Source organism: Glycine soja, chromosome 5 (assembly GCF_004193775.1).
Source record: "Glycine soja cultivar W05 chromosome 5, ASM419377v2, whole genome shotgun sequence".
Lineage (NCBI taxonomy): Eukaryota > Viridiplantae > Streptophyta > Magnoliopsida > Fabales > Fabaceae > Glycine > Glycine soja.
The window spans coordinates 5,506,396-5,578,484 of record NC_041006.1 but is presented as its reverse complement, the minus strand read 5'-3'; the positions used below and the strand labels follow the sequence as shown (position 1 = coordinate 5,578,484).

Genomic DNA, 72,089 nt, shown 5'->3' with positions numbered 1-72,089 from the left:
GAAAACTTCTTTTCTACCCTAAGTCCCTAAAAGATGAACAGGTTCCTCTTTGCCTTGCTCATCTTCTTCAACTGTTATATAGTGCTCTTGCTCTATTGACCCTTCCCCACTCGATGCCTGGTCTATACCATGCACCAAAAGAAAATTGTGCATGGATCTATTTAGCCTCGCTTTGTCTCCGCACAACAGCTTGAGCAATTGGTAAGGAATTTGGTTCACCAAGAGGAACAGATCATGATGCAACCGCAGCTGCTGCCCAGCGCTGCGTTTGAGTTCTTTCTCTGGATAATCCGAATCCAGGGATTTGTCCAACGCCTGAAGCACCGAACACCCATCCACCACCAGCATTTCTTCCACTCGCAGGTATTTTCCATCATTCCTCTGCGAACATGCCCGCAAGCTGTTCGTTAAATGAACTAGGAACTTTTTCTAACAAATCGGTGTTGGTTTGATTGGTGTTTTGAAGATATGCCGCGGCCCACATAACCGTAGTAGGGATCCAACTATCCTAGTAAAGGGTTAGTCTTCTCTCCATTTAATTAACGGAAGTCTGGGTGAAAAGAGAAAGACACAAGATTGTGGGATCCACACTCACACAGTGAGTCCCACAAACACCTTGCCTCTGTGAACATAGACTTATAGTGTGGTCTCACAAACACTTTGTGTCTTAACAAAGACTTTCATTAAATTAAACAGAGAGGATACTACTGCTAAGTTAAGTTTTTTTGATACAGCTGAAAAACCTCTACTACCAAGTAAGCTAACCTCCTCTGTCAACGTATAGAAATTACTATATTTGCATAATTTGTTTATATATATAAAATGTATGAACAAATTGTTCAAATATAGGAATTTTAATTTAATGAAAATTATATTATCAAAGCAAATATTATGAATATAAAGTTTAATAGACATATACTAAAATCAATTAATTTTATTTTTTACATAATTTTTAAGACAACTGTTATAAAATCTAATAAATTTATTGTATATAAAAATGTGATTAAATAATAATATAAAAAAATTGTACCAAAAAAATAATATAGAAAACTTTACAATATTAGTACATGTGTTATTTATTAATGTAAAATTTGATTATTAATTATAGAACCAAGAACAAGTTTGGTGGAATTAAATCAAGTGTACTGTGTGCGGTGTGCAATATATTGTTTTCATTGTTGTTGTTTTTAACGTTGTTTCCATTGTTAAATTCATACATTTATAATAATTCATATATTCTACTCAATTAATTCAGCAAGACGTCTCCCTCCACAACAACAATTTGTATTATCCAACATTTCTGTTATAATAAAGTAATACTCCTTGAAAAAGCACTTTAATTGAAGTAATTGAAGGAGGAATTTTATTGTGATTATATTTGGAATAAGTTTGTAAAAAAAAGTAAATAAAATGGAAGTATTATAAGTGTATATAAATAATAGATTAAGTACTCAGGGAAAAAAATATATTAAGTGTGAAAAATTCTTTTTTATTTTGAAATCTGATAAGTTCTATGTTTTAAGTGTTATATAAACTAATTATAGATTATAAAGAAAAGTGCCGTATAGACCAATAATTCATAATTTTATTAAATATTACATTATCATACTTTAGAGCAGCAGAACCATTTTATTTCTATCTTGGATATAAAGAGAAAAATAAATGATACGAGTTTAACAAAAATAATACCAAAAATTTATGGAGAAAAGGGATAATAAAAAAGATATTTTACTTTTAACAAAAAAAATTAATTATATAATTAAAATAAAATTATAAGATACTTATAAAGTTTTTTGATACGTAGGAATCAAAGATCCAAAAAATTGACAATAACTCAGGCACATATTGAACATACTAACCTAGACCTCGTTGACAAAATACTTATAAATTAAGGAATATAATAACTTGACTAAATTATAACTTTTGGGTCTTTATTTTTTTAAATTCATGATTATTTTTTTAAATTCATGATTTTGATTCCCTGAATTTTTAGTTGTAACAATTGACGTGAGTTTTATAATTTGACAATTTTAATTTTTTTATAGATTATTGACAAATAATCTTGATTAATAGAATTATTAAGTTAATTATAAATTAAATTAAACTATTAATGGTTAAAAAATTTAATAAAATGTTATTAACTCTAATCTTCATAACATTGTGTTCCTCGTCTTCTCCACAAACACCTCTTTCACTTCCACCATAGCTGCATGTGACTTTACAACACGACCACATTAGGATTAATAATATTTTATTAATTTTTTAATATTTTTTATTTAATTTATAATCAATTTAATAACTCTATTAATCACATTTATTAGATAACAATCTACTAAACGAATCAAAATTATCAATTTATAAAATTAAGAAATCAAATATTATAATTAAAAATTAAAAAATCAAAATCATAAATTTAAAAAATTAAGGAACCAAAATTATAATTTAAACTAATAATTTTATGTCTTAACATGAAGCACGTGTTAGCTTCAACAAAATAATGAGGTTAAAACGATTCTTTTCAAATAACATTAAAAACATCACAGTTAAAATTATTTGTAAAAGAAAAAGTAACGGATAATCCTTCTCTGTATCCAAGGGAAAGAAAATCTAGATTTAGATTTTCGGCAAAAACCATTTGAACGTTAACCAACTCCCACTATTTATATATATCTGGGTAAAATGAAGATTACAAAAAAAAAAGAGAAGGGTTGATACGCATGCACGCAGCCAATATCTGATCATAGATATCAACTAAATTTCCTCTCAAGAAGAACCGACAACCGAAGAAGACTGGTAGGAAAGAAAAACGTGATCAGGGGTAGCTCAGTTCTAAGTAGGATTTCATATATGCAGAGCAGTTACCTCAAATGAATACAACATTAATTTTTTAGCTCTTATTTTTGTTTTCTGTAACCGACAAATGCAATAAAGGAAGTTAAGAAAGGAACGCAAAACAAAAGGCACAAGAGAATAATGAAGAGAGGATAGGGTGCCATATATGCATGCCCTCTTTGATTTGTTGGGAAGAAAATTGACAATGGTGGCGATGATGAATGGGGGAATGATTGAAGATATAGCAATAATTGGAGGGTTGATAGGGGTGCAATTTGTTTACGCAGGGAATGCTGTGTTGCTCAGTTATCTTATGTCTTTGGGCCTCGAATCTCTTACCCTTGTCATTTTTACTTCCTTTGCTACCTTCCTTATTCTCCTACCCCTTGCCTTCTATTATGAAAGGTTGGTTCATTCTTCTCCTTCTTCCTCTCTCTCTATTTATTTTCTTTGTTTTTGGGATTGGATCACGGGAATTGTTATTTTGATGATGAATTTCATGGTGGTATGTGTATCCTTTTGCAGGTATAAATGGCCAACGAGAGTCAGTTTCAAGTTGCTTATACAGCTTCTCTTGCTTTCGTTAGGAGGGTGGGTAAATCTTATGACTAACTTCTCAATTTCCTTCACACTCTTCCACCCCCCTCCCCTTCGTTTTTACTTTCAATTTTTTTTTTAAAAAAATAGTGGACGATGGATCATGGAATTAGATGAATTCAGTTCCTGTTTTTAGGTCCTTTATTTTTTTAATTCTTTTGGGTTTAAAGTATACATTTTTTCAATTAATTTCCATTTTTTAAAATTCGGGCATGGAAGTGGTTTTGAACGTCTCCTTCTGGTAATCCACCATAGTGCATGCTGGGTTTTTGAATCCCAGTTATGGTAAGGAAATTAAGAGCACTGCAAATGCTGAAAGCTAATTTTAGGGAATTGTTATAGGAGGATGCATTATCATCGGTTTTAGGGAATATCTGATCCGGAGAATCTCTCTGGACAAAATCTTGCTTGTGTATGGAACCAAAATTGTCCTTATTTCCAAATACTATTAAGTGCAAACACCGTACTTTGTGCTAAACCCCCTATTAAAGGAACGCTTATCTTATAAGGTAGGTGCTATTTTAAGGAGTGTGAGAATAATTAGAAATACATAAATTGTTATTGTGTAGAACTAGTGGCTCATAGAACCATTAGCGTGTTGAATTTAATAACAATGACAAATCGGAATCCAAGAGGAATAACTTCTTACCGTGAACAGGAAAGAATTAGAGAAAGGTTAAAATGAAATTGATGGATGCATTTGAGGAAAAATAAGTGTTGCAATAACTTCTAATCAAATTGTCACTCCATTTTCTAATTTCCCGACCCAATAATGAGCTACTCCCTCCATCACATAATAATAGTGATGTCAGATTTTTTTTTTCAAAATAGTTATTATTTTAATTTTTTAATATAATATTTATTATCTCTTTCCACTCGTATTTTTTTAATACTAATAATATGGACAGCAAAAATTAAAAATAAATTAATCGTGGTAAAATTAAATTTGTAAAATTGATATTATCATTCATCCATTTATTAATTTTTTTTATTTGTGTAAAAGGACCACGTACAGTTATAATGGACGGGGAGAGAGTATAATGTTTTTTATTCTTATATATAGTTGGTATCATGGCATGCAGGGTAACATTGTTCCAGTCTCTATTCCTTAAAGGAATCAATCTAACCTCGCCAGCAATGGGAACAGCCATGCCAAACCTTGCACCAGGTCTTATCTTCATCATCGCATGGATTTTTCGGTAATATATGTATTTTTACACGAGCTTGATAATTTCAATATTGCTCTTAACACTAGGGGATAAAGGGTTTATTTTATTGCAGAGGATGGTGCACTCACATGTACATATTAAGAGACATTAACAGGGATAAACTTACTATACAAATTTATATATTTAATTAAATAAAAATAGATGTAAGATTTTTAAGTATAGTATTATTATTATTTGTATCATTTCCATGCTAATTAATGAAAATTTATATGTTAGGCAGGTTGGAAAAAGTCGACTTGAGCTGCACATATAGTAGAGTGAAAATCATTGGCACATTCCTTTGTGTCTTGGGGGCTCTCACAATGAGCATACTGCAAAGCATCTCTACAACACCTATTACCGCTAAAGAGGGAACAATTCAATTATTATCTCCACCAAATGTAACGTTTGACAGACACAAGATAATCGGTTGTCTCTATCTCTTGGTCGCAATCCTCATATTATCAAGCAACATTGTCCTCCAGGTAACTTACAATGAAATAGGAAAAGAGACACAAACAAGTTGATTAAATTTCTTATAGTGTGTTTGGTTGATGTGATCTTCCATCTTTATTAAAAAATTACTAATTACAAGTTAGTGTATGTTTGAAATTTCGCCGCGTCCTATTGGATCTGTGTAGCTTTTATCTTTTTACAAATTTTGTTACGCGAAAAATCTGGTTTATGAATGTTGAAGACGTGCAACCAGACATGCACTTACCTAGACATGATTTCTTACTTCTCAACATGTTTCCAAATGTGTTATTAACAAAAATTGCAATTCTTGCAGGCCTTTACTCTAGGAGATTTTCCTGCACCGATGTCCTTGTGTGCAATAACTTCGTTTTTCGGGACGTTCATGACTGCCGCAGTTCAATTAGTTGAAGATCACGAATTCAAAACAGGTTGGCCAATTGTGGGTGTTGGAGACATGATTGCCTATTCTCTTCTGGTAATTTTCCAATTGATTATATGCTTATTTGTTTTGACAGACACAAAATAAGTACTGCACTTAGAGAAATAATTTAGCATGTGATTTGTATAATGTACTGTAGTATTTTAAAGGGCTTCAATTTGAGTTTAATGTAATACTTTTTATATTCTCAATGACATGGATGAATGGGTGTTAAAGGCATAAATTCTAATGTACAGGCAGGTGCAGTGAATGGAATATGCTTGAGCGTCAATGGTTGGGCACTTGAGAAGAGAGGGCCAGTGTTGATCTCCATGTTCAGCCCTATTGGCACAGTCTGCTCTGTCATTTTCTCAGTTGTTACTCTAGGACAAACCATTAATATTGGAAGGTACTTTCATAATATATATTCCTAGCTATTGATTGATTTTTCATATCATATATATTCTCTCGAATACGTTATGTGGGAGTTATAAAATTAGCTTGGTGGTTGAAGAAAGAAGAGAGAAGGAAGAAATCATGGGTTCAAATCCTTCCCAATAATAAATTAGCAACTAGCATTGATCCATAAAAAAAGTAGTATCTTATTTGTTAGTACAATACTGTATTGCAGCTTTGCCGGTATGTTCCTCATGTTCACTGGGCTCTACTTTGTGCTTTGGGCCAAAGGGAAAGAAGGCTTTGCAAAAGGAGGTGGCTTAGAGAGTGAGTATGATGCAGAGAAGCCTCTCTTAAGTTAACGTTTTTTCTAATGTCAAAAGTAGTATGTAGTAATGTATAGTATAGTATGTACTTATTTTAACCATAGAAACAGAGTAAATAAAATAGAAGTCCAATTCATAAGGTTTTCGGATAAGGTGCTGTGTTATATTATGTGGCAAACTTACTTCTAATTAAATAAGCGAGGCAATTAGATTAAAGCGGTTAATCACAATTGGTATATGACAACTAGCATAAATATACATCATGGCATATCAGAAGTGATCAATAGAATGAAACATTTTTCACTCTAATTGTACGAGTGATTATGTGTGTATTAGCTTTGAAGAAAAACAAATATTATTATAGTTGTGTTGGATGGAAATCAAATATGGATAAATGTTAAAAGGAATGAAACATCGATACTTCAATTTACTTCACATATTTAATACATATACGTATTTAATAGGGTATTTTTGGATACTTTACCAATACGTGTCAATGAAGTATTCAAAAATATGAAGCATTGAGAATTCAATTTGCTTCAAGTATCCTATACTGATACTCTTTAGGATACTTTACAAATATGTAGATGATGTATCCAAGCTTTTTAAAAATTCAATACAACTACATGAAACATACCATGCATATAATATAGAAACATTGTCCCTTGGTGAACAAAAAATGAAAATTATTCTCTTTATAAATGATTTCAAGAAATGGATGAGATTTTATAATTTTTTTTTTATTTTTTTAGTAACATCCAAAAAATATATTTCTAATTTGGATTTGAAGAATTGTAATTATATATTTATTATGTTTTATGGATTTTTATATATCTTTAAATATATATTTTACATGTATCATATCTTATATATTTTTAAAATAATCGTACCACCATATCAGATACGTATTGTGTCCGATACACATATCATGTCTGTATATCATAGAAGAAACAGATCAATAATCACAGTATAATTTAAGTATTGAGACAACATGACAAATTAAGCTCTTGAAGTGGGCAACAATGTGTTTTAGAATGTGATGGAGGTCTATAAAAGTACCTACATTAAAACTTTTTGGCAGAAGCAAGTTCGTGAAAAGGGTTTTTTGAATTTCTCTCGAGTACTCTGATAGGAGGTAGAGGCTTATGTTGGGTTCAAGGACTGGATCATGACAACATGGATTTTTCTCCTCTTTAATTCTTCAGCTAGCTAGAATATGACATTGTAGGATGCAACTGATCAAGCAAATCAATGTTGGAGCAGTAGATCTTGTGATGCTATTTCGGGACCACAAAAGGCCCTTACAATCATGGTAGACCACGGTTTGGTTTGGTGATGAAATCATGGTAGCCTGAGAGTAAATCAAACTTGGTTTGTTTCAAAATTGAGATGTTTGGAATCTAAAATTAAATTAATCTTAATTAGAAAAATTATGGAGTTAAAGCAATATGGAATTTCAGCATGTTTGTATTGAGGTTCTAATTGTAGCAGCATGAATTCCCATATCTTTTTACCGCACAAGTAATGAGTGAGGTGCTATTCAAAACATAGGTTACAACTAAAGTAGAGCATGCTTGGTTTATTGTTTTAATGTATGTTGGTAGCAGAAGGACTAAAACATCAACACCCATCCTTATGTGTTCATTTTCCGTTGAACCATTGGATTTTGTCTTAAAATTTATGCATAACAAATTGAAAGCTAAATCAAATATGTTAGTATCAATCATACAAATATGCACTTTTGTTTTTATTCGAAATCAATTTTGAACTTTTATTAATATCTTTTCTAAATTACCTCGTTTATATCCTCATGTCAAAGTTATGTTGCATTTTACATTATGTTTTAATTTAAATACTTATGTCTTTAATTATTATGATGATTTAATACTTTTATTATATATTTCATCTATTTTTTTATGTTTTTATTAGGGTTGTGGGTTCTATTTCAAATGTAAAAATATTATAAACATTTTTTTTAATTTAATAATGTGATAAAAAATAATTATAATGGAAATCAAATTTACACATAGGCATTAAACTTTATTTTTGTAATTATTACATTCAAAATCGATATTGATTCAAAGTATGTAAATATTAAAAGAAAACTTTTTTAGTATCTATTATCCAAATAAAAATTATTACTTAAAATCAATTTTTTTATTACTTAAAATCAATTTTATAAAAGTGTGTTGATATAAAACCTTTATTAACGCACATCACATCTAACCTTTTATTTAACACCGAAATATGTAAGAATTTAATATTATTTTTTTTGTTAAGAAGTAGTATAAGAAACAAGAATGAACATGCAAAAGATTGAGAACATAATGCAGTTAAAAAAAAAAGATTGCGAACTTAATAAATGCCGTGATGAAATCAATCAATTACCAACGAGTTTCTACGGTGCATATTTTCATGCATATATAACATGTCGTTACTAAGATAAGAGAGGCTTTGAAAGTTGACTAAAATAACTTTAATAGGTAGATCGGCAAAGCCACTTTTTGAGGCAGGAAAAAGTCAAAAAATATTATATATATATATATATATATATATATATATATATATATTAATTGGATTTAAATATAAATAAATCTAATTAGTTTATTATTTCTAAAATATCTTTTATTTAATTTTAATTCTATTTTTAATGATTCTTTTTTATTTATAATAATAAATTCTAATAAATAATATTTTAAAAATAACTTTATTTTTACTTGAGATTAAAAAATTAAATGATATTAACTAACTTTTTTAATTAATGTGATATTAATTATTTTTACTGAATATGAATCTAACAGGAATATTAATCAAAGACAGCTAACAAATTAATGGTGGAAGAAGGAGAAATTTTTTGCTACCAACCTACTCTTTTTGCTACCAATAAATGTTGGAAGAAGGAGAAATTTTTTGCAGTCACACATTAATTAGAGCTTGTAATGGTGAGTCTCTTTTTAAGTTCCGCTTGTAAATATAAATATCTTTTGTTATTAATAAGATCTAGCACAATTGATAGATAGTTAAATTTTTTAAATATGTTAATAGAGATTTGATTATCGAAATGTTTATATAGAGAAGATCTTATTAGAAGAGATAAAATTTATTTGGATAATCTTTATTTCTCAAATGTTAGTCTTATAATTTCTAACTAGGAGAATACTTTTCTTTCAAAAGAGAAAAAACATGTATCATCCTACTGATAAAAAATGAATCATTGTTACAAGGAAAAGTGTGATTTAGAAGGAGAAGAAGAGACAAAAATTGAAATAAAAATATCACTTGATTCATCCATCCTAAAAAAATAAATAAGCAATCCATCGTGAAGTGATAAATGAAAAATTTGTCCAAAATTAATATCTAAAAAAGATGCATATAATATCTTCTGGCACATTCTTTCATTTTTTTTAGATAGTATTATTGATTATTGATTTCCGCTCTATTCAAAGAGAAGTTACAACAATCGTTTACTTAATAAAAATCTCTTATTCTCATCCGTAAATTTTTCCATATTATTATGGAAGTTTTTCACATAAATTTCAACTTTATTATAGTCACATATACTATTTTAATATATCTCTAATACCCAAGGATCCCTGCATAACAGTCCTTGTCGATGTTTGTTGATCTTGTTAATTTGTGGCGACTTTTGGTGAATAGTGATATAGTAAGTGGAATATTAGCACCCGACACATGCCAACTTTTAGATGTTAACACCATCACCTTAGTGACTAGTCCACTTTGCCAAAATCAAAACACATACATAATTTCTTTTCGTAAATATACTCCTTAAATATGAAATTGTAATATCTTGATTTTTTTAAAATATTTAAATTATATATATATATATATATATATATATATATATTATTTATGTGCAATTAAAGTTTTTACAAAGTAATTGTCCAATAGTTATAAGAACTTCATTTACAAAATCCTATGAGCTTTTATAGTGGACGTAATTTCAAAGGATAAACTAAGTGCGTGTTTGAGTAATTATCAAATTCATTTCTATTCAAGTCAAAAGAGAAGCTAGCTACTATCTGTATTGAATATTAACACACAATTGATATGTATATCCACACATACAATAAGTACATTTTGGATTTATGAATTCAAAATCACATTGAAATATATATAAACATGATTTTAAGTAATTGTTTGCATTTTGGGTTAATTTCATGTTGATGGATTGATTGTAGATTTAAAATAGAAGAAAATTTATGTAGTTTTGTGTTAGATCAAATAAATTATACTATTAACTTGTTTTTAGATCAAATAAATTATACTATTAACTTGTTTTTAGATCAAATAAATTATACTATTAATTAATTTTATCCGAAGTTAACTTTTTAGTTGTTAAATTTAACTTTCCAATGGAGATTCATGCTCATTTTTTAATAGTATTTGTTATTAAAAAATGTAGTAGCAAATAAGATAAAAGTTGTCAAATTAATTGTAAATTTGAAATCATAAAAACTACTATTTTCGCGTTAAAATAAGTGTTATTATAAATTGTTTTACACAAAACAAAGAAAAACTAATAAATAAACAAAAAAATAGTAATTTTTTCATTTATTATTATCTTTGTTCATAATTTCCATTCATTCATATTCCTACCACACCACTCCCGTTCCAATAAGAAGTACCGATAACCGATCTGAATTTAACGGCCATAATGTGCCAACTTTATCTGCTAGTCTCTTTAGAAGAGAGTTATGGCTTCTCTTTTGCTTTTTGATTGGAGTTCCAATATAAGGCGTGGTCATTTCAACATGATTTTTGCCCTTTGTAATAGAGCTTTAAGATGTGCTTCTTTTCTGTATCCATGTGTAGGGCTTCGATGTTAATGACAAGTCACAAAAGTTAGGTTACTGAAAACACAAAATTTCGTTTCTCACTCCCGGAATCGGACACTCCATGTGCAGTTTTTTCACAATATTATTTACTCTCACTAACAAATACACTATTACTATTCTCCTATATATGTCAAAGTATTTTACAATGTAACTTTCCAAAGGACTGTTCCGGAATGAACCAAGAAAAGATTTCAAGCTGAATTAATACAATAACAATATCTTTTGGTCATCATTTCCAAGTTCATTTCAAAAGTTTCTTCAAAGTCTAGTCTCATTTCTCAAATGGATGAAATGTCAATGCCACTGACCTATCCTGAAAGTTTAACTTCGATTTGACTTATTACCCCACTCTAAAAAAACTTATAAATAAGCTGTAAAAAAATTATGATATTTTAATTTTTATAACACCAACGTTAATTAATTATAGAACTTGATATGCGACACCCGCAAGGATGATGTGCCGAGTTTTGCCTAACTTTCCAATGCTATCTCCATGTCCTCATTGACAAACCCATAAGTCACCAGAATTCGTTTACCAGTCTTAGAAAAAGCCAAGAATTTTGGTACAAGTTGCATATCTGTTGTGTTTAATGCAATTGAACAAACCTCATAATTACTAGTATTATTTCTTTTCTCCACCGTTTATTTATTAATTGCATTTGCCGGCGTTGATCAAGCAGTTACGGGGATTCGGTAACATGGCAATAATGCAAGTTATGTATTCCATGCAATATCAATTTCTCATTGACCCACCAACTTTCCATCGTTTTCTATTTGTTTATATATAAAAATACAATGTCTAATTTATTTACTACTAGATACTCTTATCTCAGCATGATCTGTAATGACCGATATAATTGCGGAACGGCAACTTGTCAGATGACAAATAATTAAAGTACACAAGGATGAATTTACATATGATTGTTTCTTCCTTTTTGTATTTGGAGACTATGCTTATACTAAATAGTTAAAGTAATTATCAACATATAGTTAACGGATAACCTTATGTTTTAAATAAGTAATTAGAAATTCAATACCTAGATTCATGTATATATTCATGTGTATGTAAATATATTTGTTGAAAAGCTCAATTTTTATGTGCATCTTTGGTTTTGTGTTAGAACCAAATTACATGAATAAAAGTTGTTAAGAGTAGTTTTCTGGTAAACGTGAAAATTGTAGGTAAATATTACTTGACTTGATGGAAACTAAAACATGTACTTTTGTGAAAATCACGTTCAATTCCCACATTAAGGCCAAAGCTACTTTGTATTGCTTCAGATTTTCACATCATGGATCCGCGTTTTTGGGGCTTGTACGCAAATCCGAACACCCACTTAGTCATTGATTCTTGGCCAATGGCCACCTATACCGTTGGGTTATAACACTTTTGCATTTTTAATATAGAACATTTATATATTAAAGAACATTTATAGTTTTCTAATTTTCATGAGTCTAATTAATAATATATTTTGTAAGGATTTTGTTGTTTTATATTTGGGTTTTGTGTTTTGTAGCTATAGCAGCTTATATAGGTTTGGTGGCAGTTCCAGCAGACAAGGGGAACAAAAGGGAACGACACGTCTAGTATTGTAGGCCATCTCATAATCTTGACACATGTCTCTCATGTTTGGTCTATTGCACGGAAGAAGGGTGGTCCCTCTTGTTTCATCGATCTCTTCTTAGTATGCAAAAAGCAATGCCTCATCGTTGTCATCATGCCTGTCATAATATACTTGACTTGGAAGCCATAAACAAGCATTTGATGAGTGACACTTAAAGCTAGTTTAATTTGGTTCTTTTTTTGGAGCAAACCAAAGTCTCAAAGTGCAGCAGATTTTTCATTTTTCCAAGCATGTCTTCCCCTTATGTGACCTACATTCATTTCATTTTCATCCCCCTAGTGAAGTCAAAGTCCTCAAAGATGAAAAAATTGCAAGAACTGAAGTGCAAGGAAAGAGTTGTGTGGTGTGTGCCTTCATCCTTTTCTCTGTCAGAGTCACTTACTTGCCCTCAGTAGACACTAGCCAGTAGGAGCACTCTGCTAGCCAAAAGCAAAATCAACAAAAGAGAAAAGAAAAAAAAAAAAAGATTTACCACTTTATGTTTGTTGTTGGGACAGCATTTACTATTGGGTGTTCAGTTTGAATGCAGGAGCAATTTCATCTAATTATTTATTTTTTGTCACAAGGCTGGAATGATTTAAAAGAAGTAGTACCATTTTGTAATTTGAAATCCCTGGCTGCTAATTAATGTGGTAAAAAACAGACTGGTATTTATCACTGTCACAGAATTGATACTGGGGTAAACCAACTACTACTCATGGATGCTAGCAGACTTTGATGTTGTGTCTTACCAATACCATTATCTTTTTAGTGATTTTATGCAAAACATTTAATAAGAACAATAATAGGAGTTTTTTAGGTTGTTAGGTGGTTCTTTAAATTTTTGTAAAGTCTTATCAATTCATTTTTTTAACACACATCAACATGAAATTGAATAGCTTAATGGATTAGATATCTATATGGAATTTCCCAGAATTGCTCATACTCTATCTTTATATAGTACTTTCGTTCATTGGAATAGATATTTTGTCTAATTGTTATGTCTATAAAGGTTTGGGACATGACCTTCTGCAACAATTACCACAGAACAAGTATCCGTCTTTGAAAAATTTGTAAAAAAGAGTGATCCATTTATTTGAATTAGCCTTTAGGTTTGCTTAATTAGTTAATTAACATTGCTTATGTTAAAAGCCATCCTCTGTTTAAAATACGTTCCCTTTTTACTTTAGGCGTATGCAGAGTTCCAATTATATCTTTTTCTCGTACCTTGCATGCTTTGTTGAATGTTCAAGACAGACCATTTGAGAATTAAAACAGGTGCATAGTGTAAAGAGGCAATTATAGCCACAGATTTTAAGAATTTTCGTACCCCAATTGAGATGAGAATTTGTCCTTTGAACGTAAGTCTGTAGTATACTTTAGTCTTGATTTCTATAAATAAGACTTGTCTAGATTTATACCGTCGTATTGACCTTGTTTGCATCATTGCTTGAGCGGTAAGCATGATGTGTAGAACAAATTTAAAGACTATTCTTTCTATGATTAAAATTTGTTTTAAATTGCTATTAGCATAACAATTACAAACCTGAGCCCTAATGTGAAAAATAGCTTTTGTGATCAATTTGAAGGACAAGCAAGCACATCATATATTCTGAGAAAAATAAACACTCAACGGAAGTATCTTGGAATTTCTTTGTTTTTTTTTTTTGGTCTATCCTATATTGCTAGTCCTACATATATCAAGTAGAGTACTCCTTCACAAAGTAGATTCGAATCTTTGACGTTGCAAGCAATTGCAATCAACTTTTAGTGTAACCAACTAAAGTAGGTGTAACTTCAAGTTAGATAGAAGGACTTGATTTCAGAATAGGAAGCTTCTATCGTAAAATAATGGTTGTAAATGCTTGACACTTCAGGAAATGATGGATGATAGGAAGCTTCTGAAGTAATTAAGATGGTTGTTAATGATTGAAATTTGAAGAGAGAATTAAAAGGTTTATTATAGTACTCCTTCTCATCTTATATATTGGTCACATTTTAGAAGAAATATTTGATTCTATTTATGAGTCATCAACTAATATAGTAATAATGATTTTTCAATTTTATCCTTTATACTATTCTTAACACTTCATTATAAGGGAAGAGAAATATTGAGAATGAAGGTTGCTATTGGTCCATATTTGGGGATAAACATTTAATTAGTTATTAGTGGAATTAATTGGATATGCAATTATGCTAGGGTATAATTGGAAACTTGTTTTATTTTGAGACATATTTAATGACTTAATTTTTTTTTCCTGGTCTTGATGATTCGATTCAAAGTGACCAATAAGACAGGAGAAAGTATCATTTTGTCTCGAGAAAATTAATTTGTGAACTATTTTGGTGCTTGACAAATATTAATCAATGGCAAAATTAATGTGATAATTTTTACAAGCAAAATTCATAGTATGAAAATCCTTTAAGCACCTAAACGAGAGTTTTGAAGTTTTAATATTTGATTGAAATTTTAATTTTCTTCACACAAGAAAGATAAACTTTATTGTGTTGAAGTGGCTCATTTTTTTTCTCTACCAGAATTCTCATTCGTAATTATCCTTAGATACATTTGTTGAAGACTAACCCTTTCACTATTGAAAATCATGATCAATACTAGCAACTAGTCCGCAAAAACAGGAGGAGACTTACAACATAAGCAAAGAGGTCAAATGCTTTATAAAGAGCGTCTCCAATGAAGTATTTACGTGAGTAGTTGCTTAATAAACAGTATTCTTTAACTTGTTTTTCTATTGAAAAAGATGATATGGAGTTGCTTAAAATATTTATATAAAAAGTTATATATCTTTTAAGTATTATAAAATCTACAAAAGTTAAGTAACATTTGAGTAAAATTTTATGTAAAGTGTTTAAATTTATGTAAAATTATAAGGATCACAAAATTAAAATAAAAAATTCATCTATAAAAATAATGCACGGTAAACAATGTCATTTCATACATTTTTGGGACTGAAAGCAAAAATTAAGAAAGAACCCCTAAATAATGGAAACATACTTAATAAATAATTCATCGACAAAAAATTTCATAAATTTATAAATTCAATCATAAAAAAATAATACACAAAACTCTTACATATTAAAAAAGTTCATCAAAATAAAGTTAATAATTTTTTTTTTCAAATTTTTTAAAAAGTTATGAAATATCTCAAAATAGAGGTCCTAAACGGTCAATTATCTTATGCATATGCCCGAGATGACACTAACAATAGATATTCTAAAAGTGACTATATACTTATATGTCATATCTCTTTAAATACTTTATAAAAGAGATGAAACTTAATTAAATGATACACTAAAGAGAGATATTTTATTTTTGTTACTTAATTTAGAGAGACAAAAATTAATTTTAAAGAGATGATGTAAAATATATGTAAGATTTATTATTATTTTTAGTCTTTAAATTTTTTATAATTTTTGTGTAAACTTATTTTATCAACTTTTTGGTTCTTTTACTTTTTATCATCCTTATTTTTAGACTTTAAACTTTTTTAACCTTTATTTTTAGTCCCTTAAAGTAATTAGAAAATAAGTACGGAAAAAATAAGGAACCAAAAGTAATTAAGGAAGGAAAAAAATGTAGGAACTAAAAATAAAATAAAAATTCTAAAAAATTGATGGATTAAAAAGATAATTTAGCTGTATGTAAAGCAATAATGAATATAACTATTAACGGATTAGTTCGAAAGAGCACCTGGAATCAACCGGGCATTTGTTTAGAAGTTGTTGCTCCACAGTGATCCATATATATATGGGAAGCTTTCCTGTGGCATTAAGTGGCAGTGATTCTTGGTAGGAGTGGCTGAAAGAAGTTATGAAAAATTCTACCAAGTGGATACTTTATTTGTTGATTTTCGTAAAACACGAATTAGCAAGAGATCTCGCAATCAGTCTGGGTTTGTTGAGGAGCATCATCATCCAGTGTCGTCACATTTCCTCTTCTTTCCTATACCGGTTGTTAGATTTAATTCTCGAATAATGTTGTGCTAGATGACATAATGTAATATAAAAACAACAGATATATATAGAGAATTTTTATATTGGATGCTTAAGTTTTTAGTCCTAGTTTACTATGTTATATTGCAAAACTCTTATATATATATATATATATATATATATATATATATATATATATATATATGTAGAGTAAAAAAATTATATTTTTATTCAATTATAAATTAATATTTATAATTAATATGTTAATTTTTATAATAATCATGTTAAAAATTATATGTAACGCAATTTTTATTGATTGAGAATAATTTTTGAAATAATTATATTATATTGGTTTGAATTATTTATTTACTTTGTCAATATCTATAGTAAAATATCTATCTGATTATTTTTAATATGTCTATTCTAAATCTTACTTAGTATTTAAGTATAATTCTACTCTGACTTATTATCCATTATTTTATTTTAAAGGTTAAACTAATCATTTGAATTCTATAATTTTACAATTTGTATTTTTTATTCCTATAATTTGATATTTTTTTAGTTACTATGTTTTAATCTTTTTTTAGTCCTTATAGTTTAAAAATGGTATTTTTAGTTTTTACAGTTTGAAAATGATCTTTTTAATTTCTATAATTTATATTTTAATTACCTTTTAGTTTTTTATGAAAAAAAATAGTTACAAATTAGTTGTAAATTACAAACTATTTTTTTATTACAAATTATATTGAAATAAATTAGTTACAAATTACTTGCTAATATTTTGTAAATAATTGTAATTGATAATATTACTCATATTTTTATGATAAAGACTAAAAGGGAATTTAAATATAAGGTATATGGATTAAAAATATTAATTTCAAACTATAGGGACTAAAAAAAAGTTAAAATGTAAATGATAAGGACTAAAAAAATTATTTTCAAATTACAAGAACTAAAAAAGAATTAAAGTGTAAATTATAGAGACTAAAAAAAATCATTTTAAAACTACAAGAATTAAAAGGTAAAAAAGATGAAATTATAGGAATAAAATAAGTAACTAAATCTATTTTCTAATAGAACATCTTTTGAATGTTGTTTCTCCTTATAATCAGAAATATATTTAAAAATACTTAAACAAGCCATACAATAATTAATTTTGAAATATATTATAATTAACAAATTATACATTATAATTTTTATTATAAAAGTAAAGACACAGATAATCGAAGAGGAAGAAATGGGCCCACCCTCCACATAATTTTGTTTTTTATTTTATAACGTGTAATCTTAGAGACCTTACCAATGTTTATCAATAAATTTTTTATGTTTTTTTTAATTTAAAAGTATTCCTTTAAAAAAAATTAAAAGTATTATTTATTTTTAAATTCATTTTGTATTTTATTATTTTTTTAGTTTTAGTTACTTGACAATTTTATTTTATATTATTCTTTTTTCACAGATTATATAATTACTTATACTCTTAAATTAATTTTTTCTTCTAAATATATGTTACTTATATTCCATTTTTATTTATTTTAAGTGATTATGTATATTTATCTTTTAATTTTCTTATATGTTACAGTAAGATCATGTTTCATAGGAGAAAAATAGAGTAAATAAAAATAAAAGAGAGATAATTTGAAAAACAAAAAATAGAGTAGGAATAAAATAGTATATTTTGTTGTTTATTTTAAGAAAAATAAGTAAGAAATAGAATAAAAATAATATTATAAAATTATTTAGTAGGAATATAATAGGAAATTAAATTTTGTCGACACACATGTTGATAACTTATTTCCTATCAAGATTGTACCCGCCAAACTCCTCTCCCATTTCTGTCTCTAGACCCTTAATTCTGTAGCATCAACCGAACAGACCCTAAATATTAATCCTTTTAAAAAATGTTGAGAAGGCCCTAAAATGTGTGCGTTTTTAGCATATTTAAAAACTATAATAATCTAATTCAAATAATCGTATTTAGTCGTAAGTGAGGGTTAGTCATTGGCGAAGAGAGATATTTCATATCTATTACATTTTAATATAAAAAGATATTGATATTTAGTTCTATTTCTGTGGAATTAATTAGTATTTAACTATTTTTCTCTTAAACTTTGAAAGACATATTAGACTATGATTAATTTGAGTTGTACTACGTAGACGGATGAAATCTCTCTTAATTAACCAATGCTTATTTCTTCTATACACAAGATTTAAATTCAATATATTGTTTAAGGAAAATTAAATTTCTCATCACACGAATCATAATAGATATCAATAGCATTTAGTTTTCTTTAATTTATTAAAGAAAACATCATACTCTAATAAATAAATAAAATCTTAATTGTTAGGCTTATTTTCAATAATATAACTTTTTTCTAATGGAAATGAACTATTATTAAATATATATATATTATATACTAATAGGAACATTTGTTTCAGCGAATCTTTTAAATATATATTATATATTATTAGGAACGTTTCTCTTTTTTAATTTCTGAGAATGCTAATCCTAAGGATATTAGTTGGGAGTGTTTTTTATATTTCCAACAATATTTTAAAAATGTATTTGGTTTACATTATATTCTCCTAAGCAGCAACACACAAGACTAGACATGTAGTTTGCAAATAACATTAAAGAATCTTACAAATCTTTTCAATAAATTTTTTAACTACATTTTACTATTATAGAAACGCATCATCAAAATACCTCCTACAGCCTTGTAAAGGACAAACAACACATAAAGACACCAACCTAACTTTAACCACATCCCCAAGTAAACAAAAAAATAAAATCGATAAACTGTTTTCATATCAATAATTAAATTTAAAAAATAAATGCAACATATTTTGTCTTCTGTCTTTAAGTTCACACGCACTGTTATCAAAGTTGAAGTGCACAATCTAAAAAATTAATTAATATTAAGAATATAATAGAATTTTTACATAATTAATAATATGATTCCAATCCTATAAGAATCCATATTCTTATCCTCTTTTTATCAGAATTATCTCAATAAAATATCAACATAAACATGAATGTCTCTCTTTTTAAAAAATAAAAGATACGTAAAAATATTTTTTTATTACCTTCAAACAAACTTAGAAATAACCATTGCATTAATTTCTTATACTAACAATATTGTTCGGTAATAATTATATATTTATAAATAAATTTCTTATTAGCATATATATTATACCATGTAAGGGATTCAGTTTTTCTAAAGTATTAGAGTGTATTTTAAAAGATATGCACTAATAATTATAGATTCATTAGCAAGTGAACAATTGGGACTATAGTTAACGTTAAAATAAGCTATTTAATTTATCCAGCATCTTTTGATCACTGTCCGGCAGATGAAGAATCGTCTTATGAACAAGTATTGTCTAAAACTTTTTTTTTATCAAGCAAAAGAGGATATGTTACAAAAATGTCCAGAAGTGAACACACAAGTTGTGCAGTCACCTAGGAGTCTAGGACATTTAAAGAGTACATCAGTAAGTACATATACATTGTTATGTAAATTCCCACCGTTACCTATATCCTACACTTCTTCCCAAAATTACCTCCATGGAGACTAGCTAGCCATCAACACATTACAGCATCATTTATTACCATCCTTAGATTCTACTTATTACAGCATATTATTTCATGACAGCCATCTTGTGAAGTAGAAATTGTTCCTTCCATCTTAAACTACACAATTGCTAAAGCTTCCTGAGTTAAAGAGTTTGATATATAGCACTAGTGAAAAATACAATATTGTTTGAGATTATCATACAACTTTAGTTGATAGTATAACAAAACTACAAAAATCTTTCTCCTTAGTGTAATTTTAAATAAGCATTAAATAGAGATGAAAAAAAAAGAAATAAAAGAGATAACACTATGATATTTGAGATGATTGTCAGTGTTTCTCTCCCGTTTTTAAGAAGCTTGCCACCTACTGTCAAGTTTATAATTATGCTATTTATAAAAGTTAAAGAATAATTTACAAATATCAAAAGAAATATTTAATCTTCCTATAATTTTGTACCTACTACTTTTTAGAAGATGTTCATTCACCTTGCTCAATGTAATACAATTTCTAACAATGAGTGAAATAAAGATAATTTTTTTTAACTTGAGATATTCTCTGAGAGCTAAGAACTAGTTTCTTGAAATACTAAAAGTTTAAATCATAAGGAGCTAGCATTTTCCTACAAATAATCTTCCACATGCATGAGCATGAAGATAGCACCCTAATTCACGTGCTTAAAGTTATGGGTTTACCATGTCATATAATGAAAGGAAGATCCTAAGTATTAGTACTTGTAGGAAAAAAAAAATTGAAGGAAAACCTAATTCCACGTTGGCATATAATGTTTGTCGAAGAATCACATAATATTTAATAAATTATACTTGTTCAAATTATTTGAAGATACTTTTTTATAAATCAGATATGTCTTTTATAGGAGATAATATTATTTGAGTTAGGTAATAAAGATAGTTCTTTAAATATTTAATGTAATTATATATTTAAATTTAAAAATTTCAAAAAAGACTCAAATTCGAGAATACCAATTAAATTAAAATAATTTTGTACCAATTGATCAACATCCTCGATTCACTATCTAATTAAAGACATGTAATAGGTAAAACAATTTTATTCATTGATTTTATTCTCCTTTAATTAAGTATGTTTATTTGTATTAAAATTTAAGAATTAATATAATTTTATTACTTTACGAACAAGATTAGAATTTATTTTGTTAAATATCACTAACTAATTAACAGCGAGAGTGAAAAGAAAATGACTCTGATAAATCTAAAATTGAATTTGATTTTGGGGATTTTTGGCTATATAAAAGTAAAACCTTTTTTTTTATAGATTATATAGAAAGAGAAGTTAATTCTATTTTTACACGGACAAAAATTATCACAAGATAAAAAAAAAACAATAAGGAAATTCGTAATTAAATAGCAGCAGTTTGTCTCGGTAACGTGATATTGTATCCAATCTTACATCTTCGTTACATTTTGCAATCAGAATTTAATAGAAGCAGCAATCATTCAGGATTAGTGAGTTACACATCACTACCAAATAATTATCCATTATCACGGCTTCCATTCCAATGAATATATTTCAGGGGCCCATATTTTTGTTTCTCATGCAATTCTGGTCCTTCAAGCTAGAGACGTACATACGAAATTTGCCAAATAGGGTGACATGAATCCACAAAATAATCCCTTTTGACCCTCAAATAAAAAACATATTTACATCTAACTTAAATAAGCAAATAATACCCTGTAGGTGAATTAACCGGTGGTGTGATATTGTTCTAATTTAATTAATAGTTTTGAATATATTATTGTGTTAAATATTATATCTCATCTTCTTTATAAGAAATATGTTTTAATCTAAAATATATTAAAATTTGCTTCTTATAGAAATGGCTGAATGGCTGAAGAGAGAATTAGAAAGGAGAATTCCATCACTCGGGGTTTGAAGGGTATAAAATACATATGATTTGTAAATAAAATTAAAAAAAAACAAGTACAAAAATATTACTTAGTGTTTATTAAGATTTGATGAAACTAACTTACAAAAGGCAGTAAAAGAAATTTATAAGCTCTTCCAGTATTTTAGCACACACACTGAAAGTCACAAAATCTAATAATAATAAGGTTTTATTAATTGAATTTTGAAATAATAAATTAATATACTTAAAGCAGCGGTTTATAATAATAAAAGTAGTATATCCCTGGAAGCAATAAATGGGAAAAAGGTAATTGGAATTGGGCAGCAAGGTTTGCATGTTACTTATGGCTCTTTCTCTGTACACGATCACACTTTCTTAATTTTGGGCGCTGAATAATTAATGCGACTGTTATAATGTGTTTTGACATCTTAGCTCGCACACACAAGAAGTCATCTTTTATTGTACGCCAAAGAAAAGAAAAGAAAGAAATCATAGTTTTTTTGGGTTGTGTGTGTCTTTTGGTGGAGGAATGCTTGTCACCTACTCCTTTTAAGTTCCCCCAAAAACACTTTTGTGAGTGAGAGAAAGAAGAAGAAGAAGAAGAAGAAGAAGTAGCATAAGTGATGGATAGACACAAATGCAAGCTTTGTTCAAGGTCTTTCTCCAATGGCAGAGCCCTTGGTGGCCACATGAAGGCTCACCTTGCTACTCTCCCTCTCCCTCCAAAGCCTCACTCTTATTCCTCTTCCTCTGACTCAGAACAAGAACAAGAACAAGAATCTCTTAATTATGCTTTAAGGGAGAATCCTAAGAAGAGCTTCAGGGTTGCGGATCCTGAAGACAGAGAGAGCGAAACAGAGTCTAGAAACCCCACTCGCCAACGATCCAAGCGCAACCGGAAATCCACCATGCCGAAGCTCACACCGCCACCCCACCCCGAACCCGAGCCTCTCAGCTCCGTCTCCGACACCTCCCCCGAAGAAGACGTCGCCATGTGCCTCATGATGCTCTCCCGCGACACGTGGCAGCAACACAAGCACGCCAATGCAGCTACACCTAAGAGGCGCTGCAGTAGCGGATCAGAGATCAAGAAAAATGTCCGCGGGAACCACCTCTGCCACAAATGTCACAAATCCTTTCGATCTTCTCGCGCGTTCGGAAGCCACAGAAATGTGTGTTGTCCCCGCGAGGAAGGCCAAAATAATTACAACAACAACCGTAGCACTAAGGTTTTCGAATGTCCGTTCTGTTACAAGGTGTTTGGCTCTGGCCAAGCGCTCGGTGGACACAAGAGATCTCACCTAATTCCTTCCTCGTCTTCAACCGTTAACGATTCTGTTAAGTTGAAACATAGCTTCATAGATCTCAACTTGCCGGCTCCGGCGGAAGACGACGACCTTAGCGTTGTTTCTGATGCGTAATTCGATCTCGATATGTTTAATTGTTCAATGTTTAGTTGTCTGGTGGTGTTACTGATAAAGTGGATTTTTTTTCTTCTTCTTCTTTTTTTTTTTTAAAAGTAGGTGAGAATATTTCATTGTTTATTAACAGATCAAATGCTCTTGATTCTACAATGATAGCTGAGTATAAGTGATGTTCTGTGTCTTTTTTTTTTAACTTTTCGACAGGTAGAAGATATGACTAGAGTTATAACTTACATGGTGAATTTTATTGGTTTATACGCAACTTGGTTCATCGTACTATTAGGTTTTAAACGTAGTTTCAATGCAAATTTGAGATTTGGTTGTGGACCAATAACTCTGGCCTTTTAAGTAGCTGCAATTCTGTTTTAATGCTTTTGTTCAGTTTCACCTGTTTCTAACTTGTCCTTACAGCTTGCACTTTTGGTTAGAATGAATAAATAAATCGCTTCTTTTTCCCTTTGTTTTTGCTTTCTTTTATGCTTGTATTGAGGTATTGTCTGAAACGTGAAAGCAATGATTCCTAAGAAAGAGTTAGAATACAACTATACAATTCATTTTTATTTTTTTTTGTGTTCTTCTGATGCTCTTGGAGTTTCAGAGATAACTAGGAAGATCTTTAAAAGCCCTTCAATTTCTGAGTAAGGTTATTCTGTTGTTGGGTTAATGATAAGTATATTTTGTTTTATCATGGTAGACATTGTCAGTTTTATCTTCCTTGAAAACAACGAAGTATATCGGGGTAAAAGGAGGAGGTCCCGTACTATTCTAGTCGAAGAATCAGTCAGATTTATGATATGATAAAGTATATGCCGATCAAATGCTGCTAAAATAAATTAATAAACTAAATGTAAACATCGACGACTTTTGTTTTTATTTTTATATATCTAGATAATAGTAAATGGTAATAAATTTGACAAGGAAATTTTAAAAAACATGGGGGAGGCATGGGACCTTTTTTTGCTGTGCTTGTGATACGTTGCTTCACGAGAATTTACTTGAACAGTGATAGGGATTCATTGGAGTTTCTGTTAAGTTTTGTCCCCAAGCCAGTATATGAAACATGAACCGAACATGAGACCTAGTTATGGATCATTGATTTGGATCCTCTAAGGTAGAGATTCAATGAAGAAAAGCAAAGATAGTGGGGGGAAATAGGACAAATCAGAAAGCCACCCAGCCCTGGTCCTAACTACTTAGCTTGGTTTCCACGATGATGCGTAATTGGGATTGGAGGGTGAAATTTGGCCATATAGATAAGATGAATAAACGACAAAATTTACGTTACAAAATTGTCGTCTATTTATTCCCAACCTTTTCTGTTGCAATGTGCTAATTGTCATTTGTGATAAACCTTACAAACTTCATTAGCTGCTTAACATATCTGTTTCTTAATCTATACGTTTTACAAGTCATTTTGCAATTTGGCACCGGATACCAATTTTACCTTTTTTTTTCTTTTCTTTTTGGTATAGGTCCCCCACCTATATTTTTTTTTTTTTTTGAGCATATGATCGTAAAGGATTATCTCAATTGATCATCGAAAATTTTAAACTCTTATTGAAAAATTTATTAGTACTCATAGGTGAATTGTTTCCTCCTAATAATAATTTCTCTATACGCATCAGTTAGGATTCAGATCCCTCACTCCATGCTCAAGGACTTTAAGCTCACTTGAACTAACCATTCTTGGTCCCCCACCCCAAATACTATTAAATAGGCCAGCATTTTAACGTCTTGTGAAAATGATTAGTTTTGAAAAGAAGGCTTTGATATACATCAGTAAAATATCGTCGGAGGAAGGTAGGATATAGATTAAATTATTGACAAAAACTATTATGATATTTGAGTCTAGAGAATCTTCAAGAGGGCCCTTCCAACTAAGGAATATTAGATAACAACTACAATAACAAAGAAACTGGGAGTCAAAAAATATGATAGGAAACATTATCACCCATCATTCATCATTCAACTTTTTTTATATTTATCAAGTATTACCTTAAACATGCAGGTTATCAACATCATTCACCTATAACAAATTAACACAATACCCATTTATTTGGGTAAATTACAGCTTCACCAAAATCTCCACAAATAAAATTTCTTTAAAGCACAATGATTTGTCAAAGCTGAACCAAACTCTCTAGGTGCTTAACAATGATTTGTTTAAAGAACAATAATGACCTGTCAAAGCTGAACCAAACTCCCACTACTTAGAGGAGAGTAGGACTAGGAAAATCCCTTTCACACTCACTAAAGGATCAAATTGTCATTTACCGCAAAGAAGGGTGTGTGACAAAGATATCTAGAGCATTAAGAGTCACGTGAATGACAATTGGTCAATGTTCCTTTAGAAAGAAAAAAGGGTTCTCATCTGTGACTGAAATCTACAGTGACCACTTATAAACTAAAGAGATAAGGGATGCCATTGTAATTTCTCAAATAATATGGAATGTTTAGTGCAAACCTGAGAGTTAGGAATGCTCTAAGTAAAGATTAAAAAACCTCTAAAGTAGATGAGTCAAAGAGAGTAGTTTTCTCTTTCATTAATGTATCAACAAATGATGAAATGTCTTTAGTTTGGGGTTTTTGAACAATTACATTGTGTGCAGTTTGATAGCCAATAATACCTTAATCAAGTTTTACTTTATTATTACAGCATAACTAATTTTAAGGGACTGGATCGGTCCCTTACATTGTAAGAAAGAAAGTGTTAGGAACAATCCTTTTTATTAGTGATTTTTTTAAAGAAATTACATAATTAAAAAAGAGAATATTTAAATAATATTTAGAATCCACAAATTTAGATTATTTTCAATAAATTTAAACTAACAGTAGAGAATGTGTCCAAAATAATATATTAAAAAATATATTTTTAATATTTCTCATACATAAAAAAATGTAAAGATCTCAATCTAACTAATTATATATTATTAACATGTTCATATATGTGATTCTACATTTATTAACTAATTCAATTAATAATTTTATTAAATACTTATAATTTTAGAAATTAACTTTTAAGATACTTTTGGTAAACATAACCTTAATAGGTTTTGGATGTGATCTTGAAAACCGAATAATATAAAATTATTTTAAAAATCATTTTGTAAAACATCAGAACGAGAAAGGAAACAAACAAGTCCTAAAACTTTTCTAAATTTTTAAATTTTACTATTCTATCTTTTATCATCTCTCTTCCCCTCTTTTTTTAATTTTTTTTAAAAATATATATATATAATCAAACTCATTTTTATTCATGAATTAAAAACAAGTCATTTTTATTCTCTCTCATTTTCTTATAATTTTCTTTCAAGCAAAGTAGTAGATAAAGTTTTGTTCTATTCTTTTATTATTCCTTTAAAGTTTAAACAATAAAAAAAAAGGCAATTGTGCTCTAGTTATTCTTTATCTTTTTTATTCATTTTCAATTATTTTACTTATTATTTGATAATAAAAAAATATTGAAACAGATGCTGCAACAACAAATAGAAAATTTAAATAGCATGGAACTTTTTTCGTCAAACATGCACGACTGTTTTTGTGTTACATATGCTTTTTTATATATATTTTTCAAAATTTAAATCAATATTTATTTAAAAAGTAACAATAATGTGACATGATACATTTTGTGTGTTTCGTGCTTGAAGTTAGAAGCAGTCCTACTAAATAGCAATCCTCTATAACAAATAACAAATTGACCCTTGTCCTATGAACCTATTTTTATGTCACAAACCACAACCTTCCTCAATCTCCCCTGATTTTTTATGTTTTCAGCATTCAAACACAATGTCTTATCAAATTGTGTTACTACAGTTACCGTACGGATCAAGAATCTTAATATAATTATCATAAGGTAATCTTTGCTTATGGTCGACCAAAACAACTGAAACGTGAAAAGGTACCTAATAATTAGTAGTTAAAAAAAGTCTATTAAATTATAAGTATTTTATAAAATTAATTATTGAAGTAGTTAAAAAATATAAAATAATAATAAAAATAATAAAATATAATTTATTTAAAAATGATAATATAAAAATTAGATAAATATATTGAAAATAATAATAAAAAAATACATAAAAAATTAAAAATTAACGTTTTAAAAAATATTACTTCAAGTAATGTTTAAAAAACGCTAAAAACTACTTAAAAAAAATCTTGTTTAGTAATTACTCAAACAAATTTTTAGTTAATAAAAAAATTAAAAAAGAGCTCAAATACTTACTGAAAATAACTTTGCTGAGTCTACTCAAGTCTCCGATACAAACTTTCATTCCTATATTTTGTTAGGAAATTAACGCTGATTCACACTACGGAAGGTTGGTTTCATATTTCTTATAATAATTATTAAGATTAGTTAGTGTAAAATTAGTTATGTTTATTATTATTATAATGATTAAACTGATGACTAGAATAAAATTATATAAAACAAATTGTTTGTTTGTTATTTTTTAATGATAACGGTTAAAGTTATTATTATTTAAAACAAAAATTAGTTTCAGTTTTGCATGTTAAAATAATTAATATTTTTTAAGTTGCGACCTGATGGATACACAAGGCAACATTTACCACTACACAAGCAACTATACAATTAATTACAAATTGGTGATAATTTATGATAATATTTCCCGACTAATTTTACTCCACTTTTCATGTTAGAAATCACTTGAAATTAAAATCTGACCATGATAGACAAAAGTAAAAAATAAATATTGAAATTCAAGATGCAAACCAATGTATTGTTATAGACATAAATGACGAAATCAGGTCGCAACTTAAATAACACAAGAAAGCTACCATGAATCAATACTCTCGAATCCAAGAAGACCCAAATGTTCTGCCCTCCTCCATTATGTCTTTTATAAATTTAGATATTTTGGAAGTGCTTGGTCACAAGTCATTGGTACAAAAAAATAATACATTACAAGTAATTTATTGAAATGCAATATGTAGCCCATCGAAAGTCACACCCATGATCTCTCTAATTTTATATATAGAGGTGCTCCTGAACACGAAAAATACAAAAATGATGCCTATGATCAATAAATTCTAATTCTAGTTAGAGCAGAGTGCTACTAAACCTCAATATTCACATGACATTAACATTCTCTGCATTTTGAAGTTCTCAAATGCCTTAAAAAAATGAATCATTAGAAGAAAAATATATAGAAGTAAATTTCCAACATGGTCAAGTACATAATGTCCGTTCTTAAGTACCACCTCAAAAACTTCGTACCCCATTATCTGTATACTTGACACAGAGACAACCATACTCATAGTTTAATACTAGTAGTTATTTCATCAAAGTGCAGGTCACATCACACTTCAAAAACACGAGCACTCCCTTTTCATAAGACAGTCACAAAATAGACAAAAACTACAGACTAGAACCAGGTTCTCATTCAAACAAAGCTAAAAATCAGACTAGTGTCTCCCATGCTAACCATCCATCAAGTAAACCTATTTGTTTCTATCTATTGAGATCGTAAAAACCCTCATCATGTGGAAATACCAGTAATGAATAGTTTAATTCAACGATTCAAAACTAATGTAACCGAAATTGAATACTTAAAATTATAATTTCAGGAAAAGAAAAAACTAAAAGAATAAAGAAATGACTAACCGTAGGTTGCTAGTAATGATATCATGCTCCACTCAAGGATGTAGAATTCCCTGTCAGATTAAAATAAAAAAGAAAAAGAAAACATTAGTTGAATATGTGCAATAAAAAAATTAGAAATTGAGCAGGAGTTAGGCATTGAGATGAAAATGCTTAAAAACAATTTGAAAAAAATTCATGCGTCCTAGAACCGAACCAAAACAACGTGTGACGACGTCGTCATGGTACTCTGTAGAGGTAAAAGCGAATTCCTGTCCCAAAACCTATGAAGCACGGACACCCAGTCCCTTGCCGTGTTCGGTGTCCGACATGACACCGACACTAACACCGACACGACACCGACGCCCGTGTCAGAGTTGAGTTTGATGTGTTTGACAGGTGTCCACGTGTCCGTGTCGTGTCCGGTATCTGTGTCAATATCGATGTTTTATAGCCCAAAACAACACATACTCAAAATATAAAAGACGGCTGATAGGAAATGGGTTTTGAAACTATGATTTCGATCTCATTGTCGTTAATTAAGAAAAAACCGTGAAACGGCACTTGAAAGCGGTGGACATTATGGAGCGCGACAGAGAACCCGAACGAAAAGCCATTTGGAATAAAATCTCTGAGATGAGAAACGCAGTTTTAGGGTTTATGGTGGAGCACATGAAACGATGACGTTTACTTTGCTTTCAATTTACTTTCCTTGTAATTAACGTAATGCTTATTAATCTGATCCTTTTAAAATTTTATTATAGTATTTTCAATGATAAATATAGAAAATGTCAAGAAATAATAATAAAAGCATTTAAACGACATACATATACTCATACTTGAAGAAAAAAAGTTAGAAGATGATTGAAATTGCACTTGCATTTGATTGAATTTAAAAGTAGATTTGCTGTTTCAGGTATTTGTTTGCATTTAGTTTCACATGATGTTCCCAAAGGGTACTTAGTTGGGCTTGAGCTTCGGAGGTTTATCATTTGTTCAAGGTTTTGCTGGAAAAGGCTGCAGAGGAATTTGGGTTTGATCAGAGTGGTGGACTCACCATTCCATGTGAAATTGAGACCTTTTGAATTGCTTAGGGAACCATCATGACAACTCCAGTAAGTTAATTATGTTACTTAATATCATTTTGTATAGTCTGTCTGAATTCCAATTAGGCTGAATTAGCATTTCAGTGTTCCAGTGTCTCACCATCATCAATAATATTAGATTAAGCCAAGAAAGCTTATGAAAGGCAATTTTTTGAAAATAACTTTAGAAAGGTTTAGGTGTGTTTTTGTGAGCTTGAATTATTTGATGTAATCATCTAAGATTAGTTTCATGCCAAAGGCCATCCAGATCACCCTAAGTTGTTATTGTGTTTTATGTTCATTTAGCATCTTAATTTACCCGAATTATTTTTGTTTGCTTTCACCATTATCATAATACTTATAAATGAATTTGCATTTTACCATGGTAGAGGTAAATAATTTTGCCATAAAAATAATAAAATGTATAATTAAGTTAATTTTGACATATTTTGTCGGAATAATAAATTTCAACTATAATTCATTAATTAAACCATTTGAATTAATTGATTATTTGACTGATTAAATTTCTGCGGTAATTATTTACATAAATAATTGATAGACTAATTTGTTTTTTTATATAAAATAGTGATAAAGACTAAAAATATTTATAGAATTAGACTAATTTGACTTATTTTATACTAATTAATAATGGTAGTTAATTAAACTATGGAAAATAGGAGCTAGTAACTTATAAGCTAGTTCTTTTTTTTTTTATAAAAAAAACTTACAAGCTAGCTGATTTAATGAGCTAGTTTCTTTGAACATTCTTCATAAGAAAAACATTCTTATAAAGAATTACTTTTAAATCTTTTTACTGTGAATACAGGTGCAAATAGTAACCGGCTATGATTTGGCCCATAAGAGAAGTGTTCTGAGCAGGTTTAATAAAAGACCCATAACTGAGCCCGCAACCTTCAACCCTAACTTTACAAATAGAACATCTCTTTCTGTGTCTTAGGTTTTAGTTGTAGCCGCTGCATCTGAACGAAACACAGAGGGAGAGAGAGTGAGAGAAGCAGTAATTCATCACAATGGGTAAGTTATTTTCCAACGCGTATTCAATTCTATTCGGTGTTTCTCCGAACATGTGCGAAACTCTGAATGATTTACTTTGGATTGCAGGTAAGGTTCACGGATCTCTCGCACGTGCGGGGAAAGTGAGAGGACAAACTCCCAAAGTGGCGAAGCAAGACAAGAAGAAGAAGCCACGCGGACGTGCTCACAAGAGAATGCAATACAACCGCCGATTCGTCACCGCCGGTAACTTTATCTTCCTCTCTTGTTTTCCTTTGCTGTTCAGATGCCTATACCCACAATGTTCAACATCCTTAGTTTTTCTCTTTTTTCCATTTTCTACTGAAAAATCCGATTTTGTTGTGTTAGAATAGTAGAGCTTGTGAATTTGGGGATTTCGTGATATGGGTTTTAATTTTGATTTTTGTTTGATTGTAGTGGTGGGATTCGGAAAGAAGCGTGGACCAAACTCGTCGGAGAAGTGAGGGAGGCGTTTGGAAGATGATGGTTTTTCTTAGTTTGCGAAATGTATCACCTCTTTTTATTTGATTGATGAACTCAAACTTTGATAGTTCTGATTAAGCTTCAATGAAGGAGTTTTTTGCTAGTTAATATCAAACCACATTTTTCTTTCTCACTGGCAATTGTGTAAGAGTTTCTTCTACACAAGATTGTGTTGTTTTATTTCTGTTTGAAATTGGAAATAGTGGTGCAAGTAGCCAAGTGGGTAAACAGGGAATACCAAGTTTTAGATTTTGCAGTTGTTGTCTTATGTTGTCTTTCACAGCTTAATTTTTTTTTCGTTTCCTGTTTTTACTAATAATTGCAATATAAAAAAGAAGAATCTACTTCAACTTATTGTAATTGGTGAAAGTAAGAAATAAGAACAGCTAATATATTCTCTAACAAAATACGCCTTGCGTCTTTTTTATAATCCTTTGTTTGGCTCTTCCACAAAGCGCTTTTAATGAGTTTTGATTTATTGATTTGATACATTGTATTTTATAAAAAGAAGTATAATATTATACTCTATTATTTAAATTATGAAACTATTGGTTAATTTTTATTTTTATTATCGAACTGTTTATTGTTAAATTAAGTTATAGATTAGTCTTGAACTCCTCCTGCACTGGAGGCAATTGGTTAGCGCATGCTTTGTTGATGATGCTTCTTGATTTTATTTTTTTTGGGTGAGTCGATGCTTCGTAAATTTGAAGTATTGTTGATGTGATAGTTTTGCATTTTTAACAGGAAAGATGTAACATCATTATTTTCTTTATATTGAAGTCGTGTTTAAAAATTTATAAATTAGTCCTTATGTGTTTATATACATTGCAAAATAAACTGTTAAATATACAAAGCGAATAAAAATATCCCTACGTTTGGAATAGTGCATTATTTTTCTACTTTTCTTTGACTGAGTCCTTCGGATGGTAAATAGATATTTCGGTCATATAGATGGCAAATTTACTGTAGGGGGCTCCTTTTAAAAACATTTTACAAAATAGGGTCTATTTTAAAACAAATTGCAAGGGAGATCTCTTCTTTATGTGGGTGTCGCCATTGTTACTGGCGTGAAGCTTGGAACCGCTAGTGGCAATGGCGAGAAGGGGATGCCGCTATTGACAGCAGCGGGACAGGCGTCAAGTCACTGCCCTTACCGTCATTCGTACTGGCGTGATAGGGCTGAGTAGGAGAGAGGAGCATGACGCCATTGGAGCTGGCGGGATAGGAGAGGGTACCGCCATTGGTGCTGGCGGGACGTGCCAACGTGGACAGTGCCGCCATTGGCACCTGCGTTACACGTTTGATGGGATTGATCAGCCTGATGAAGGATGAGACTGAAGCGTGATGTAGCTAGGGTTCACATGCAATCTGAAATATTTTTTTTGATGCAGGCTAGGGCTAGAGTTCTAGTTCACATGCACCCACTTCTTGCTTTAGAGGAGACTAGGGCACTCTATTGGATAGGGAAATCAGAAATCACATGCATGGCAGGTTAAAGATTAGGGCTAGGCATGTAGGAGGTGACTTGCATACAGATTTACTTTAATAATGATGTGTAAATTTACGTTGCACATAGTTTTTTGGTAAAAAATTTCTTTAAATAGAGCAAACTTGCAATCACACTCAGCACTTGCAAAAATTTGAGACTGAAGAGAGTATCAAATAGTGTGAAAGAGGAAGAAAAAGTTTCGTTTGAAGTTTGATTCTATAGTAAGGATGTTTTATATTTATTTAAATAAAGTTTTCTTTCATTTTGTTTATTTATCATGTACAAATTTTTTATTTTGAAGTAATAAATATTATGGTTAGAATGAAATTTGAAGCTCAAATTTAAGTGTATTAATTTTGTAAATTACATTTTAAATTTAAAAATTATTAGTAGTAATTACTTGTAAGCCTTTTTGTTAATAGTTTTTGCATCTGAAGTATTATTTGACATATAATTTAATTTAAGACAAAAAAATAATTACATGTTATTTCTTAAGTATTTTGTGGTTTGTTCTGAGTACAAAGTTTCATTTTACTTGTAATAAAATTTAGTATAAGTTAACAAAAAGAAATTGTAATTTTAATTATAAAAACAATAAGAAAAATATTACCAATTTTAAAAGTCCCGTCATTTAAATTTACTAACATAAAAACTAGCATGGGAATAACAATTTTTCGTTACTATATGTATTAGTAATTTATTGATTTTTAATCATCTTAAAAGAAGTTTACTTGGATTTTTAGATTATTTTATACTTTATGAGACATTTATTTTTAAGTATCCCATCTTGATAATCCAGCCGAAATCAGATTGTTGAAGAAAATGAAAATTTTGCTCTTGTTCTTCCCCTTGATACATGGGGATAGCTCGTCTGACATGTAATTTCCTATCTTCTTCCCCATTCCAAACATGTTCTGAAACATGCTTAGGTTGCATCCATAATACATCAGCATCGATGGGGCCAGACTTAATGTTAATGTGTGATGAAGATGATGATGAAGATGTCATTGCTACTGCAAAATAAAATATAATACATGTGAAGAAAACTTTAATTTATTAGTAAACTTTAAATATATAATAATAAATTTGTAAAAAATCAAACTGGCCAATTTTTAATATATTCTATACATAAATTAAAATACATGTGAAGAAAACTTTAATTTATTAGTATTTTTTTCTACAATTAACAAATAAATAATTGAATAAAATATGGACTAACAAATTATTTATAATACAAACAGATATTGAAATGCAAAAAATTATTTCAACAATATATATATACAAAAATAATAATAATGTACAATGTATCATATATTTAATAACGTAAATTTTCTAAAACAAATAATATTAACCTACAAACTACAAATAACACTATCTTATCATATATATATATATATAACTAAAAACTAAAAATAATTAACTTAAACAATATTAACTTATCAATTCATTTATTTAAAACTATACTATCAATATATAACATACAAAATTATAACACTAAAAAGGCAAATTTACGTGTATCTAATATCATAATTATTTATTTACATGTAAAATGCTTAAATTTATACAGCTAGCTAATATTACAAAAACTAAAAATTTACGTGTGTCTAAAATTTACAAATATATACCTAAAGCTAATATTAACTTGTGCCTAATACTACAAAACCTAATATTACGTGTGTCTTCCTAAAATATCATGCGCCTATATATATTTATTAGGCTAAAGTATCATGCGTAAATATATACCTAATACTACAAAAGCTAATATCACATATATGATATATAAAATTTAAAAATATATACAACAACTAAATATATATATATACACGTAATATTTTTATACTAACTAAACAAATATATAATATTTTCATACTAAGTAACCAAATAATATTTTTAGCCAAATATTATTTTAAACCAAATTTTATTTTCATATATATATATATCACACATATAATATCTAACAATATATACAATAATTAAATAAAATTTTGATTCTAACTAACCAAATAATATTTTAATACTAACTAACCAAATAATATTTTCAACCAAATATTATTTTCATATATATATATATATATATATATATATATCACACATATAATATCTAACAATACATACAATAACTAAATAAAATTTTCATTCTAACTAACCAAATAATATTTTGATAGTAACTAACCTAACATTGGTATATCTATTAATATTAATACGTATAAAATAACTACACAATACTACTACTAACTAACTTAAACTTAGAATTTTTGTTAATACTAACTAACTTAGAATATTTGTTAATACTAACTAACTTAAACTTATAATATTTATTAACAAAAATATATAAATTTTATTTACTTTGAAAACACTTACCAGGAAGGAAGCGTAAGGGTAAAGGCACACACTTGAAGGAAGGAAGGAAGCACACAGCAAGCACCAAATTTGAACCAAAGAGCACAGCAAGCACAAGCTTAATAAACTCACACTCAAGAAGAAAAAACACAAAAAGTGAACACAGAAAGTGAACTCAAGGAGAAAGAAATGTAAGCGTAAAGATTAAGCTTTAAACATTTTTTTTATAGCTGAAAACTTAAAGTCAACGTTCAAATTTTTAACGTTCACATGCTAGCCCTAGCCTTTTCAGAACTGGAACCTAAACACTGCGCCTACTCATGTTCAGACTGTCATCGGTAGGGGCAAGGTCACATGCTTCAAAGGGGAACCGCAGGTGCCAATGGCGGGACTGTCCATGTAGGCATGTCCCGCCAGCACCAACGGCGGCATGGCTTCAGCATGTCCCGCCAGTCCCATTGGCGTTACATGCTCCTCTCTCCTACTCAGCCTGTCCCGCCAGTACGAATGGCGGTTTAGGCTGAGTCATACCCCGTCCCACTGCTGCCAATGGCGACATCCGTTAATCCCGTCATTGCCAGTGGCGTTACAAGCTTCATGTCAGTAATAATGGCGACACCCACGTAAAGAAGAGACCTCCCTTACAATTTGTTTTAAAACAGACCCCGTTTGATAAATTGTTTTTAAAACAAGCCCTCTACAATAAATTTGCCTCATATAGATAGGTCAGAGGTTCTATTAGTGATTGCTTAATTGCATATTATCTGTTCCTAGTTCAAGATTTGCATAAATCTATATTTTGGGTTTTCTTATTTATGACACTTTTTGCCATTTGTTGTCATTTTGAGAGTAAATACTTAACTGAAAAGGGGTTTTAAACATCAATTCCGTTGTGTTCTGTTTTTCTATTTCTTATAATTTTGTTTTTGTGCTTGTTCCCAATTTCTGTATCAAATTAGTCAAGCATTAGTCAATATACAAAAAGTCATTTTTGACGTTTGGATTAATTTTGTTAACAGAACGTATAACATTTATTTTGATTACATTAATCATTCCATTTATTCCGCATCGATACACGTCATCGTTGAATTCATTTTAAAACCACATGCTTGATATGGATGTAAGTAAGATGTTTGAATAAATTTCTCCTTAAACACTTTTAAGATAAAAGTTACTTTATGTATATAAATAAATAAAAGTTCTCTCGCATCAACTACTTTAAAAGCTTATTTCTAATTTATGCAATAATTAAGTATTAACTTATGGAAAAAATACTTTATTTACCCTTCTTACTTCTCTTAAATAATTTGTGGAGAAGTTTATTCAAAGATACCCTAATTCTATTTTTTTATTCGATTTTAAATCTATTGAAGCATAAGCGGTGAGGTTCTATTGCATGGTACTCAATCAATCCAGTCACCAATACGGATAAACTTCATATTATCAGAATGTGGATCCTTTCGTTTTTAAGTGACTTTTAACTTTTAATTTCATCCATATAATTACATCCAAGGGCAGAAAATGATGCTGGAGAGGATCCAATTTCTACATATCATGAATATCCAACACAATCTGATAATGTCTACGCTCAATGTGGGGAAGACACCATTATATTGCCTCAAAATTCCATTCTACTAAATTCATAATGTATAAATACTTCATTTAGAAGCAAGCAGTTTTCTTTTTCAAAACAAAAAGAAGAAAAGGAAAGACTCAAGATACTTTATTGCCTAAAATACAGTTTGAATCGTACAAATGAATGTGAAGTGAAGTGCTTATATCTGCAAGGTCTAAAACTCAGCCGAGCCAGGTGTTCGAGGAAAAGGAATAACGTCCCTTATATTGTCCATTCCTGTTGCAAATTGGACAAGTCTTTCAAACCCCAAACCAAAGCCTGCATGAGGTACTGCATTCAAGAAGACACCGTATCATGCCAATACCATGAGTTAAAAAAGTACAAATAAGAACGAACCCCTAAATTGATACAAGAATGGGGTCACCCATTAGTCTTCTGAAGATTTCTATCAACAAATTAATTCCTCAAAGAAATGTTTGTCTTTACAAAAGACCCTAACATAAGTATGAATTCTGTAACTGTTTTATATACTCTAACTTGATGATCATATTGTAGATGATTTGGGAAATGAGATATTTTTTTATTTTTATTTTGGAATTAAATGACAGATAATTTTAGGCTAGGGCAAAAGACCCAAAAGATGGAATGAAACCGTTGAAATAAAAGAGAAAGAAAGCTCGTAATCTATTATTTTGAAAATGTTTTTTGTCTTATACAGTGTGGTTCAAATAGGGAAAGAGGCTCAAAGGGGAAGACATCTGACCTGAACCATATCGACGCAAATCAAGATACCACCAATATGCATCCTTATTCAGCTTTAAATCATCTAAACGAGCTTCTAGATACTCAAGCCTTTCTTCTCTTTGGCTTCCACCAATAAGTTCACCAATCTAACAAAGAGACCAACACATCATAAGGACATGTTCATAAGTTTGCATTGTCCATAAATAAGAACATAATACTGGTATATAATCACAAGGCTTGAACCAACCCCAAACCAAAGAGCTATATACCGTACAACTCCCATGTTATCCTATCAGGCAAACATACCAGGCCTCAGCTTAATAACATTCTGACACAAGGTTCTTTTTTTTATGTACTGAAAATTTGCAATTCACAAACACTACTTGATGCCAATAGTAACGAAGATATATTATAGATTACCCCTGGAACCAACATGTCCATGGCTGCAACTGTCCGTCCATCATCATTCTGTCGCATATAGAATGCTTTAATATCCTGAAAATATTAAATTCAACAACTTTATTTCATTTGGTCCGATATGTGTGTGTGTGTGTGTGTGTGGAGCATATTTAGTAAGAGTGTCAATAAATCTTGATCATTGGTTCATTTCATACAACTTAAGTGTTTGGTGACCTCAGTAAAAAACATGATAAACCGAAGGTAAAATTTTGCATTTTTTTTCCTTTATAGTTTTTGAGCAGGGAAAGCAGAAGGGGCATAAATTGAGCACAAGAAAAAAAGTTTGGAAGAATGTTACTTCTACTCTATTTTCTCGGCCACTTCTTTCAGATTTTGTGGATTTTATATCTTGCCTCCATGGTCAAAAGTTGTTGGTTTTTCTTTTACACTGACACTCACTATAAAAAATATTTAGAATGCCATCCTCTAATGTTTTCCATATGCCATGTCCAGAAGATGAGGGGAAAAGTAGCATGCCTTTGGATAGTCTCTAATTATCACTGGGCATCCACTGAATGCCTCTTCAGTTATATAACGCTCATGTTCACTCTGAAGATCACTACCCCATTTCACCTGTGAATGCAAGTAGAAAAATATGTCAAATACAGACAAGCTTATATGTTGAAAGGAAGACATGAAAGGAATGCATCTGAATTGTATTTTTGACTTGTGTTTACCGAGATTACATGTGATATTTATAGACTTTATTTCACCTAGTTAAGGAAATAAAAGAGAATAAAAATTATACAAATCAAATTAAATCACATCAAATTTGTCTAATTTTAAGAAATGCAAATCAACATAAATATTTGGGCTAATACAAGAATGATCTTCAGCTTAACTATAGGAAATTTTCCTGATTACATTTCAACATTATACAACAATGGCAATAAAGCTTGAGTCACATTAGTCAGAGCCAAATACAAGGATCAATGAACAACATTGGGAATAATGATTTTAGCAGATGACAGGTTCTGAATGAAATGCAGATTAGAATTGGAAGGGGAATGTCCAAGGGATGGTGGGTAGCAAATAAAAGAGAAGTTACAAGACATCCTCTTGGTGTGCTTGATTTGCTAAACAATAAACACTTTACAGCACAAAAATACTTGTTTCATGTTTGATTTTAAAAAATGGTCATAGGATAGAATAAAACAAAAGCACAGGACAAGAGAAACTGCACATTCAACAGGATTACTGAAAATGAAAAAAAAAAATCTATATTAGTGAGTTACCGGGAATTCAAATTTCTTATTTGCTCCTGACAGCAGATCTATCGCTTCAGTGTAGGTTATTTGCACAACATCTTTATCTGCTACATCCTTTTTTATGATGACATCAAAATAATATAAGAGATCAAACTGATGATTAAAATTAATATGCTCAAGTATAAATCAGATAAAGGGCAGCAATATGATGGTTACACTGAGAACTCATACACTCAAGCGATCAATGATTCCTTTATTAATCCATGTATCGAAAAACTCCATGTCTTCCTTGCAATTATCGAGAACATGTCTTATCTTCAAGAAACAAATACATAAACAACACAAACTTTAATATGAAAAAATAAATCATAATATAAAATTAAGCTTTGCAGAAATAATCTAAAGGCCATAACAACTTTGTAGTATTAGTGGAATGTAACATACTACAAACTGGAGATAAGCAGTTGCACAAGCCATGTCATCATTTAGATCAGCAAATGCAAGCTCCGGTTCAATCATCTGAACAAACAATGTGATACATGTCCTTTAATTATTGTTCCATTACACATGCATAACAACAACTAATAAGAAAGACAGAGTAGCTTAGAAACAAAAAGAAATGCCTACACCAGCTTCCTGTTTATTCAAATTGAACACATAAAAAGAAATCACTGACCCAAAATTCAGCCAAGTGCCTAGAAGTGTTAGAATTTTCTGCTCGGAATGTGGGACCAAATGTATACACCTTCATAAGTACAAGATTCAAAGTTTAATTCAATTATCAATTCTGAAATACTAGATTTTAAAGAAGACAAAAACAACTACTAAAAATTAGAGAGAGAAGATGATGTATGTACATCAGAGAGAGAAGTAGCATAAGTTTCACCATTGAGTTGACCTGAAACAGTCAAGAATGCGGGTTTTCCAAAGAAATCCTGATGCACAGAATGCTTCAGATGAGTACATAAAATACAATAACCAACTTGCACACTTGTTGAATATTGAAAACTTGAATCAAAATAGTAGGGACATTAATCTAACTCACTTGTGACCAGTCAATTAATCCGTCATTTGTTTTTGGAATAGCATCAACAGGAGAATCAGTAGTTTCATGAGAACTTGGTATCTGTAAATTGAAGAGAGAAAAACCTAAAACTAAATGCTTAATAAGACAAGAAATCAATGCTTAACAGACTTATGAGTTACAACACTATCATTGCACCATTTTTAAATTACGGAAACAAACTTCCTTTGTTGAGGGAAAAAATTTATCAAAGGACCACTAGTAGTGACTACTGAGTACTGACTAAACAAAGTAATAAACTCAGCATGTCCTCTGTAGAATTTAAAGATAAAGTTCAAAAACTAGATATAGTAAAGAATTCAAATAAATTCTGACTGAATAAGATTTGTTAATTTTGAAAAAATTTTAAGTATTGAGAATATTTTCCAGACAAGAGTGACTACATGTACGAAAACATTAGGAAAAACCATTCAAAAGGCTTTGCTCCAAATAGTTTTACTAAAAATTTTGTGTTTGATAGAGTTCAATGATGTTGATTGACAAATGTGGCTGATTGCACATAATGAGATTTGGTTGTTGTTGTTGCTAAATTAATATTAACCAGTGTTTTTCCATAAGCCAAAAAGAGCAGCATCCCCAGAGGCCAGAGGTCCCCTCCTACTCCAGAATCTAGGATAAAACCAAACCTTCTGCTCAAAGCCTAAAAGTAAAGGATAATATAACATCCACTTTTAAAGATTTAGTTTGCCCTATAATGTGAATTGCATGAGTTACTTCTTGTCTATTTCAAAGTAATTTGGAATGCAGGACTGCTTCCCCCACAACCATGGTTTTGTAACAGATTTCCTACTAATGAGATTTTTTGGTAGGACAGGGAAGCGGAGGGGAGAACTGAGCCCTTAAGTATTAAAGTGCATCAATAACATAAAATTTGATAAAAAAAAAATATTAATATAAAAAGGAAGTAGCTCGTGAAATTGCGAATACCAAGGTAGTAACGCAAAACTGTTCACCCGCTCCCTCGCAATCTGATGCTGTGATGATAGGACTGGAGACCCATACAAACCCATTTTCTTGGAAGAACTTATGTGTAGCATATGCCAATGCATTCCTAACCCTCGCAACCTGAATACATTTTGCATCCCAAAAAGAAAATGATAATAGTAAAAATATAAAATAAGGTAATTTCCTAAAAGAAAATAGTAACAGAACTTATATGAGTTAATACCCAGTCAAACTTTTAAGCATAAAGTACATTAAAAATCAAAACATTTTATGTAATAAAACATAAGGGGAAGGAAATTAACAACCAGCAGCTAAAAACTCATTGCCAATGTACAAATTTTCTGCATGAACATATGAAGATTATGTAAACTGATTGAGTACCCTCTTGGTAGATAAATTGCAAAGCTACTAAGTAGCAGCAATGAATTTAATTGATAAGGTGGTAATTAAATTTTCTTGATGGTTAGTTTTAAGCATATAACCGTTACTTAGAACTCCTACTAATCGAAGAGACAGAATAACTAGTTAGGTCAGACTATTTTTTGCACTCCACATGAAGCATGATCAACACCAATGACATCCCACCAGTAAATAAAATGCATCAAATTTTGGAGATGCCTACCCCCACCCCCACCCTCAAACATACAGAAATTCTTCATGATGAATGACAGGAAACCAGCTGCACACTCAATCATCTAGAAATTGGCATCACATAATAGGATAGATGAAAAACAAGAATATTTGAAGAATTTTAAGACAAAATTGAAACTAAAGCAGATTAATGAATCGTTCCTTTTTGCATAATGAAGCAAAGGTGTCAGCAGGCATTGTATAAATATGCCCCCCCCCCCCCCCCAAAAAAAAAGGGAAACCATACTGCACCAAAAGTATTTGTCCTCGCACGAAGATGTGCTTTTGTTCTTAGAAATTCTCTGCTGGCTCTTTTCTTTTGGATGGGAAAGGAGGGATCGCTCTTGCCAATCTGAAAATGTAACCATACACAGCAATTCCTGATTAGTTGACAGCATAAAAACTGCATTTACTATTTACTCTATGTTAAAAGATAACAAAAAAATGGTGTTTTGTTAAGAATGAAGGAGAACTAACCAGTACTATTTTGTTGACCTTCAATTCAACCTTCTGTTTCGATCCTTGACTCTTCACCACAACTCCTTGCACCCACACTGAAGCACCCGTGGTAACCAAGCCAGATTCTACCTAATAACAACCTCCAAACCTAATAAATAGAAATCCACAAACAACAACAACAACATAGCAAAAAGCAAGCATACCTGATCGTAACCTTCAGCCTCCGAATTCAACACACATTGCATGTTAGAAAGGCAAGAACCGTCGTTAATCTACACAAAATCAACAAATTACTACTTAACCAGTAATTGCAATGCAAGTACGAATAGCGGGTTCGAATCCCCCAACTAACACTTCGAACAAAACTAACAAACTAACATTTGTCAATTAAAAAAAAAACGAATAGCTAATTAAAATAGAAATAAATTCGCCTAATGTCTTGCCTCGAGGAAGGTGACGATACTCTGAATGCGTAGCGTGCGGACCCAGCCCTGCACGACGAGGTTGCGGCCGAACACGTCGGCGCCGTCGCCTTCTTTGATTTCGGAAACCCTAAGCTTCCTGCGGAACTGTTGCACTCTGTTATCGGCGGTGCGAAGAGTCGCGGCGCAGAAAGCGCGGCGAGAGGAGAAGGGAGAGGAATGAGGGAGGAAAAGAGGTTTGTGGAGTGAGAGAAGAGCAAGTGCCGTTGTTGTTGCTGCTGCTGCGTAAGGTTTTGTTCCGAGGTGCCTCGCTGCTATTGCCATTGATATCGCTTTTGTGGCGCCAACGCCAATGCTAACGGCCATTTGCTTCTTGGTGCTAGTCCCTCGCCGACCACAACCTACTCACTCTCCGACAAGTCTTATCTCCGTTGAGTTGTTTTCACTTTTTTTTTTTCAGGTCTTATCTCCGTTAACAATAAAATTGTGTTGTATTTTTAAGAATAAATTTGATATTATGTTATAAAATTTAGTAATTAATTTGTCATCAAATTATTTGCAAAGGATAAATTTATTGTAATTTTTGCATATATAAAATTAAGTTTGATTTTTTTTTATCTTTTTATCAATTTATTAATGTCTCCCACCTTTAAAACAAATTCAACTATTTTTTTTTTTTAGAACAGAAGCACCTTGACGAAACTTGTAATTAATAAATATTAATGTTGATTGTTTGTACAAGAAACTAATTGAAAATAGTATAGATAAATAGTTTTTTACTAAACGAATTGAATTATAATTAAAAATTATAATAAATAAAAAATTTCAATATATAAAATATGTTTTGGATTTTAAATAAATAATTTAAAAGCTTTTTTTTTTCATTCCTGTGATTTATAGTTTTTTTTTTCATTTTCGTCTTGTAAAAAAATTCAAGTGTTATTTAAAAGTACTGTAAAGACAAAAAAAACAAAATAAAACACATCTTATAATGATTGAAACAAAAACAATAATTTTGGAATGCTGACTAATTTGATTTCTTCATTCCCCATACGTATCAATTCTGTCATAACGCGAACTTTTGACATTTGCATCTCTAGCATTACAGTTTGCTCAACATTAGCAGAAGAAGATGCTTCATTTACTTTTGATTTTCTCTTTCTTTTTCCTTCCTTTTGCTCAACATTAGCAGCTGATGATGTGTTCGGATGAAAAGAGGGTAAATATGGATGGTCATCATTTATGAAATCTTCATTGAGTTCCCACTCAAGCATTTCTTCAAAGTCTGAATCACTGGAGTCCATTGTGGAAGGTTACCTGCAGACTTAAAGTTTTGAAAGAATTTGATAAGAAATGAAATAAGATTGCACATTTGCACAATTGAGAGGTATGAAAATCTTAGATGTTAAGAATATACAGGGAGACAATACAACAACTAATTAAATAACTACTAATTTGACTAATAGTTATTAGAATAATGACTAGTTTAACTAATGACTAATTTGACTAAGTGTGAATAATGATTATTTTGAATAACGACTAATTTAAATTTAACTAACAGTTAGTTTAAACAACGACTAATTTAACTAATGATTAGTTTTAATCATGACTAATTTAAAGTTTGAATAATGGCTAGTTTAACTAGCATCATTATGTTACATGGTTATTTCATATTTTTCTAAAAAAACGTTACATAACATCTCATAATCTCTGGTTGTTTCTTCGTATCTTGAGTATATCCTTGATGATGGATTTGCTCATCAATTTGAGTTTGATCGAGCTCAGACTCAAAATTGCCCATCCAATCACAATAATTCCTCTCCTAATCCCTAGTGTTCAGCCTTCGACTAAGGGAAGTTTCAAATCTTTTTAGTTGTGGGTTAGTTGATTTGGTTCAAAACAAGTTGGGCATATATTGGGTTAGAATTTTTGGGCCTAAAACAATTTTTTAACAGTTTTTCTGAAGTTTTTGTTTACTTTTTTCAAAGTTCATTTTTACACACACTTTGTTCTCGTTTAAAGACCATGCAAGACAAAATTCTTTGATAAGCTTAATAGAAATTCAGCCCAAAACATAAACTTGATAACAACAATCTAAAATTCATCAAGATCAACTTGAACTGAAAATATGCGCAACTGAGAGACAATTTTCTGGCACAAATGCATCCTTATTTGAATTTTACCAATTGAAATTAAAATATGCAATGCAATGATCTAGCTCATAAGGACCTATGAAGCACCGACACTGACACGGACACCGGACACAACACGGACATGGACACGTGAACACCTGTCAAACATATCAAATTCAATCCGGACACGGGCGTCGATGTCGTGTCGGTGTCGGTGTCGTGTCAGACACCAGACACGGCAAGAAAAGGGAGTAATGTATAGAAGTGAAGATAAAAGATTGGTTGAATAATTAAGAAACAAGGGAAGGGAGAAAGATCATGGCTGTTAATAAAAAATAACAAGTTAACAATTAACATTTGCCCATAAGAAAATATATACAAAAGTACAATGAAGAGAAGTGAAGCATAAAACATAAATAATTGTGCTTACTGTTGTTGTCTGTTCAGTAATAGTCAATGAGTTCTCTAAAGGCCTCCAATATTCATCCATAAGTGGTTCTCTGAAGGCCTCCAGTATTCTCAGGTACTGATAGTCCAAACGTGTAAAATCTGGAATTTAAAAGATATAAATTCTCCTGCATATATAAATATGGGAAAAAAATTGCCTTTAACTTGAATACAACGAATCTTTCAAGTACAAAAAGAAAGTTTCTGATCAAATAATGAAACATAACTACAGGATATAAGTACATTGGAAAAAAAAAAGAAAAAAAAACAGAACAATTTCTATCAAATAAAGGCTTATATAAAATATCTTAAACAATGTATAAATGACACTGAGCATGTGAAGCACAAAAGAAAAAAAAATGAATTTAACATGTTCCTAGTGTAGGTGAGACCTTAAAAATATTCAATAAAGCTCCCTACTGTATTATAAGGATAGTCAATGCTGTTGTAAAGAATAAACGTGAAACCAAGAAGGTTCCAACTCCCATTTTGATTTCATTCTACCAAGAAACTGAACAAGTAATCTAGAGTCTGCATAGTGCATATAGTGAGTTGAAAGCACAGAAACACAAAACACAAAACACAAGCTTCTCGACACTAATATCAATCTACTACATACAAATCTATTTTAAAGAACTTTGGAAATCTATTTTAAAGAACTTTGGACCCAAACTTCAACAGAACTCACTGTTCCTCCATAATAATAATACGAACAATGGTAAAAATAAAGCATATATAAGTTGCAAAAATGTGGATTGTGGAGTAAGACAACAGCGGCACTAACCTGTTAAAAAACACGCGGGTCATGTGGGTCGGCCCGGCCTATCGGGCTTTTATTAATTTTTACATATTTATATAAACCACAAAATATGACTCATTATTTTTAATTTATTTGCAATTCCTTAAATTATTTGAAAAAATATTTATCTTTGACCATATACAGGCTAAAATATTAATATTTAAAAAAGTTTAAAATGAAATAAAGCATTTATAATATTTAATTTTAAATTACGCACTTTTAAAATAGTAATAAAGAAGGGGAAAAAAATGTAAAAGAAATTAAAAAAATATTAATATGGATGAGAAGAGAAGTGAGAAGCAGCATTACATAGGAAGCGAGTATTTAATTCATTCCATTGGCAGTAGTAGCAACGTCGTTGTGTGGCGGTGACAACCATGGCCGACTCATCTCAAGACCTTGACCAACTTCTCGATAGTACGCTCTTTCTTACTCTCTATTTTTAAATTATTTTTACTCTCTATCTGAGATTGCTCCATTCGATCATTTTCAGGTGCTTTGGATGATTTTCAGTCCTTCAACCTCAATCCTCCCCCTCCAAGGTTTTCCCCTTTGTCCCTGCAATTTTATTTTAATTATTATTATACTGAATCTTGAAGGTTGCTTATTATGTGTAATTATTATTATGTGATGTGTTGGTAGTTTTTTTCATGGCAAAATGTTAGTTTGTTAGAATGTTAATTTTGTAAGTAGAAGGTAGCCAACCCGCGATTTTTTCCCTCTTTTTTTCTCTCTTAACCTTCTATCCCATCTTATAACTCCTTATGTGATGTGTTGGTAGTGGGGAAGCAACTGCGAATAGCAAGAAGGAGAGTCCTTCTTTGCCGTCGGGGGTTCAAGGATTGGGCATGGGTTTACCCGATTTGAGAACGAAGAAAAAGGGGAAACAGAAGGCTTCCAAAGACAGCCACGTGTCGGAGGCGCTCAACAAGCTCAGGGAGCAGACCAAAGAGGCTGTGAAGGGGCTGGAGTCTATATCCCCACCCACTGCCGATGATTTAGGTAAGGATGCCTTGATGGAAGATTGGGTCAAACAATTTGAGCAGCTTGCTGGCTCTCAGGTATTCCTTTTTTTTTTTTTTAACTTCTTCTAACCAGTTTGTTCTTGAATTTGATATCAGTTATTTATTATTTCTCTTGTCAAAGCGCTTTTAAGTATGTCTTGTTATCTAGTTGTGAGGTGAATATCGGTTGTGGATTTCACGGGTGGTTGTTTGTGTTTTGCATCTTCTCATGTGGTCTTATGGTTTGAGAATGTTGTGTTAGATACAAAATTAGAAAACCAAAACAGCAAACATAGCACTAGTATTTCGCATAGAATCAAAAACACTATCATTTAATACAAAGGATAAATATAATAGAGCAAGAGTTTAGAGTGGCATGAGTTGAAGCACGCAATGCGCTGTCTTTAGAAAGAAAACGCCCCACTAAGCTAGTAGCAAAAATATTTTGCGGTCCTCTCCGTGGAGATTAGTCCTCTGAACTATTGGGTATGGATACTCTAGAAAACTGGAACACAGATTAAATTTTGACAATAGTGTCATTTGTTGTGTTGTACTCATAGTAATTAATTTTCCTGCTGCTGCATTGGACAATCGTGAGCTGTGGCCTGTTTGGCATGTCCTGTTTGTGATAGAAGTGTGTGCTTTGTTAAGTATGGACTGGTGGTGAAGAGATGGTTATTAAGGGGCTTCATCTAAGGTGCACTGATACGATACAATACGGGTATTAGATGCATATCTATCTGGTGAGAGGAGTGTCCTATTGTGAGAGGTAAGATCATTAAATAGATATATGGTTGAGATGCAATTTCTTAATAAAATTCCTTGTCTTTCGGTCCAAAATCTTTTGATTCACCTAAGACTGCATTAGCAGCCTTTGTTACATTCTTAGGCATCTCATCCCAAATGAGGTTAGTACTACCTTGTAATCCCAAATTACCTTCAATCATTTTCTAAAAGTCAATTGTTGACCTCCACTTAATTCTTGGATTTGTATTGTGTCGAGTTTTATGTTTATGATGCGTTAAATGAACATCCAGGATCAAAACCATATGTTGTTCAGTGAGATTCTTTCCTACTCTATAAGTAATTGGGTGTTCTTCCTGCATCTTAAAACAATTGTTTATGCATTTCCTAAATATTAACTTGCAATGTTGATATATTTAGGGGGAGAAGAGGGTGGGGGAAGGCATAATGAAAATGGAGAACTTAACCATTAATAGCTGGTATTCTGAGGTGGTCCGCCTATGAGGTGCTTTTGAACTGATGCTTGCTAGAACCTACCTTATTAAGGATATTGATTGCTTATATATGGCCTTTACTCCATTATGCTCTCCATTTATGATTTAAATTGAAAATGGGGTTACTTATTTTTTATGTAATGACAAAATCTGAGTGCTCATACTTTACAAACTTATGTTTGTACTTCCATTGTGATGACTTACTATGTTATGTATTTCTGAGTTTGAATATCTTATGAAATTACGAATTCAGTTCATCCTAGATTTTTGCACATATTTTGGGGATGTCAAGTTTTGCTTTAATAGAATGCAGTGATCTTAACTTTTAATGAAACACCTCTCTGGTTTATATATTACATTCAGATGGGTGTATGTCAAGATTGCAAATTGTTTAATTTGTTTTTTACATTCAATTGATAACTTCTATTTTTCTTAAAGATGTTCAACAATATATGAAGAATTCAAGTTGGAATATATTAATTAGGAGAATGAAAACTTTGATGTGACTTTTGCTGAGGTTTGCATGGAAAAGTGATTAGTGATGGATGATAGTTGAGCAGAGCAACCATTGAGGCCTCAAATATTGCTTTCATTTACAAACTTGGCCTCTATTATATCTTCTGTGAAATACGAGATGAGGGAGAAGCAAATCAAGCTAAACCAAAATAATTCACCAAGTTTGGTTATAAATTTTTGCTGTGATGAAGGTCATTAAAGATGTAATTACTTACTGTGCTATTTTGTAATTCTTCATCGTGAGAAGACCTTGTCATGACTTCCTTTCCTGGATTTAATGTTAATACTGTTATCAATTTGTTTAGGACATGGAATCTATTGTGGAGACCATGATGCATCAACTTCTGTCCAAGGAGATTCTTCATGAACCAATGAAGGAAATAGCAGAAAAGTATCCTAAGTGGTTGGAAGAGCACAAATCCAGCTTAAGCAAAGAAGAACATGAACGCTATTCACTCCAATATGAACTGATACGAAATCTTAATGAAGTTTACGAAAATGATCCCGGAAACTTCAACAAGATTGTTGAGCTCATGCAGAAAATGCAAGAATGTGGGCAGCCACCAAATGATATCGTCCAGGAGCTTGCTCCCGATTTCGATTTAGCCAGTCTTGGCCAGCTGTAAGTCCCCTTGGAATCTTGAATTTGCAAGCTTAGGGCATGTGTTGTTGTTTATTACACTATGTATTTGTAACATTAATCTTTATTTTCTTATCTTGAAAGAAGACCCTCATGCGAAAATACGCATTGTTTTCAAACTACATTATTGTATGTGGCATCAACTGAGGAACATTTTTTTTTGCAGATCTCCAGAGATGCTTGAAACTCAGCCAAATTGTTCCATAATGTGAAGCTATTTCTTCCCTTTTACTATGTTGCAGCTGTTGGTTTACAGGTTTTTAGGAATATTTAATTTTCACTTGTCAGAATAAAATAGTTTTATGCGCTACAATGTTTTTTCCTACTTTTTATAAGGTTATGAGGAACCCACAAGTAAAGCCTCTTTTTAAGGTTGTATATGATGAGGGCTTGTCTATCAATATTTTCTGCTAGCAATTATATTACGAGTTGCTAGTTGCAAACAAAATTGGCTTTCTGATTTTTTGACAATCACTTCCTATCATTCTCGAGATCCCTGAATATGAAAGTGATAAAAGAATTTATTGGATTAAGATAAACACGGCGAAAAAGATTTATTCATGATAAAAGAATTAAGAATTTATTGGATTTGAAAGTGATCAAAGAATAACCAGTATACAAACCAGGCCATCGAGCATATTTGTCAGTTAGGTAACAAGAAGAAAGGACTCTTATTGAATGAATAAATTTCCTATGGTTAAACTCGGACAAAAAAAAGGAGATAATGACACCAATGATATTGGATAGAATGTAGCTGTGCAATTTCCTATGGAGTTTTATTTCTTTGGTCAATTGGTATATCAGTTAACTAAGCATCAGAAGGTGCAATCCAATGTCTTCCATTGACAAAACTCTTGGACCAGGAATGGATGGGCAGATTCTAAATCTAGTTCTTGGGCCAATGGGACTCCACGTATAGCCGCTGCTCCTGGTCCCCGGTATTTGTACACTCCAAAGAACACAGTCCTGAGGCAGTGAGAATCAGTAAAGTGGATTATATAGTATGAACACGTACAAAGAAGTCTGTTATGAAGTATAGCCAAAAGAAAAATTTGCATGATCTAAGTGCTTGTTTGGATGAACGTTTACAAATTTTGATTTTGGTTAAATTAATTTGGAAGAAATGTGATTTATGTTTAGATGTCTTCATTATATATATAATCAAGACTCTTTGCAAACAGCCAAGGGTGATGAAGCATTCCAAATATCTAAACAACGACCACAGACATTATGAAACCAAAAGCTGTAGAAGTTAGAAATCTGCACCCGGCTTAAAAAAAATGACAAGAATCTAAAGTGCGTGACATATTGACATTTTGATAAGTGACGAGTCTGCTGAAACAAAGGTTAAAGGTACATAATTAATATATGGCAAATTGGCAAAAAGCTCATACCCTTTTTCATGCAACCATGTCGTGCCCCACTAACACCCTAAGCCAATTTAAAACTGCTATACACTACTGATCTTACTATAAAAAAGATGCAACAATAATTTGTTTTTTTTTTTCGATAAATGGAACAATAATTTATTGAAATGTACGTTTCACTATATACAAGATATAAGAATAGTGTGACGAAAATAATTTTCTGCAGACGATATTTTGGTTTATTTAAAGAAGAGTGGTAAAATAGTATATAAATACACAAACACCAGTGAAATTGATTAATGAATTACCTTGTACATGGACCTGCCATTGCCAAAAATGAAATCTATGGAGCCCTCGATGTAACATTCTTTGAAATAATAATGGCGGCCAGCATCGTTGCAAAGAGTGTCTTGTGCACCGTAGAATCCACAGCCGGATATTCGAAACGCCACCGCTTGCCACCCCTCCATTCCCGGCATTGGCGCCGGTGCTGTGTTCTGCACCATTTCCTATTAATTTATTATTGCTTCTAAACCTTTGGCGGAAAAGGAATCGCACTCCAAATATTCAAAGTTCATAATAATATAAAGTAATTCATGGAATATTAATCCATGTACCCATCTATGGCTTAATTATTGACTTTATAATATCATCTTAGCTATAACGCAACTCAAGTTTTGCACATTAAACTCCACATTTACCCAGAACAAAAAAAATATTAATACGAAACCCTACTACTTTTCAAAGGACACAAGCGGGAATACCGGCCGGAGGGAATGTTTTTTTGCAAACATGAAAATGATTTTTGTACAATTATTCTGTGTACAACAGTTCCTTTGATTTTAGTGAAACATTTTTTTAATATACAAGTTTATGAAAAAATCAAATTTAAGTGAGAAATAAAAAATAAATATACTCCTATATCATATGATTATGAGATACGATCGATGTCTAAAATTTGACGAAAACTTAACCGTAGTGTTATAGTAAAAAGAATCTTTACAAATGGAACAAAAAGTTGCTAACTGCTAATAAATATATCGATAGTGACAATACAATACAATTACAAAAAAAGACATATTGAAGAACAAGAAGAAGAACAGGTGTGTCATTTTAACGAATTCATATAAAATAATATTTGTAGACATCTAAAAACCTATTTGACAGCTAAAAAGAGATAAAAGAGACAGTAGTACAAGTATGATAATTAGTCATATAATGTGACTAAGAAGAGAAATAATGAAGCATGATATAGAGCTGAATTGATTTGACCTTGATGCGGATATTCCTGGCAGAGAAACAGTAACAGAAGCAGTTCTGTAAGTATGCAGTTGTTGGCGGTTGGGACAAGGGTCACTAGCCCTATCATGCCATTCTATCACTGTCACATCTCTTCCCGCGCCATGAAACATAATGTACGGCTTCGTCACGGGCACTACCACCTTCTCTCTGCACCCACAAAACCCAACAACATTATTAATAGGACAAAACAAAATTTAGTTACTAATTATATGATTCATTGTCCGAATTATTATTAGTGAAGAGTGAGTTAACAGTGAATAAACAAGTTGTAGTTTAAGCATTTTGCGCTCCCACGTTATGCGAATAATTTATTCAATAAAAAATCTGGTGTTCAATTTCCATGACATATGAAAACCTTCGGATTAGTAGATAGGACATAATTGGAAATGGGATTAGTCTCTAATCATGACACGATAAAAAAAAAATTAAACTAAACTCGCATTCCATTTTTTTCTTCTTACAAATTTTTTTTTAATTGTTTAGTTCATAATACACTCTACAAAAAATCTCTTAATTGTTTAACTCATGATATACTCAAACTCTCTTTCCCCTAAACACCTTTTAATAATTTAACCAGACTCATACTAGTTATGTAACTTTTAATAAAAATTTATTTTTAAAATACACTCATCTTTTTTCTCACACTCGCATCCCCTATGTTTTTTTCAAATTGCATCCGACATCCCTCCTTTTTTGCACCCTACAAAAAATCCCTTAACTTTTTTAGGTCAAATTACACCCAGACTCTATTCCTCATAAACATCCTTCAATAATTTAACAGAAAATACACATGTTGATCACATGACTTTTAATGAAAAATTATGTTTAAAATATCCTCATCTTCTTCCTCTTACTTCATAAAAGATATGACATCATTTTCAACATGAAAATATCTGAACATTTTTCCTTCTTTTTCTTTTTTCTCTAATTAAACATGAACTCAGCTTTTTGTTGGACATGAACTCACCTTATTAGTACGATGCGTTAACACCCTTCTTTCTTCTTCTTTTTTTTTATTTTAATTTCTTTGGTGCGTGTTGGGTCGTTTGGTTGCTGCATTTTTTGTTGGGCGTGTTCTCGACAATAACTATCGATTGAATATGGTCATTTGCTTCAAATTTTATTGTTTTGCTCCTGTGTTTGTGTCAGTGTTCTTAATTTCTTTCTTTGAAATATTTATTTTTTATGGCTAGGTGTTTGGTTTAATGTATCAATCAAAAGTTGCATCTTCTTCAAGTGTTAGCAACAATAAAGTAAGAGTCAAATATTAAAGGAAAAACTATTATTGCCTTAAGAAAAAATTCATTCAAATGATAAATTATTAATTTGTTATTGAATATTTAACAAAGATGTTAGCGTAATTTCATCTGCTCATATATTTCAATTGGCATTAGTTAACGACGTTAACAAAATGGGGTGAGGGTAAAAGTGATGTAAAAAAAAAGGAGAGATATCAAGTGGAATTTGAAAAAAAAAAACACAGGGGGTGAACGAGTGTAACAAAGATGTTAGAGTAATTTCATCTGCTCACATATTTCAATTAACGTTAGGTAACGATATTAACAGAAGGGGATTAAAGTAATATAAAAAAGAAAAGAAATATAGGATGCAATTTGAGAAAAAATATAGAAAGTATAAGTATAATTTACTATAAAAAAAGTTGTAGCATGTATTAGTTAGCTAGTAGAAGAATAATATGTACGAGCACTACCACCTTCTCTTTGCACCCACAAAACCCAACAAAAGGGGGTAAAGGTGATGTAAAAAAGGGAGGGATATCGGGTACAATTTGAGAAATACACATGGGGTATGCGAGTGTAATAAAGATGTTAAAGTAATTTCGTCTACTCACATATTTCAATTGACATTAATTAACGACGTTAACGAAAGAAGAATAAAAGTAATATAAATTAAAAAATAGAAAAAATATCATGTGCAATTTGAGAAAAATATAGGAAGTACAAGTATAATTTTTAAAAAAAAGTTGTAGCATGCATTAGTTAGCTAGTAGAAGAATAATAATACATGTAATATCCAACACTTATTTGAATAAGGATGTCCTTTTCTATTGTTCACCGGGACAGCATTCGCAGTTGCTTGGACTAACCGAAAATGACCTCTGCCATTAGCGTCAACGGTGATTACTTGGTGTCCGATGGGCTCCACCCAGTTAGAGGAGTTTTTGGAAGACACTATTTTGGGGGTGCTGTGGTGGTAGGTTGTGCATGTCACGGTTGTTGTTGTTGCATGGAATAATATGCAGCTAAAGACTTGAAGAAGCATTTGCATTGAGATGAAGAGAGGAGCCATAATTAGGCAATACTATAATAGCATGAGTGTTGCTTTGGGGGCTCAATAGTTGTACTGGGGCACCTAGAAACGTTGGTGAAAGGGCTAAAATGTCCTTCACCATTTTGATATAAAAAGCTAAAGTGACTCGTCTGTATGAGTCACTATTTATTTCTCTGTTGGGTGATCTCCTTATGCTTCTTCATTCTCCTTCATTTTGTTAGCATGAGTGTTGCTTTGGGCACTCAATAGTTTTACTGGGGCACCTAGCAACGTTGGTGAAAGGGCTAAAACGTCCTTCACCATTTTGATATAAAAAGCTAAAGTGACTCGTTCGTATGAGTCACTATTTATTTCCTGCCGCGACGCTTCTTCTTCTTTTGTCTTCTTCTTAGCCCGCCACAATGCTTCTTCTTCCTTCGTGCTGCACTTCTTCCTCCTCATGGTGATCTCCTTCTGCTTCTTCATTCTCCTTGACGCATGTCATGGTCTTCTTCATTCTCCTTGTAATCTACTTCATTCTCCTGGTGGTTCGTGGTTCTTCCTCGTTGTAGTTTTTCTTCTTCTTCGTGGTTGCGTTTCTTCTTCTTCCTCTTGCGGTTCTTCTTCTTCTTCCTCCACTTCCCGCGCAGCTGTGGTTTTTCTTCTTTCCTTCTTCTTCCTCCACTTCCCGTGGCGCTTTGGTTCTTCTTCTTTCTCTTAACAAAAAATGATATTTTTTTGGAAAAACCTTATACGGATTGCTAATTTGTATGAGTTTTTTTTTTTGTTGAATAATTTTTTTTTCAATTTTTCTTCTTCTAAATTTGTTTTTTTTTTAATTTTGATTTGTCAATTATTATTTAAATTGTTTCGTAGTGTAATGTTGTTTTGTAATGTTAGTGAAATTTTATAATTTTTTCTGATTTATATGTTAAGTATTGATTTTATTTATAAAAAATATATTAATTATTACTAAGATTAGATTAGAGTGCTAAAATTAAGATTAGATTGGTGAAACAATTAATTATCAATATTGTTATATTATATTTGTCTAACTTTTAAAAAATATTTAAAAGATGTTGAATTTGTTACTTATGAAAAATATTGAAATCATAATTAAAAATAATTTAAATTTTTTAGTTACAAAAAATATTTAAACGAAAATTTTTAATAATTAAAATTTGTTATAAAAATATTGAAACATAATTTTTAATTGTACAATAAATCTGTTAGTTATAAAAATTATGAAACCAAAATTTAAAATTTAAAATATGATAAGATTATTAATGTAAGATAATGATTGAAATCAAATTTAAAAATATATTTGATTTGGTAGTTATAAAAAATATTAAAACCAAAATTTAAAATTTAAAATATGATAAGATTGTTAGTTTAAGATAATAATTTAAATCAAATTTAAAAATATATTAAATTTGATAGTCATAAGAAATCTGAAACCAAAATTTAAAATATGATAAGATTGTTAGTTTAAGATAATGATTGAAATTAAATTTAGAAATATATTTGATTTGGTACTTATAAAAGATATTGAAACAAAAATTTAAAATATGATAAGATTGATAGTTTAAGATAATGATTGAAATCAAATTTAAAAATATATTAAATTTGATAGTTATAAATAATATTGAAATCAAAATTTAAGATTTAAAATTTATTTATTAATCTGTATGTTTTAACTTTTTTTAAAAAAATTAAATTTTTTTATTCATTTAATTTATTTACAAAATTTGATAATTAAACAAATTTGATATTTAATTGAATAGTGTATTTAGATGTTTATTATAATGATTAAAAATTAAATAAATATGATATTTAATTGAGTGATGTATTTAGATGTTTTTTTTATAGCAATTGATAATTAAATAAATTTGATATTTTTTATATATATGTAAATACTTAATAAACTTATAATTTTTATTTATAATTTATATATGAAAAAAAATTAATTATTAGATAAAAAATAATTATTGTAAAATTTATTATGTAAATTTACATGTATATTAAATATAAATTAAAAATTTTAATTTTATATATAACGAACACTATTTATTTATAATATGTATCTATTAATTCAGTGAGTATCTTATTAATAATGTGAGAGCCTGAATATACGGATGGTGTATCCAAATGAGCATAGAGAAGAATGAAAAAGGAGATGGAATATGCAAAATGAAATGTGAAAGTACAACAACAGATCAATTGGTGAGAGGGGTATTGAAAATTTATAGGCTGCGGCCATTTGGGTACCTTATAATATATTAATACGATCAGTGCAGTGTGTAATTTTATATTTTAAGAACATAGACGAAGATATATCCTCGTCTTTCCAACGGTCGCTTTTTGTTAGGGTGTAGGTTGTTTAGACATATTCTTTCCTTTTCCTATTAAATATAATCAATTATTAACCCGTGACTCTTGTGATTTGTAAATTGTAATTGTGACCATTCAGCTAATTGTAGTATATACATTAACAAATCTTCTAAAGTTTTATATGAATCTTTCTATCATTTTATAAAAATATTAAATAAAATAAATATATTTGACGCGTTAGAAATGTAAAACATATTTAATATTTATTGTTAAAAACAAAAAAATTAACATAAAATGATTTTGAACTATTCTACCTCAAATTTTTACAATTAGAGTGATTAGTAGTCTTCATTTTTTTATCCATGAAATCAAAGATAAGTACCTCAGAGCTTTACAATAATTCATGCTCTCTGCTTAATCAATTAAGTGATCATCAATATTTGATAAAGAAAATTGTATTGTTATTAATAACTTTATCAATTATTAATTGATACATTGATCAATTAGGTTTTTTATAATCTCTAAATGAGCTAATATTGATAATTTATTCATTGAACCACACTTTAATTTTGAAAGTTTATTGACTTACTAAATAAAACTACTTAAATATTTTTTTTAAATAAAGACTACTTAAAATTAAGCACATTAAATTAAATAACTACTATAATCGATAGAAATTATGTTAAATTATAATTTTGGTCCTCCTATAATTTTAAATTGGTGATTTTGATTCATTTATTTTTAAATCAAAACATTTAGTCTTTTTATTTCCAATATTAAACAATTTTGGTTCTTCTGTTAATTGTCGTCCAAAGTCAAACATTAATTTTGATATTATGTATTAGTCTTATATAAGTTGTTGACATGACCTTTACATGACAAAATGTTAAATAAAGTAAAAAAATAAAAATAATTTTAATAAAAGTTAAACTTATGATCTTTTATTCAATGATAAGATAATAATTATTAAAACACTAGTTTTGTTTATTGTTTAGTTAACTTTCTAAATACTATTTTATATGTATTATTAATCAAAAGTTATTAATTTTTTTTCGAATTAAAAAATACTTAATATATAAATATTTTTAATTTTATTTTACATCATTTTATATATTTTTATATTAAATAGTTTGCTTACATATTTTTATTTTTATTTTACCAATTTATAATTAAATTTCATAAATTAATATATAAATTATTTTGTAAATTAATTTTATTATAAAAATTATTTTTACTCTAATTATATAAATCAATATAATTTCATCAATTAATTTGTAAATTATAAAATTTAAGTAAATTTATTTTCATATGTAAACTATTTTTATTCTAATTATATAAATTAATAAAAATTTATATTTAATTTTTTAGGAACGTTGTATGTTAATATTTTCATTTTTACTATAAAAAGTATTTAGTAAATAATTTTTTTAATATCAATTATATAAATAAAAATAGCTTCATAAATAAATATTTAAATTATTTATATAAATTATTTAATGTAATTTATAAAAAATTATATAAATTTATTTTACATATAAATAATAAAATTTTTATTTTCATTATAAAAATATTATTTTTAGTTTTTAATTTTAATTTTTAATTTTTAGATTATTTGAATATTATTTTAAATTTACGTAATTTGTATAAATTACTTAATATTTTTTTAAAAAATAATCTATATATTAGTTTATATAGTTTTTTTAAAAATTATAACAAAATAAGAACAAATTTGTATATATAATATTTTATTAATTTATATTAAAATAAAGTTTATAATAAAATAAATACATGAAAATATTAGATATATTTAAATAATAAATATTTTTATTTTAATTTATAAATTTTTAAAATTCAAAAAATTAATAATTCTAGGCTAGTAATACATGTAAAATAGTGTTTATAAAATTAATTAAACAAAATAAGTGTCTTAGTTATTTATTACTTTGGCTTTAAATAAAAAATCATAAGTTTAACTTCTATCAAATTTCCTTTTATTTTTCACATTATTTAACTCCTTATTTTTAGTCTAGAAACTAACCATTCAATTCAAAATTCCTTTGGATTGATCGGTAGGAAAGAATTAGTTTTGTGCTAAATAAGAAGTCTCATATACTCGGGGTTAAACCAAAAAAAAAAAAAAAAATCATTTGTGAGATAAAGGAGGTTTCATGACTAGATCTAAGGACAATATCCATATTTATTTCACGAAATTTTATTTGATTCTAAGAAATGTGAAGATGAAAATATGTTTTCTCATGTTTGTTAAAAGATAATAAAATAATATTCTTAGACATAACTCATTCTAGGCATCCATATCATACATATTTATTCATCTTCATATTCTCATGTAAAGGTTGGAAATCTTATATTCATGATAATGTTTAAAATATTTTTTCACTTTCTTGTTATTCTACCTCATTTATTTATTTATTTATTTAATATTTTTATTTTAAATTAAATTAAATTTAAAATATTCCCAAAAATTAGAAGTATATATCAAACATTTTTTATGAGAATAATATTTCCCGTAAGCTTTTCCGAAAATATAATTGAATCTGAGAAATAAACGTCCATTAGATAACGAAAGAAGCTTTGCAAGGCTTAATTATGTAGATAAAGGAAAGTTCAAATCAAAGTGGATTTTTGTAAAAAAAAAAACTACACCAATGGATCACTTTTATACAAGTTGATGATGATTTAAGTCCAATTTAAAAGACAACATGAAAAATCCAAAATTCACATGAACAAGAAGCATTCATGCAATGCAGTTTAATTAGTTGGTTTTATTAATTAGCTTTTGGGTTGAATGGTTCATTAGACCCCTTTTCTTATTTTTAATGTATTTTTTGCACTTATTTTTTCATTGGAATAAGTTCCTAAGTCTTTTTACTCTATTCATTCCTAAATATGACACTTTTTGAAATTTTCTTTCCCCTTTTTATAAAATAAATTTAACGTTATTAATTAAATTAATCAATTTTTTTAATAGGTATGAATTAGTTATAGGTATCTTATATTTAGGGATGAATCGAGTATAATTTGTAGGTTAGTTTTAGCATGTTTAGGCTTCCTAACCCATGATGATGATAGACGAGTCATAATAAACCATTGTAATGATTAATGAGAGGTCATTTATAGTGAGAAATAAACGTTTAGTTAGTTGCTTAGAGTTAATGACAAGTCATTCTAGTAAGAAATTAATGTCCACTGGAGTGTTAGTTAAATTTATTTCTTGTAGTGCTTCAAGGGGGGTCATATTCACTTGAATATACTACCCCATTTTATTATTATAAAAAAAACTGTATTATGCTCTACAATCACAATAAAAAAAAACTATGAATATGTTCTAAATTTTGTTTGAAGTAATAGCATTTAAATAATTAGCTTAAAAATGTTTTTGTTTTCTAAAATTATATTATTTTGTAGTTTTAATTCATATAAAAATGTTCATTTTTAGTCTATATTAAAAAAAATAATGTGAGGTTAGTCTTTCATTTGGAACTAAAAACGTGTATGATTTTACAGTTCAAAAGATTATAAATATTTATTTAATAAAAACTAATGTAAAAGTATCTTTTTATTTACTTAAATATATTTTTTATTCCTATAATTTTACTATATTTTAATTTTAGTCCCTACAATCTTTGATATTTTCTTTTAGTACCAAATATATTTTAGTCCCTACAATCTTTGATATTTTCTTTTTTAAAAGATATTTTAACACAAACTCCATACATAAATGGACGATATTAAAATTTAGACCCCTTTATTTTTATCAATTTTTTGGGGTCTCTTGGCCCATGTTACCTTTTCTTCCATCTCAGCTAGTCTAGCATACGATAATAGATAACGAATACAAAAGTCAATCAAATAAATCACCGTAACCCTACTAGCACACATTTTATATATATTTTTCGAGTAAATTTTCATATTGATTCTATTTCTACTAATAACAAGTAAAGTCAGATTATTTAGTAGGATTGACATGAAATTTTACTAAAAAAAATAAAAGAAGCATTAGAAGAGTGGTTTATTTTGGTATAAAATCCTGGTCCCAGCATAAAAGTGTCATACATAAATTGTTGGTCGGACATTGGATTATGAATTCGTTCTTCCATCAGTTCATGTAAACTACATTGACCTTTAATCAAATTTTATTATACGTTATCAAGATAAAATTCCAATTCTAATTGGAGAAGTGTAATAAGGAGGACGCAAGAAAATACATATAACTTATCCAATATTAATATGTTGTCGTGAAAGTGATATATCATTGAGATGAGTTTTCTTCAATTTTTACCAAGGGTGTCAATAATATAGCAAAGAGATTCAGTGTTGTAACAAAATGTTCTAATGATGCCGAACTCTCTGATCTTATCTCACTGTCTAACAAGTTTAAAAATTTGAATACAAGAACCAATCGTGCAATAATTGATACATATGTATGTGAAAAATAGCAAAACAATCTTTATCTTTATATACACACACTAACTCCGCGTTGTTCCTCCTCCTAGTAAGTGCAACATGGCCATCTCGCTCCAAGAAAAATGTATATAATTTCGACCGTAACATCATAATGGTTCTAAATCCATGGCACTTCCTCCCCTTCAGTTTCCAATGAGCTTGTCATCTATGTCCCCAAGCATTCAATCATGCTCAATCAGACAGCTCAATATAACTTGTTAAACCAAGAGGGTGGTGAAGATTCTCCTAATCTTGGCAAAAAAGCTTCCCTTTCTAGAGACTGGTGAAGCCCTGCCATTATCCTAGTCATAGATGCCCACACACACGGTGCAGCACAGAATGCATAACCAAAAACGCACAATGCTCTCACCACCCCATCTGAATACCAAGGAAAAGCCATGACAATCAAAGCACCGGTGATCCCGAGCCACGGCATCAGAACCGGCAACATTGGCAGCAGAAAGGCATTGACTGCAATAGAGCACAATGCAAAGACACCAAGCAAGTAGAGAGGCCATCCTAACAAAGGGTGAACCGTGTGAGGAATGATGAAGAAGGGTGTTGTGTAAGCCGCAAGGATGCTCCACAATGCCACCAATTTGAGGATGTTCTGCACCAAGTTGATGCTCTTGTCAGAGCGCCTATAGCATAGCTTTGAGAGACTTGGCCTTGCAAAACGAGTCATTGCTATTATTCCCAAATATATTGCCGATTGAATAAGTATCACAGCCATCTCCGCACCATACCTGTAGTAAATAATAGACCAATTGTTACAATGACTTACATATTTGAGGGGAAAATGATTTTAAAAGAACGGTTAAAAATCAGCTCAAATTATGTGACAGAAAACAAAATGCTACTATAAAAAAAGAAACAAAAGAACATAGTCATGTGTGGAGTTATCTATGTGTTTATCATGATCTTGTTTGAATAAACTTCTCAATAAATACATACAGGAAAAGAAAATAAAGAGATAAATATGAAATTTGTTTCTCAACTTGTAAAATTCCAACTTTCATGGAACTTTTCTCATTTAACTTCTTCAAAAGTTGATTTTGACTTATGATAAGCTAATTTTAACTTATGAAAGAAGTTTAATTTATTTTCTTTTTTTATAAGTGTCTGTTTATTGAAAAGTTTATTAAAACAAGACCATATTCTGAAATTCAGTGTTTTCAAGTTGAAATATTAGTAAATCACAAAAGATCACCATCACTATTTGTATACAATTCATGGGTACAAAAAAAGAATGCATCCGTTATGGACCTTACCCTAAAGTTTGGCGACGTTTATCATGCCACTGGAGGCCTAATGGCAGAACAGGCCAGGACCACCAATACCATGGCTTCAACCATGGTGCCCCTGGGAATGTGATCACACTATTTGGTCCACAGGGTATGCTCCAGCGAAGTTTAAGATCTGAAGAAGTTAGGAGCCATATTAGCATGAACTGGGATGATCAGAATTTTATTAATAAAGCATTCAGAAGTGCAGTTTCAAAAGCTAAGGTATATACTTACAATAGTAAGAAGCATCCATCTGATAACCCAAAGGAAGCCTATATGTTCCATCAAGCTTGGTGCCATTAGGTGGTGGGTGAAACATTGGCTTATCAAGTAACTCTGGGAAATAGCTAGCTATGAAACCCTGGTCTGCACCATCAGGATTTTCTCTCCCATTACGTAATTCATGAACCATGTCCTTGAACACGGTCATCGATGGCTGCAAATATCAAATAATAAGAACCTGTTAGATAGAGATAAGTGTGTGTTTGGTTTGATTATTGATTGTTTCTAATCACGTCAAATGATATGTATTATGATTTTAAGGAAATGTTGACATGTTTAATTTTATATTGAACAATTGATTCTGATCCAGAATTAATTTTTAATTAAAATAACTTTTGATAATTTCTATATGAAATAAAAAATTTATATTAAATTGCACTATTAATTTTTAGAATAAGAATATACAAATACAAATCCAAATAAAAAACACATCAATTTTAAAATTAATAGCAAAATCAATTTTGTAAAATTAATTTGATTCCGAATCGAAACTCCCGAAACATTTTAACACAAAAAAGTGTGTCATGCTAGTCAAGGAGTAGCATTTGTTTTTTTTAACAGCAGTTAAGGAGTACTAACATTTAATATACTTTACTTTTTTAGATAATACTCCTATCTACCACAGATACTGACATGTGATCTACTAAATGCTCTCAAGTCAATCAAGAGCACCTATGAACAGAACATTTTCCTTTTTTCAATACACTGATAAGATGTTACTATTAATATTACTACGTTTTTTCAGCTTATATTATTTATCTTTTGAGGAAAGATACACTATTAAAACGATTAATTAATTAAATTCATCCAGAAGTAAGTCATTTTTCCCATCCAAAAGTGAGTAATTATTTTTTCTTCCCCTTATATTAACCACCTTAGTTAAAATATTGATTTATTAAGCTGTTTTTTTTCTTAGGAGAAAGACCGACCACATGTGTTCATTAAATCAAATTTGTTTGTGCTGTATGACTGGGCATTGATTCAAGAAAATTTTATACACGGAGATAATCAAACACATGATTTTTCCGCTATCTAAATCATTTTTCTATTTTTCATATGTAAACACAATAGAATCGTACATCACGATGCAAACACTTTGGGTTATTTATTAAGCTGCTTTACACCCTAGAGAAGGACAATGAAGCATTAAAATAACACGATTTAAAGGTGGCAATAATTTATGTGAAGTTTGGAGTTATATTGCAGTTTCGTAGATTGTTAAATTGTAGGGGGGTTTGGACAAATTAAATGTATGTACCTGCAAGACGAAGAGTCCTGTGTGGAACACACAAGGATTGATAAAGACCGCACAGAATTGTCCACATTGAAACAACTCGTCCGTGTTTTGAAGGAAGAGGTTATCAGCGTCCAACATCACCACCCTGTCATAGTCCACTAAGCTCCATGCGTAGAGTTTGTTCAACGATAACTTGAACCTCTTGTCAAAATTATCTTGATGCTTGTAGGGGTTGTCCAGATTTTCCACTCTCACTACTTTCGCACCATCTTCCTTTTCACTACACGATCCACCAATAAAAACAAAAAGGGTTGTCAATTTTCAATTCATCAATTAATAATGCCAATAATAAGTCCATACACGCAACGCAATTGTCCAATACAAAAATAGAGGTAATTATACTTCAACTTGTACACGGTCATACTCAGGGGTACTCCAACAAATTGGTTTTCTTGCTGATTTTCATGCGTCCAATATTTATAAACATCCTTTTCTTCTCTCTTATTATTTTATTTGAGCGATTACCTTTTGTTTTAAACAAAGTCGCTTGAGTGACTAATTGTTCTGATAACTAACACTGGTATAATATAGTAATAACTTTCAACTTTAAAACTAGGTGTTGAGAGTTCCACTAGCCAAGGGACTAGGGATCAAAATATGATTAGTCATTCACTATATACTTGTTGGCTCAAGTTGTGAAAATTCAGATAAGACAAATAGCCGGTAATCAAATTAGGCACCATCTTGCTCATCTTCATGATTCCTCCATGCTTTGGAGTAATTGATAAAACTAAATGATGAGTAAGCCTGTGCTCAAGGATTAAAGAACCCTTGTTGGCATATCTAAGAAGGAGCAGTCTCGTACTCTACAAACAACGAGTATTAATCTCACCTTTCAATTGTGGAGATGTTCATCTAAGTAATTTATTATGGCATGAAAGTAGGGACCACTACACAACCGTCTAAAACCCTAGCCATCAATTTCATTAAGCTTGTCACAACTCATAATGAAGCCTCATTAAATAGCACTAGTACGTTATTTAGTATGCACGTTAATATCATCTAAAATCTTTCTAATTTCCTACGTTCCTAAACAAGAGATATTTAGCATTTTAATTTTATTTCAGAATTATTAATTATTAATTTTTTAAAATTGATGAACCAAAAGTAATCGGGTTCAAATATTTCACATATGACTAAATTCAATCTAATCTAACCACATTAAAATAAAATAAAAATTATATTTAATTATAATAAATATTTAATTTATTTATTTATTTATTCTTTTTACATTTAACTTTTGAAATTAAATAATTATTTACTCTTAATATTTAGAATTTTTCACTTTCCCCTTCCTTTTTTTTTTGTGTTTTCTTTTAGTAATTTTCACAATTTTTTATATTCCTTTAAATATTCAATCTAATGACACCGACCCGATTTAACTCAACTATTTTAAATCTATTTGTTGGAGTACAAGTATGAGGTAAAATACAACATCAAATAAAACTGAAAAAGTTGAATATCATATAAGTGAGAAGAAGACTTATAAACCTAAGTCTAAAGATTTTAAATCAAAATATGGTATAAATTCTGTTATGTGATTATTTATGACTTATTAATATAAATCCAAACATGTTTATTTCCCTAGAATTCTCCCAACAACCAACTCGTATCAGTTCGTCTTATAGGTTATAGCAAAGAATAAATAGTTAATAGTTTTTATTTATTCAGATGTCTATTTAAATAGTAAAAATTATACGGACCTAATATGAAAGCACAATAGGAGCCGAAACTTAAATGATATAAAATTATAAAATCAAAACATCGTTTAAATCTTGGAAGGTTAATGCTATGTTGATATGTATTTCAAGAACACTACTAACACACTAAAATTATAAAAAAAATTAAAAAAATAATGCACTTGATCGGAATTTCTAATATACCTTCGTAGTAAGTTTGTATATAAACATATTATAATAAATTGATGTCAACGAAAATGCAGTAATGCATGATTACATTAGTTCTAATATTAAGAAGTGACAAATTCTGCAATGATTCGATTACAAACGACGTAGCACCACCATCAGACAATAGAGAACAAAATAGTATGACAAGGGTTCTTTGTTTTTAACCATGGAATTGAACGATAAGGGATAGGTGCAACAATTTCTTAATATAATTTAGGGGAAAAAAAGGTGACGGTTGATTTCAATATTTATTTTCTGTTTTTATTTTTTGAAAATAATTTTTACAAATTTTTAAGATTTAAAAAACATGTATTGAAAAGAAAGGTGTTATTGCGTTTCTATTTCTTTAAAAAGGCTGAAAATATTGATTTATTATTTTGGGTCTATTTTTATAAATATTTTAAAAAAATATTTTCTAAATTTCAAACAAACATTTTTATTTTTATTTTGTTTACTTCAAAAATAAAAATAGAAAATACTCAAACTAAACCAAGCTCCACCTTATATTTTGTAAAGAATAAATGATGTTTTCACACTTTAACAAGGTATATATATTTTTAGGAGAATAAAGAAAGGAGTAATTTTTTTTAATAAGATCTCTTATTTTTGTCTTGCGAACTTCCTATTTCTTCTTTCCATAGTGTGTATATATCTTAAAGGAACGTCAAACAATTTTCTTAATGAAGTACAATTTATAAAAGACAAAATATAAATATACTTTTTTATATTATTTTTCATTTAAATTTTACTTTAATAACTAATATTAATATTAATTTATAACATTTTTTATTACATAAATTATTAAAGTAAATTTTCAAATATTATTAGATTGAAGTACCTTAAAACATATTTGGACTAAGTTTTATCCTATTAAAATTCAATGCATAAAAACATCAAAGTTGTTGGTAACTAGAGTAGTATTTGCCGACCGCCAGAAACAATAACCAAATAGGAACAAGACACGAAAGAACGTTGAACAACAATCCAAGGACGTTGAAACCATCGTCAAACACTCTTGAACTTCACGCGCAGTTTAAAGTCGATAAGAACGCCACCGCCCCTCACAACATACTGTGACAACTTGCACTTAGGAAAGAAGGGCAAAAAACCTTACTACACTATTTGAAAAAGATTTTAATTTAATTGTACTAAATAGTGCAAATTTTTTATTAATCTTATCACCTAATTAAAAATCATCATATATAATAAAATTATAAATAACTACTTGATAATACATTTTCATAGTAATAATAATTTGTCATTTTATAATTACGTACTTTAGAAAAAAAATTATACCAGATATAACTCTTCATTTATTGAAGAAGATTGTACAATTGTTGGACAATCATACAAGAGGAGTCGTAACTCGTAACAACGTACACTGGTTAATTGAATACAAGACCAGGAAATGAATCTAATGTCCATGTACATGTAAACATAAATTATTATTTAAATTATGTCCATGTACATGTAAAGAGTAAAATAATTTTTACTTTTATCCCATCATAAATTATTATTTAAATTATTTTTATATAATTATTTTAAAAGTTAACAATTATCATATATAATGCTACACTGTCTCTGTATATAATTATTTTTTTCAAAAAAATATTCATTAGTCAGACAAAAAACTTAAGAGCGTATTCTTAACATTTTTCCTTATCAGAAATTATCAATTCAAATTAGCTTGAGTGGGGGCAAAACTCTCAAACTTTAAAGTGGGACTAAATCTACAATTTTCTTAAAAAGAATTATCTCTATTCTTTGCCTTGTGTATCTCAAAGGAAATACGTTGGAAAAAAAAAAAAAACCCATAAAAATTAAACTCTATTGAAAATGCGATCCCTAGTTCTACCCCAACATAGAAAGTGAGTATGGACCCAGGCAAGGTAGTTAATGGGACCTGAGAGTTTTCAATCCAGATCAGGACGTGGACATCCATGCCCACAAACCCTTTAATTAAAGCAATAACATTATGGGCTGTCACTAGTCACCACACAATCAAATCGACCCAAACCGAACTAATGGTCCCGATTCCCCAACCCTATCCTCGTTTTATGACATGAATCCCTTTTCATTTTCCAATTATTTTTCTCCTTTTATTCAATCTCTATCCTTGACGAGGGACAAAGATTTTAAGTATGACTGCCCTCCGTTTTATTGAGACGAAAGAGACCTAAAAATGTGATTCACACTTTTATATTTTACTATCTTAATTAATTTTTATCTCATTTCACTTTACTCAATCAAACACACTGTGACTTGCATATCGAAGCTTGCAAGAATATTTGGATGTTCCACGAAGAATTCTAAGTACAACAACTACTAAGTTCTGGACAAAAGTTAGTACGATAACAGACCCAATTTTTCAAAGCTCATAGGACACTTTGAGGTCCTACCAGAAAATCAAAATCTTAATTACGACTGCTAAAAAAAAAAAATATCCTTCCCTCTTTCTCAAAAATAAAATCAACCAATTGCAAACACAGGACAAGAAAACGGTAACAATAATAAAAGTAAAAGTAAATAAAAATAAAATGGCAATGATGTGAGAGAATGGGACTTACAGAGCACGAATCCAGCGAGGAGGAACATCAAGGGAAGCAATGACAACAAGATCGGCTTGAGCGTCGAGCGTAGCCAGCGATTTCAGAAGCACGCGTATGGCTATGTAGAATTCGTAGTCCCTCGGCGTACCTACGTACATCATTGTCGCGTACGCATTCCTTTTTCCTTCTTTCACACCCGAAACACACCAAAAGCCCGATAACAACACCAACACCAACACCAACGCTAACCATCTCATAAAGCCTACATTATTTGAGTCACCTGGCTTCTTCGCCCACGCCATGAACCAAAATCAGAGAAGAAGAAGGAAATGAAGTGTGAAAAAAGAGATGGCGGAATAGGGTTATGTATAGGAAGTGAAAATATCCATGTGCGGTAGTGGGAGTATTGTTTAAATTAGAGCGTGTTGAAAAGTAGTGATATGGCGGAAGAGTATGGGACTTGGTCAGTTTTGGAGGAAGGGGGAGAAGGATAGAGAGAAGAGAAAGAAGGAGGAAGGCAGCTTTTAAAGTGTAGTAGCTCAGCCGGTACTTGGAACTTGTGCTATTGCAACCCCCATACGGAAAGGAATCTCCTCTCATAATTCACTTTTAATGTCTTTCTTAATACTATACATGTAAAACAAACTAATAATAAATTATACTTTTATAGCTTAAATAGGTTTAAGTTCATTCATAAATAACCAATTTTCTTTTAGGTTTCTAATATAAAAAAAATCATTGTTTTGAGTCTTTTAATATATTAATTATTTTTTGAATTATGATCCTCACTTAAATGATAATATAACATCATCACAACTTTTAATAATATTGAAAATATCATTTTATAATGGAATAGGTTATTATTTAACTAATAAAATGGCTAGAAATAAAATAAAATTATATATTGCGGATTCAAAATAAAAAAAAATTCTTAAACACCTAGAATAAAATTTTCATTTATGAAATGCCTTAAATATATTTAAGTCTTTTATCTTTTAATAACTTTAATTTATTTAATTATCTTTTACATTTTATTCGATTTAGCCCTTTCCTCAATTTATCGCATACATATGGTTCCATGAACAACCTTAAAATTGATTGAAGAATTAAGTAGATCAATGCATTATAATAAAACACCCTAAAATTTATAACAAATGAATGCCTAAACCAAAAGAATTGAGCAACTGATGTTAATACGTACTATTGAAACAAGTTTATCTAAACCAAAAAATTGACCCAAATTGTTCTTTTTCGTTCTTGATTGAAATGAAACAAGTTTTTAATATGGTATTTATATGGGAGAGGCACAGTGTCAAAGCATAGATTGAAACAAATAAGATTTTCACAACATGAGAATATCCAATTCTCACACATGCTTCAACGAATCATTTGATTGTTTATTATATTGATCGAACATAGGATAACAAATATCTCGATCAATTTTCAGATTCACGAAATCTTCTAAGACAAGTCGAGCATGGAAATATCATTGTGATATTTTTTTACAGCCTACTATTGTGAGGTTAAAAATCATCACTTTATTAATCATGCAAATAGTAAAACATCCAGACCCGTAAGTGTTTATGTGGTGATTTTTAATTGTTGGTATATTACAATTATTAACAACATTAATTCTAAATTGTTAGATATCTTTTGTCCAAACCATATGTATATAGAATGACCAAATATAAAACAAACACATGATTAAATAAAAAAAGGATCAAATTGAATTTAAAAAAAAAAAGATAAAAAAAATTAAAAAGTATAATTAAGCCCAAAAAATATTGTGAAATCACAAAATAAATACTTAATATTATTTCCTTAAATATAATTTTACTTATTCATGCATACTTATATAATTAATATTAATGCTTTACCAAAAAAAATATAATTAATATTAATTGCCCATTAGGTGTGACACAGGTTTCATTTGGGGGCCTTCCTCCCCAACCATTCAGCAAAAAATAAAATATTACAAGGTTTCATGTGTGTATTCATTTACTTTTTTAGCTTTAGTGTAACGAAGTTTTATATTATTATTCAATAAAAGATATTATATAGAGACCATTCATTTTTATAATAATTATTTTAAATTTATATTCATAAAAAAATTGAACTAACTAATTAATATCAAACAAACAAACAATATAAATGAAAACAATAAGGGATAAATGAAAAGACACATCAAGGTTTATCTATTAAAAAACACAATCTGATTAACAAAATTGAATTTACAAAATATAAATTACTAATCCTCAATTCATAACCAATAAAATAGAAGATTTTTCTTAGAAACTTATAAAATAGAAGATAAAACACAACTTTGATTGATCTCTTACATACATCCATTTTATAAAAGGACAAAATTAAATATGTACATGATATTCTAAATATCAAATAATATATAGAATCTAATTCTTATTTAAATCATTATTTGAAACACAAGTTGAACAATCCTTCCCCTATTTCATTTATAAGACAAACATGTGTAGATACAACAAGATAAGCAAGGAGTACAAATTACTACATAAGCAAAACTATGATAATACAATGTGAGAATAGTAATAATAAAAATAATTGAGAACCATAACTGGTTGCTTACCTTCACCAATACCAACAAAGTATGTGTTAAACATAAATTATAAATTTTCACAAATAAATCACTTTATATTGTAATGAAAGTTGATCATTTTCTATATCACTATATGTTGTCTCAAGCAAATCAAATGAAAAATAAAAATAAAAAAAAGTAATCATATGGAAGACCTTATAAGCTTAGAAAAAAAACCTCTAATAAGATAAAAACAGAAAAATGTTAATTATATTGGTCATAATTACCTTAATTAACTCAAACTAAAATATATTCCCCAATCAATTAATTATGATTTCAATTAATTGTCCTTTTATATTTGTTTAAAATATTAAAATAATTTTTGTTGAATTTAAAACTTTTCAAATTAAAAAGAATACATAATTTACAATATTTAGTAAATATATACAATAAATTAATGTTAATTTAAATTATTTTATTGGACAATCAATTAAAATTGTGCACATATATATTTCATAATAATAAAATATACTTGTATGAATTGATTTAAATTTTATTGTGTAAATGTTACTTGTGTGAACCAATTAAAATTGTACTTA

At 29.8% G+C, this 72,089-nt stretch overlaps 6 protein-coding genes, 1 long non-coding RNA gene and 1 pseudogene across 9 annotated transcripts; 4 read left to right on the top strand and 4 right to left on the bottom strand.

Moving 5' to 3' along the window:
• The first annotated feature begins 4 nt into the window (after positions 1–4).
• LOC114412170 (WAT1-related protein At5g47470-like) lies at positions 5–6,481 on the top strand. Of its 2 annotated transcripts, XM_028375966.1 has the most exons (9): positions 5–363; positions 467–518; positions 3,120–3,237; positions 3,358–3,423; positions 4,512–4,628; positions 4,879–5,122; positions 5,428–5,589; positions 5,790–5,941; positions 6,164–6,481. In XM_028375966.1, exons 1-9 carry the CDS (start codon positions 235–237, stop codon positions 6,288–6,290), a joined length of 1,167 nt encoding a protein of 388 aa, XP_028231767.1. In that variant the 5' UTR covers positions 5–234; the 3' UTR covers positions 6,291–6,481. The 2 variants fall into 2 exon arrangements, with proteins under 2 accessions (XP_028231767.1, XP_028231768.1); XM_028375967.1 differs by lacking the exons at positions 5–363; positions 467–518 and having other exon boundaries at positions 2,725–3,237.
• Positions 6,482–22,481: 16,000 nt separating this feature from the next.
• LOC114412169 (zinc finger protein ZAT4-like) lies at positions 22,482–24,004 on the top strand. The gene has a single exon (XM_028375965.1). It carries the CDS (start codon positions 22,749–22,751, stop codon positions 23,544–23,546), a length of 798 nt encoding a protein of 265 aa, XP_028231766.1. The 5' UTR covers positions 22,482–22,748; the 3' UTR covers positions 23,547–24,004.
• A 4,241-nt stretch (positions 24,005–28,245) lies between these two features.
• LOC114411450 lies at positions 28,246–29,813 on the bottom strand. 2 transcript variants are annotated; one of them, XR_003666443.1, is made up of 3 exons: positions 29,608–29,813; positions 29,170–29,429; positions 28,246–28,551 (listed from the first exon to the last, which is right to left on the bottom strand). It is a non-coding gene; the product is annotated as an uncharacterized LOC114411450 (long non-coding RNA). The 2 variants fall into 2 exon arrangements; XR_003666442.1 differs by having other exon boundaries at positions 29,170–29,219; positions 29,617–29,813.
• A 1,296-nt stretch (positions 29,814–31,109) lies between these two features.
• Positions 31,110–32,004, top strand: LOC114412168 (40S ribosomal protein S30). Its single transcript, XM_028375964.1, has 3 exons — positions 31,110–31,265; positions 31,353–31,490; positions 31,683–32,004. The coding sequence occupies exons 1-3, from the start codon at positions 31,262–31,264 to the stop codon at positions 31,727–31,729; spliced, it is 189 nt and encodes a 62-aa protein (XP_028231765.1). The 5' UTR covers positions 31,110–31,261; the 3' UTR covers positions 31,730–32,004.
• Positions 32,005–37,156: 5,152 nt separating this feature from the next.
• LOC114412167 (asparagine--tRNA ligase, chloroplastic/mitochondrial-like) lies at positions 37,157–43,577 on the bottom strand. The gene is made up of 15 exons (XM_028375962.1): positions 43,129–43,577; positions 42,889–42,957; positions 42,704–42,814; positions 42,474–42,578; positions 41,579–41,716; positions 40,613–40,693; positions 40,425–40,502; positions 40,244–40,312; positions 40,012–40,086; positions 39,799–39,882; positions 39,595–39,681; positions 38,837–38,932; positions 38,321–38,395; positions 37,920–38,046; positions 37,157–37,486 (listed from the first exon to the last, which is right to left on the bottom strand). The coding sequence occupies exons 1-15, from the start codon at positions 43,471–43,473 to the stop codon at positions 37,371–37,373; spliced, it is 1,656 nt and encodes a 551-aa protein (XP_028231763.1). The 5' UTR covers positions 43,474–43,577; the 3' UTR covers positions 37,157–37,370.
• Positions 43,578–46,777: 3,200 nt separating this feature from the next.
• Positions 46,778–50,331, top strand: LOC114412166 (peroxisome biogenesis protein 19-2-like). The gene is made up of 5 exons (XM_028375961.1): positions 46,778–46,902; positions 46,979–47,027; positions 47,267–47,546; positions 49,549–49,865; positions 50,050–50,331. Exons 1-5 carry the CDS (start codon positions 46,863–46,865, stop codon positions 50,093–50,095), a joined length of 732 nt encoding a protein of 243 aa, XP_028231762.1. The 5' UTR covers positions 46,778–46,862; the 3' UTR covers positions 50,096–50,331.
• A 367-nt stretch (positions 50,332–50,698) lies between these two features.
• Positions 50,699–54,862, bottom strand: LOC114413826 (annotated as a pseudogene).
• Positions 54,863–61,405: 6,543 nt separating this feature from the next.
• LOC114412165 (putative glucuronosyltransferase PGSIP8) lies at positions 61,406–69,523 on the bottom strand. The gene is made up of 5 exons (XM_028375960.1): positions 68,958–69,523; positions 64,445–64,703; positions 63,139–63,340; positions 62,890–63,037; positions 61,406–62,364 (listed from the first exon to the last, which is right to left on the bottom strand). Exons 1-5 carry the CDS (start codon positions 69,239–69,241, stop codon positions 61,824–61,826), a joined length of 1,434 nt encoding a protein of 477 aa, XP_028231761.1. The 5' UTR covers positions 69,242–69,523; the 3' UTR covers positions 61,406–61,823.
• Positions 69,524–72,089: the final 2,566 nt, after the last annotated feature.

Excerpts from the sequence above, each read along its gene's own strand:
- LOC114412167 (XM_028375962.1), bottom strand. The coding sequence starts at position 43,473 with ATGGCCGTTAGCATTGGCGTTGGCGCCACAAAAGCGATATCAATGGCA. Across the intron at positions 40,087-40,243 it reads GGCACTTGGCTGAATTTTGG|ATGATTGAACCGGAGCTTGC; the intron begins GTCAGTGATTTC and ends TTGTTTGTTCAG. Across the intron at positions 37,487-37,919 it reads TTTGCGTCGATATGGTTCAG|TACCTCATGCAGGCTTTGGT; the intron begins GTCAGATGTCTT and ends TCTTGAATGCAG.
- LOC114412166 (XM_028375961.1), top strand. The coding sequence starts at position 46,863 with ATGGCCGACTCATCTCAAGACCTTGACCAACTTCTCGATA. Across the intron at positions 47,028-47,266 it reads CTCAATCCTCCCCCTCCAAG|TGGGGAAGCAACTGCGAATA; the intron begins GTTTTCCCCTTT and ends ATGTGTTGGTAG. Across the intron at positions 47,547-49,548 it reads AGCAGCTTGCTGGCTCTCAG|GACATGGAATCTATTGTGGA; the intron begins GTATTCCTTTTT and ends CAATTTGTTTAG.
- LOC114412165 (XM_028375960.1), bottom strand. The coding sequence starts at position 69,241 with ATGGCGTGGGCGAAGAAGCCAGGTGACTCAAATAATGTAGGCTTTATG. Across the intron at positions 63,038-63,138 it reads GATGGATGCTTCTTACTATT|ATCTTAAACTTCGCTGGAGC; the intron begins GTAAGTATATAC and ends TAACTTCTTCAG. Across the intron at positions 62,365-62,889 it reads AAACGTCGCCAAACTTTAGG|GTATGGTGCGGAGATGGCTG; the intron begins GTAAGGTCCATA and ends TATTTACTACAG.
- LOC114412168 (XM_028375964.1), top strand. Across the intron at positions 31,491-31,682 it reads CCGCCGATTCGTCACCGCCG|TGGTGGGATTCGGAAAGAAG; the intron begins GTAACTTTATCT and ends GTTTGATTGTAG.
- LOC114412170 (XM_028375966.1), top strand. The coding sequence starts at position 235 with ATGATGCAACCGCAGCTGCTGCCCAGCGCTGCGTTTGAGTTCTTTCTC. Across the intron at positions 364-466 it reads AGCATTTCTTCCACTCGCAG|ATATGCCGCGGCCCACATAA; the intron begins GTATTTTCCATC and ends GGTGTTTTGAAG. Across the intron at positions 4,629-4,878 it reads ATCATCGCATGGATTTTTCG|GTTGGAAAAAGTCGACTTGA; the intron begins GTAATATATGTA and ends TATGTTAGGCAG.
- LOC114412169 (XM_028375965.1), top strand. The coding sequence starts at position 22,749 with ATGGATAGACACAAATGCAAGCTTTGTTCAAGGTCTTTCTCCAATGGC.